At 51.8% G+C, this 70,316-nt stretch overlaps 2 protein-coding genes and 1 non-coding gene across 3 annotated transcripts; 1 reads left to right on the forward strand and 2 right to left on the reverse strand.

The window, feature by feature from the left end:
• Window positions 1-19,701: 19,701 nt before the first annotated feature.
• LOC149999184 (U6 spliceosomal RNA) lies at window positions 19,702-19,808 on the reverse strand. The gene has a single exon (XR_016513904.1). It is a non-coding gene; the product is annotated as a U6 spliceosomal RNA (small nuclear RNA).
• Window positions 19,809-35,833: 16,025 nt separating this feature from the next.
• LOC149999185 (centrin-4-like) lies at window positions 35,834-38,278 on the reverse strand. Its single transcript, XM_090288457.1, is given in 6 exon segments — window positions 35,834-36,100; window positions 36,292-36,429; window positions 36,971-37,099; window positions 37,692-37,838; window positions 38,175-38,210; window positions 38,212-38,278. Coding segments are annotated over 6 exon segments (570 nt in total). The 5' UTR covers window positions 38,242-38,278; the 3' UTR covers window positions 35,834-36,010.
• Window positions 38,279-42,917: 4,639 nt separating this feature from the next.
• BBS12 (Bardet-Biedl syndrome 12) lies at window positions 42,918-46,695 on the forward strand. The gene has a single exon (XM_090288502.1). The coding sequence runs from the start codon at window positions 43,284-43,286 to the stop codon at window positions 45,369-45,371; it is 2,088 nt and encodes a 695-aa protein (XP_090144628.1). The 5' UTR covers window positions 42,918-43,283; the 3' UTR covers window positions 45,372-46,695.
• The last annotated feature ends 23,621 nt before the right edge of the window (window positions 46,696-70,316 follow it).

A 70,316-nucleotide genomic window follows, 5' to 3' on the forward strand; every position in this document is an offset into this window, starting at 1 on the left:
GACCACGGCCCAGTGGCCTCTGCCACAGCCGTCGTTTCTGGTACTAGAAACATCAGCATCCCTCTTAGGAAGCTCTGGGTTTTTTCACGTCTTCTAGAACACTCTGTATTTTCCTCAGCGTTGACTCTGGCACAGATAGGAATCTGAAAGGCAGTGTGGTGTAGTGAAATGAGCAGTGGTCTCGCAGATGTGGCTTCTAATCCTGTGTGATCTGGGGCATATCGCTCAGCCGCATGAACCCCAATGCTTATCTGGAGGGTGGCAGGGGAAGCCAGCTGGGACGTGCGCAGCCGGCCCCCACCCCCGTCCCCGTGGGTCCACAGGTTTACGGCTTTTCTCGTAGAAGTGACGCTAAACATCATGCAGTGACTCTCAGAGCAGCAAGTGATACAAGCGATGTTGCATGGGCTTCGAGGGAAAGACTCCCAGAGGAGAGGGAGCGGTGAGCCCACTCTTGGAGGAGGTGGCGGTCCTAAAGAGAGGTCATGGGGTGTGGGATGCCTGCAAGGAAGGCCGAGGACCACTGACAAGAATCGTGGGGATGAGCGTGGCAGGGAGCACAGCTGGGCCGGGGTGCTGGCCGCCCTTAAGGGGTGGCTGATAGGTAAAGGGAAGGAAACGTTCACGGTGGGCTGCCAGGGTTAGGGGGGCACGTTAATGCAACGGGACCCCAGTAGGAAGCCAGGGACAGTTTGTGTGTGGCCAAGTGACATCATATAAATCTCTTCATCATTATGAAAAGAAATCTGATTTGATCCCGGCCCCGGACGTGACAGTATCTTCTTATTAAACCGCTAACTTCTGAAGCCTGAATGCGCTGTAAGTAAGCTTCCCAATGTGTGAGTTATCTGAATTCTTTACCCATTTCAAGGAAAAAGGAAGGTTTTTTCCGTGGTAATGGAGTAAAGATGAGGATGTGAGAAGCAGCAAACTGTTCTGCGTGGAAAGGGAGCCCTCACCTCCCTGCTTTATTCTATCTTATTTTTAAATTGAGGATAAATATGTAGGTAAGACATGAGTCAGAGCAAGCTCAGAAAGTACCTAGAAGCCTCCAGCGCTTGAAGCTGGCGGCCGGTTTCACGTGGGTGAAGGCTGGTTTTCAGGAAGACACACTGAAAATAGAACTTGTTTGTTTAGGTTTCACCCTCCGTGGGGGGCGTTCGAGGACGTTCGTGAGCAACGAGGTGGCAGGGTCTCTTCCGGGGCCGGCTACAGCACCTGCTTTGCAGGGGGGTGTGGCCAGGGCAGACCCCGGCCCGGGTGGCGTCCCCCTGGGCCCCTCCGGGGGGTGCAGGCTTAGCAGAGGTGAGCACGAGGCATGTGGACCCTGTCCTCACATGAGGCCGTGTGAAAGGCTCTGCCCCTCTCTCCGGACACAGGAGAGGACCGGGACGTCCCCTAGCACACTGTCCCCAAAGCCCGTGATGCCCCTGCAGGGCGGATGGGCTCTTGGGAAGCACTGTCACGTTTGGAAGGAACAGCTTACACTTTAGATGGGGAGCTATCTGTTATAGACTACATGTTAACTGTTCGTCTTGCACAAATGAAATCACTATTCAGTAACCACACGACCGTGGCCAGTACCAGCCCTCTCCGGGCTTCGTTTGCCTCTCTGTAGAACAGAGACTAGGTAGGTTATAGACTCTCCAAGGCCTCTTCCTGATCTGACATGATAACTTCTAAGGCCAACAACTTCCTCTTGCTGGCGAGGTCACACGCAGCCTGAGGTTCCTTTAGCACCTCGCTCTAAACCTCTGTCTCTCAAAACATGTGGGAAAGAGCCCCGCTGCCCTGCCCTTTGCCTGCGGGAAGGCTCCTCCGTGGGCGCTGCGCCCCGCTGCCCCCCGACAGGCAGTGTCCCACCTTCACGCGTCCTAGACACACGTGCGTTCATGCCGTGGCCACGCAGGCGATTGTGTGTACGTGCTTGCCAGTGTGGCTGTGTTGCATCTGCTCTCTGCCCTTAGTCTTTATTCCACAGAGCCCGTGTTTTTAAAAGGGCTCTCCTGCTTTCTCAGGAGGTGCAGTAGTTCCTCTAAAGCAAGACTATGTCCTGAGTAAAGCAACTTTGTAGGCAGTGGCCAGACAGCAAGTGCTGGGTGGTCACGTGATAGGCAGCGATGAGGGGGCCAGAAGCGGGGCCGGGTCTCAGAGCCGGGCCACCGTGGCAGCCGCTGGCCACAGGCGCCTTTTTAAGCTGAGGTTAACTAGAACTAACCGTGCGTGAGGCCAGGGGCGCGTGAAGCGGGGGATCCGTCAAGTGTACAATTTTCCAGCCCCTTGGCTGTACCTCTGAAACCAAACAGAAAGACACCGAATGTAACTGTTTTTGAAATGTTAAGAAAATAAAGGTTAAAAAAGCAGTTCTCTGCCATACTAGCCACATGTCAAGTGCTCCACAGGCCCCTGGGGCTCGTGAGGACATCTGGGGTGCGCGGAGAGTTTGGCTGGTCACAGAAGCACCTCCTTAGATGTCAGGGAACACGGACCCCGCCTGAGACGCCCTTCTGCTCAGGCTGGTTCAGACCTTTCAGCACCAAAGAACGTGGCGCCTTACAGAGCGGCTGCTCCATTTCCCAAAAACTTTGAATCGGGATGTTCTTCCCGAAACTGGGTCAAAATCCACATTCCTGTCACCTACGCGCTCTCTCCAAACACAAGGTAAGGGACAGATTCTTGCACCGGGAACCTCACTGGGCCGTCAGCGCCTCTGCTGTGTCCTCCCAGCCTGCTCTCCCCCAGCAGACGTGGGTCAGAACGGGACGCAGTCTGCCTCCCCCTTCCTGATGGTGGCTCTGGCGGCCGCCAGGCACCGAAGTCACACCCAGTGGCTTGCCTTGGCTTGCCCGTTCGAATGTGGTGAGAGGTTAGAAAAGGGAACCGGAAGCCCTGGAAATCAATGATCTGCTTCTGAATGGGATCTAGAAGGGACGGTGCTCTTGAGAACTACCCTGTATGCCTCTCCATGGGCTCCGGGAGACTTGGCCGGTGAGATGCTCCGTTCCTGCCAGCGACAGCTTCAGGTCTGCTCCGCAGACTCTCCTCGAACTGTGGGGTCTCTGCTGGGGCAACAGAGATGACCAGGACACTCTCTTGACCACCCGTGGCCCCGTCACTGTCAGGGAGGCCTGGTGGCATCGGTGGACATTGACCCACGTGGACAACTCCACAGACCCTCGGGATAGGCGTGTTTCCAAGGAACCAGTGATGGTCTTCCAGTCCAAATGGTCACAGTCAGTTGCCGTCACAACGGAGCAACTTCTGAGGGTCACCAAAAAAGGGGACACACAGACCAAGCTTCCTAAGGAAGAAGACTCTGCCCAAAAGACAGCTTGGGCCAGCAGAAGACCTGGCACCGCCTGGGAGCCATCTTCTCTCCCAACAAAAGAACTGCCGCCGGGCTCACTGCATTAAATTCGGCCAGCCACCAAAAACAATGTCACCAGCCTCCACCATCAGCCATGGCCCTAACATCCAGAGCTAGGTCTGTGGTTGACTCTCTGTGGATGTACATATACATATGGGTACATACACACACATACGAACAACACATACAGATAGGAGTTTATGCAGAATTATTTTTAATATGTATATATATACACATAAATATATAAGTATGATTTTAGATGTTCTATTTCTATATTTTAATGGTCTTTTAATTTGTACATAAACATGTATCCATATATTGCATATTTCTAGTTGTGCACACTTATATGTAATGTTCTATATTACATGGATGAGAGGGGACCCCCCAAAACCCGGAATTATCTTCTGGAGCGCAGGCCCCTTGCAGTGCAGGCTTCCCCCACTATGTAAGTGTTGTGGGAACCCATCTGGATCAGCAGACCAGCTGGTGTTGTGGTGAGAGGCCACATTTGGTTTCAGTGAACTTTTTTTTGAAGACTTTCAGTGCATTTGCCCACTTTATGGCGGGTGATTTACGAGCGCACCTGCCCACACCGCACTGAGTGTTCAGCAGTTTTTGATAAAAAATGGCATGGCCCCTTGTCCCGCCCGCCCTATTCACTCGATCTTGTCCTGAGCGCGTTTTTCCCCCGATGAAAAAGAAGTCCTCAAAGGGAAACATTTTGCCAATGTGGAAGAGGTAAAATCAAAAAATGGCAGAAGCACTAAAAGGCATCAAAATTGACGAGTTTAAAAACTGTTGAGCAGAGGTAAAAACACCTCAGTAGGTGTGTCACATCCAATGCAGAGTACTTTGAAGTTCAAACATGTAAGAATAAATACACAATTTTTTATAACTCAATTCCGGCTTCTGGGTCCCCTCTCGTGTGTGTGTGTGTGTACATGTGTGCGCACGCATGCCTGTACATGTGCACAGGAGGACACTTCTGGAAGGAAACACAGAAACTTCCCAGGGTTGCCCTGGGAGAGTGGGAATGGGCTCCTGGGGCTGGAGTGGGCAAGGGTACATTTGTATTCCGTTCTGTGTTCTTTCTTTACTTCCTGGTTCCTAGTTTCAGAACAACAAAACGTGTATCAATACTTGGCTGCGCTCAGGACACCCCCACCTGTCCTCACCCTGTTCTCCAACATGAGCCCCGGCTCCAGCTCAGCCCGCCCAGGCGCCTTACCTTCGATGATTGAACCGGTTGCATTTTTTCCCGCATCTGCTAATCTGGGGAAGCTCATCCCAAATGAAAATCAAAGGAGAGGATGCATGTGACAAAGTGGCAGCGCTTGCAAACTGTCTCCAGCTCCATGCAGGCCCACAGAACCCGGCTCGTCCAAGCGCGCTCAGAGCCGTCCCCTAGACTGGCATCAGCGGGCCCTGGTGCTCTTCACGGGCCCGTTTCTGCAAAGAGGGGCGGGCTGTGGTGCGACACCCGGCGAGGGGCGGGAGTGTGGAGAACAGAGGGGACGGCGACACTGCAGACCAAGGGAGCAGAGGCAGGGCAGGTGTCTTGCCTAGGGGTGTCCTCTCTGCCCGAGGCCTGAGCTGCCGTCACTCACCCCGGTTCCCTGCTGTGGGTGTAGGTCTTTGCTGGGACGATAAGGGATCGTTCTCGAGTTTCATGAGAATACAGTGAATTCGTGTCTCTGTCCAAACACTGAGCCGCCTTCCACTGTCCTCTGCCGGAGTCCTTTACTGCCTCTTGAATCCTCTTGTTTTATTATTAATCCGACGGCATGCACTGAGGATCTCCTGCGTGCCAGGACGTGCTCGGTCCTGGGGGTACAGGGCGGCTCTAGCGTCCCAGAGCCAGGTCATGCCGTGTTACCGGTGAGTCAGGGCATGGGAGGACCCCTGCCACGCCACGGGTGAACTGCTCGGGTGCGGACGGGCCTGCCGCGGGGAAGGGAGAGGAATTCTCCGGACAGACGACCTCTCAGCGGAGGCTGGGACCTGCAGGGGAGCCGGAGGAACGTGAGGGGCGGGCGGGGCAGAAACCCGGCGCGACGGCCGGTCTCGGCGGCGTTCCGTGTCCTGCGGAGGGGCCGGCACGCGGCCCGGTGGGCAGGGCGGGGTAGGACAGGAGTCAGTTCATCCGACTTTGTACCTCCTGTGGAGAAAAACGTGCGTGTCTTCATAGGTATTTTCCGTTAGCAGACTAATGGTTAACTAAGAATAAGGACCTCTTCAACCTACTTGTTTCTGTCTACTTCTCTCCGACCACTGATGGGCCGCTCAGCAGTATTAGCGTAAAGCACAGAATAAATCCAAACCTGTCTGGGAATCAAAACCCCCGGTTTGAACCCCAGCTGGTGTTGGATCAGTTGGTTGGAGCACTGTCCTCTAACTGAAAGGTTGCAGGTTCGATTCCTGGTCAGAGTATGCCTGGGTTGTGGGTTCGGTCCCTGGTCTGGGCACTTGCTATCCCTAGGCTAGGTACATGCAGTCAGCTACCAATCGGTGTCTCTCTCTCTCCCTTCTTCTCTCTCTAAAAAGCAATTAAAAAAAAATTCTTAAGATGAGGATTTAAAAAAGTAAATCCCCAGTTTGATGAGTTGATATAAGCTAAAATTTTTCTCCATAAAAATGCATATGTTAAAAAATTGTGTATGCTTCCAAGAAGTTCAAGGAACTCCCTTAAAATTTCCTGAGTTCAAGGGCGGTACAGGCAATCAGATGGCACTTTGGTTTTGATGGTTTGTTTTTTAACAAAGAAATTATGTAGAGTCTTAGGTACTTACCAAAAGCCTCATGTTGGGTTCGAAAGAATGAATTCAAAATCTGATTTCAGAGATAAAGTCTGAGCTCATCTCCTAAACGCAGAGTGGAACGCTGGATTTTTTTATGTCTTCCTGATTAAAAGAACTCTAACTTGTAGTTTCTTAATGTGGAGAGGGTCAGTAAGCAATTTTAGGATGCCCAAACAGGAAATGAAAAAGACACAATCCTTCAAAATAAGGTAAAACACAGCAACTCCGTCCGATGCCAGGTTTTCCAAAGCCTTTTCTTCCTTCTCCGCAGAAAGGCGGGGAAGGGCCAGGGACCCAGGGCCTCTGCAGCAGGAAGGCTGGGACTCCTCTGTGGACGTGCTCACCTAAGAGGCCTGGAATCGCAGCCCCTTTTGACCACGGCACTTGGGTCCTGCCCTGTGGAAAAGGACCCCTGGGCTTTCCTGTCGGGCTCCTGGGAGAGAGCGGGGGTTCTGGGGCGCTGGAACTTTCTGTGGCAAGGGCGCAAAGAAGAAGTCACTCTTTGCCTTCTGAAAACCCAAATAGGGTATTGGGGAGGGAGGTGAGACCATAAAGCCTGATTTTCGTGAACTAAAACAGCTTTTTATAGCCCTTGTCCCACTGACATGGCAAAAACCTGATCTGGTGACTTGATCTTGAGGTTTGGGGGCAGGTTGAGGATTAGAAAGCTGGAGGAGGGGTGTGAAGAGCACCTGTGACCTGGATGGGGGGAGCCCCGGCTGCTCCCCGCGGGCTCCCCTTGGCTGACAGCCCCCTTGGGACAGGTCTGCTCGAGAAGCCAGGCAGCCCACTCCCGGCAGTGCTGGGGGAGAGGACGGGCCGCCAGAGTCGGAGCTAGCCCTCGGGAGCTGCCCTTGGCACTCAGTCACACGGAGCCTTCAGAAGTTCCCTGGGCAGGGGGCCTGGCTTCCCAGCTTGGCAGAAACCTCCAGGCAAGAGAGAGACGGCCCTGAGGCCAGGTTGCAGCCAGCCTTCAGGGAGCAAGTCGCCAGAGGAGAATCTTGGCCTCAGACCTCGCAGGAGGGGCCCAGACCGGTCCCACCAGTCCCACCAGCCCCATGCCCGGGGGCAGACGCAGAGGTTCCACCAGATCTCAGGGACACCAGCCAGTGCGTGGCCAGGGAGGCCCCAGAGAGTACAGGAAAGCCCCTCACACACCCAACTGCTACCCGAAAGGAAAGGATTCTGAAAGTCTGAGCGTTTATGAAGAACTGAATCACCCAGAAGAAACCATTTAAATCACTTCTGCTTGATGGTATCACATCGTATTTGAATAGATTGGAACTCACCCCAAAGGGGACTATTGAAATCATCAGCTAGTGTTGGTGTGTGGGAATGTCCCCTCCTCCAACAGGACGGGGGGCTCGTTAGGAGGAGGAAGTCAGCCACAGGGCAACGGAGAAGTGACATAGTCTCTGCACATGGGGTGTGCACGCGTGGATTTGGGATCCTGATGCACAATTCTAGCACGAACTCAGGTGATGTCTGAGTGTCACTGGCTTTGAAAAATGACAGGAAGAGTCCAAACTGTAATTAGCAGCTGTATAATTTTAAGTGCACCAGAAAGCTATTACATGTACCGCATAAATTATTGACTTTTCTGTTACAAAGACCCTACCATTTGTGTGTGTGTGTGTGTGTAATACATGCATGTATGTATCTTAATATTCTGTATTTCCTTTTTTTTTTTTTTTTGTTACATTTCCTGTGTGCTGAGCTGGGGCATTTATTCTTCTGAATGATGCAATGGGTTAACAAGATAATGGGAAGGAAATCTTCTAAGGTACAAGGACCTTGACACTACAGCTTGTTTCAGTTTGATTAAACAGGTGGAATTCCACGCAAGCGGAAAGTTGCGAAGGCGGCACCGCAGCATCCGCACCGTCGGTGAACACGCGCGGTAAGTCACCGCAGTGAAAGCCACCGCCCGGGTTTCAAGCATCTCACCGGCCACACTGCTGCTCTGAGCCTTCCTGGTCCAAGTTCAGGTTTTGCGACCATCAGAGACAGCGGTGTTTCTACTTGGAAATGCTCGGCCTCCCAACCATCAGAGAGCGAGTGGGTGGTTGCGTGGGAAACGGCGCGTGCAGCCCCCGAGCGTCTCTCTCAGAAAGCCACCCTTTGATGCGCGTGCAGAGGAAGCGCTGGGAGCTGCGGTGACAGGGGGAGTTTTACTCTGAATAAAAGCTGCTGAAATTCATGATAAGGAGTATTCTTCATCTTGTCTGTCGGTGTCACGGGGATGTCAAAAATCAACCCAAACGTCAAGTGTAATATTTTGGAAAGTTCGGTGTGACCTAATTTTGATTAACTGGAACTATCTCTAATTAAAGATGAATATATTTGAGGTGACAGAATGCTTCAAGACACTTTCTTTCCAGCTAATTCTGTGATGTTGAAATAAGAATTAATGAGAACCAGTAATATAAGGATCCCAATTTAACTTCATTCTTTAGTTTGAAAGAGGATATAAATCTTGTCAAGTTAACAAGAACCCTTTTTTCTGCTTAAGTTGCATCCTTACAGCTCGCTGCGGCGGAGAAGTAGCCCCACGGTCAGGACTGTGACATCCCATTAAGTTCACACACATCGTTGTCAGTGGAGAAAAAGAGCCCCGTTTAAAGCAGAGGAAACGTGCTTACCGCCGTGGGGGACCAAGGTGTGAAATCAAGGGCAGGAGGAGAACTCGGGTTTGAGGGGAGTGCGGGGCAAGAACCCGGACTCTGACTCTGATCTCCCCGTTGCTGCTGTTCGGTGGCCCTGCGGTTTGTGGCCAGAGGAAGTGCAGGCGCCCCCGCGACGATGGAGGGGCCCCCAGGAAACCGCGTCCAGCCGCCCAGGGCGGGCCACGGGCAGGTCAGCACTGCCCTCCCTCGATGGGGTACCTGCGGCCGCAGTGGCCGCCCCGGCCCGTGGGAGGCGGGGTCCACCCCACAGGGCAAGTCACCGAGCTGTCTGCATGGCCTCGTCCCGCGTCGCGTGAGGGAAGGAGTCGGCCTTAGGGGGCCGTCGCGAGTGCGGAGTAAGGTAAAATTGGTCACGTGCTACACACCCGCCTGGGTTTTACACGGGGCTTCCGAGACCCCCTTCCTACTATTTCTGCTAAAGCTGATGAGTGGGGGCGTGGGCACAGACGCGTTCGTGCACTCCCGGCCCGATCACATGCACATGCGTCACTCCTGGCCCGCACGCGGGGTGCACGTGGACTGCTGGTGGAGGCCGGGGGGGTCATTAGTGTCTACCCCCCAGCCCCCAGCCCTGGGAGCCTCCCACCCTGCGCTTCCCTGCGTCACCTCCGGGTAATTCACGTAACTCGGATGCACACTCCAAGGCAAGCGATCGCTCTGATCGTCCCGAGAAAACCAAGCGTTTTTAGATCCCCTTGAGAATGACTCAGCACTAAGCCACAGAGGTCCTTCTCTGCCATGGGCTGTGACTTCCCCACCTTCTGCTTACTGAGGACAGTGGTGGCAGTAAGCATAAGGACAGCTGTCCCTCACTGAAGACCCACGATGTACCAAGCACTCTGCTAAGTCCTCTGCTGCATAACCCTTCCTGCAACGCAGACACGCGTGTTTTCCCCTCACGTGGCTTTCCTGATAGCAAGAATTACCCCTTCCAGGGCAACATTCCTGCAGTACCTGGCACCCCCTTAAAGCACACTTTCTAGATGTTCTGGCTCTGCCACCAGCCATCCGAGACAACGCAGACCGACAGGCCATGTGGCCTCGGCCAGCGGTGACTGGTTCTGTGCCCACACAGCGTATGGCCGGACTCTGCACACCCCTCACCCCAGCCTGGGGTACAGGGATAACTGCAGTGGTCCAGTTGCAGCCCTTCATTTTAGCCCAGAGGGGTCCGTAGTGCTTTGTGCCACCTGTACTCAACCCAGAGCCTGGGCAAGACCCTTGAGTGTCTCTTGACCCTCGCATGCCCTCCCCCATGTGTTTTCCCTGCACGTGACAGTGCTGGCTCCGTGTCTCCCCAGTGGCATTAGTGAGCATCGGCGACGTTCGACCAGTGGGCAGCCAGGATTTATAAAACATGCAACCCCTGGCTATTTAGTCAGGGGAACTGACCTCTTAGATGTTTAAAAAAAAAGTGACAGCAGCCAACTCAACAATAACTGCCCAGGGTGGTTGAATCAAAACTATACTTATTTTTTGTCAGATCATCAAAAAATATACTTTTTGGGTGTGCCTTATAATTTTAGTAATTAGTTTATGTGCCATGAGATGAAAAAGGCTGAAAGTGATGGTGCACCTGAATCCCTCTCCGTACCAAGCACGGTCACGTAACATAATCTCTCCACTTAATGCTCCTAATAACGTTTGGATACTATGGTTATGGCCATGACTGAGGTTCAGAGATGTCAACAGGTTTGCCCAAGGTGACCGCTGGGACTAGGAGCGAGGTCTTTGGACTTCTGGCTCAGGATTTTTTATACTATGCTATTCTGCCTCCTGATCTTGTCAACAGTTAGTATATTTTAGGGAATGTCGGCAATGAGACAGTACACTTCTATGTCTCATGTAAATACTCAGCTCTATGGAAAGCGAGGGTCTTACCATGACACTCAGCAGCATTCGTAGAGAGTAGCGTGTAGTGCACTTACCACGTGTGGCAAGCTGAAGAACACCAGGTACATTTTAGAAGAGTGATTCACTACTGCTACTAAGAAAATATGCTGTGGGGATGATTCACTGTAGAAAGTTCAAACGAGACTTTGAAATAGACAATGTACGAATCATAAATATCTTTTTTTTAAAAGAGAGCAAGAAAAGAAAAAAAACCTTTTGTGGTTGCTTTTCTTACAACTAAATATCATTTTACTAGAAAAGGTTATTGATGCATCCTGAACGGATGCTTTTTCTTGTGTTAGACTTTGTTAAAAAAAAGACCTCCTGTTCATTTCAGTAATTTCATTTCCTTCTCTTCTTAGCCTTCTCATTCTTTTTCTCCTTCTACTCCTTCTTTTCTTCCCCTTCCTTCTCCTCTACTGCCTCCTTTTATTATTTCTTCTTTTTTTGGAGAGTGTTAAAATGAGTTCATACAAAGAAATCATATCTTGTACTACAAAATAATATCAGTGGAATGAATTGGCTTCATTTGTCCTTTCTCCTTGTCGATAGATAATGCCTATGATTTTTCTCCAAGGGAGGTGGACGTACCAGAATGTTCTGCCTGCAAAGGCAGAACAGGACATGAGTCAGGGTTGAGAACTCATGACCTCACTCTTCAGGGGAGTTTTCAAATTTCTGTCGACTAGGATATTGGTCAGAATTCTCTAGAGAATTAGAACCAACAGGATGTACACATGTTTAAAGAAAGAGAGAGATGGATTTTAAAGCATTGGCTCCCCTGACTGGGGAGGCTGGCGAGTCCCAAAGCTGCAGGAGAGACCGACGGAGAAGCTGGAGGTGCAGGGAGGAGTGGACGCTGCCGGTCAAGCCCAAAGGTGACGCGCGCAGAGCTCCCTCGTCTTCAGCGTTGATGAGCCTTTTCCCGTCGAGGCCTTCAGCTGCGTGGATGAGACCTGCCACGTTCTCCTCTAAGTCTGCCGATTCCCGAGTTAGTGTCGCCTAAAAATACTTTCACAGAAACACCTACAATAATGTTTGGCTGAATTTCAGGGTGCCGCGGCCTAGCCAAATTGACACAAAGAAACTGACGGTCCCCGGAGGCTGCTGCTCCCTCTGGAGAGCCCACTGCCCACGTCCCAAGGAGCCTGGTCGCTTACAGACCTGTGTCAGACACAGCCTTCCCTCTCTCCCTGGCTTAGCTGGACATTTCTATATTTATGTAAACCCAAGCCTGGTTTCCCTCAGTTATGGGAACTTAGAGGGGGAACTGTTGCCTCAACTCCTAACCGTGATATGAAAAACCAACCGCAAATGTCCTTGCTGACAAAGCCGGCAAAATGCTTTCCCTCCAGTTCTGAAGATTTGACAGCTCCTGCCCTACAAGTCACAGGGAACTGTGGTATAAACCCGTGGGGTTATTAGAGTCCCTTCCCCAGAAAGTCTTCCTTTGAGTTCTCTGTTGCTTTCTTTAAGCTTCTAATACTGACTCCTTACTCACGTCCCCGTTCTGTCTTGGAGATGCAGGAATAGCCACCAGCAACTGAGGCAGATGTGGGGCTAGCAGAGCCGTGGGTCCTGCCTCCCCTCCCCGCAGGCCTAAGTGACCCCATCCTCCCCGGGCTCCTGCCTGGAGGGCCAGTGAACCTCTGCTCCTACCCAGCCTCTTTCTTCAGGAACATTGTCACAGGTCCGAGGGTTTGTCCTGATGGGACACGCCCTGGCCCGCTTCCCATCCCCGAGGCCGTCACTGTGGCCGCAAGCAGGCGGAGTGCTGACTGACCCAGCTTGGGTCCCAGGCGTCCTCTGCCGCTGGACAGAGAACCTTGGCAAACAAATGGACTGATATCAAGGGAAGTGGCTATGCCAAAGAAACTGTGGAATTGGTTTGTCCTTTTTTTTTTTAGTCAGGGAAGTAGGGGAAGAGAGAATAGTTGCTGGAGTCTAAAGACATCATGAGCTTTTAAGAATTATGAGTACACTTTTTAATACGGAGCAATCTTAATAATTAGTTATAGGTACGTCGGAAAGAACAAATTAATCCAGTTGTAGTAACTCTGACTCTGTGATACCAAAGTAGGTTGTCTCTTCTATAAAATTTAAGGACTCGTGTGTGGTTGAGGTGGGAAGTGATTTGATGTGTTTGGCAGAGCAGGTCTCTAAGGAATAATGACTTGGTGTGTGGAATAGGGTGAGAGAGGAGAACACTGGCATTGGGGACATTCCCATCATCCAGGAAGGCAGTGCTAAGTGGTGGGCGGGGCTCCGTGAGGACGGTGGAACTGGTCGGTCTTCGCGCCCGACTTGGAGGAATCGAAGATGATTTAAAGGTTTGCAGCTTGCGCAGGAAGATTACATTTGGGGACACTGAGGTACATCAGGACGCTGACTCGGGTGTCTGTTAGACGCTCAAATGAAGTTCAACACTTTGCAACTGGAATCTGGAGAATAATCTGCTCTGGAAAGAAAGATGTAGGAGCATCTCCACAGAGATAATCATTGATCGCCCTGGCCAGCTTGGCTCAGATGGTGGCAACGCCTTCCCGTAAACCGAAAAGTTACGGGTTCGATTCCCGGTCAGTACCCAAACCTAGGTTGTAGGTTCAGTCCCCAGTCCAGGTGTGTATGATCGATATTTCTCCCTCTCTCTCTCTCTCTCCCCCCCCTTCCCCTCTGTCTCTGAAATCAATAAACATGTCCTTGGTTGAGACTTTAAGAAAAAAATATTTGTTGATAAAATTACTCAGTGAGAGTGGAGATTATATGAAGCAGAGGCCTGAGCACAACCCCTGGGGCAACGACCAGCACTGGGACGGAGCTGAGGTGGGAGAACCGCGTGAGGAACGAGGAGGCGGAGGTCCGGCAGGGCAGGGACGTGGTGTGTGTCCGGGAAGGGGGGGCCTCAAGCTGCCCTAAAGCTGCCCGACGCTGCACCGAGTGACGAGCCACTGGGGACCCTGCAGTTCCAGCCTCAGGAGAGCCCCCTCTGGAAGTGCCAGTGAGACAGCAGAGAGCAGGGAGCGGAGACAATGGGCACGGCCCGTGGTCGGACCGTGGCTTCCCCAGGACCGACGAGACCTGTGCGTTTTTACGTCAGAGGAGAAGCAGCCATTGAGGAGGAGGAGTTTTGTTAGTGCTGTTTTGCCTGTTGTTTGTGGGGAGGGGGCTGCTATTCTTTTTTTCAGAAAGTTAGTAATAATATTTTTTAATGCTGTCTAAGATGTGTCTGTGATTGGTAATTTTCAGTTATATTTTCCCAATTATTGTGCCCATTTTATAGGCGAGGAAGTGAAAAATCAGAGAAGTTAAGTAACTCGATAAGATCAGTCAGCTGCTCAGTGGCGGGACAGACTTGATCCCACCGGCTGTGATGTCATTTGGGGACTGGCCTACGGTCTCTGGGGAGCCCAGCAGCGCTGGCGTGAGCGAGCCATCACCGCGTCCTGGTCTCTAAGGTAGGTGGCAGCTGAGAGCCTGGATGTAAAACGCAAAGGCTTCCAGGGATTTCTGCACAGGCCCCTCAGTGCATCTCCGCAAAGCCGTCCGGGCCCCGACCCCGAGACTTGGCTTCGCTTTCCCCTGTGCCCACCAACGACAGGTGGTAACATGTGGCCTGAATTTTGTGTCAGGAATGACTGAGTCTAGAAGCTAAATAAGCTTCCATCCATTTACTGATACAAACTTATGTGTTCCTTGTGCCTTTTAAATGAAGAAACACCGAGAACCAAATTAAGAATTCTGCTGAGGTGAAAGAGCAACCCAAATACGTGAGCACGTTTTCTCCATTCTTTTGTCCTGTTTTACGTGCGTTTTGAATTTTTTCGAGTCCTTTGGGAACGTTGGTGGCATACGCTGTCGTGCGCGGTTTAACGACGGGGACATGTTCTGAGAAGTGGTTGTCGGGCAGTCTCGTCCTCGCGTGAACGCAACAGAAAGCGGGATCACAGACCTCGGCGGGTGGCCCGCTGCACGCCTTGGTCCTGCGTGTCCACCGTCGCCTGTGACATGCGGCCAGTGGCAGAGGCACAGGACGGCGCGTGGGCGGCCGCTGTGCGCGCTGCTCCTTGGTTGGTGGCCGTCCTCCCTGGGGAGGTCTGCAGGGTGGGGAGTGCCCGCGGAGAGGTGGATGTTCCCGGAAAGCCAGCACCGGCAAGTGTGGACAGCGGCTGGGCCAGCCCGGAGCGTCCCCGGGCGGCGTTACAGAAATGCCGAGGGACGTGTGTATGTTAGGGGGCTGCTTACAAGGCAGAGGAGGGGAGAGCGCGCGGAGTGCCCAGGGGGGCGACTGCACACGCCTGGCTGCCCTCGAAGCTCCGAATAGTCTGTGTGTCTCTGTGGGGATTCACCCTGCAGAGCTGGCCCGGCTGCGCGAGCAGGCCGGCGGGACTTACCCCAGGACCGCCTTCTCCGGCCCCAGAAACACTCGGTTGGGTGTTTGTTACGGTGGCGCGGTCGTGGGCCGGGCGGCTGGAACCACGGCGGGAGGCTGTGAACACAGTGGGTTGTAACTCACGGGAGTGTGGGCGCCTTGGCAGGAGAGAGAGGACTGAATAAGGTCTTCGCGGGTGGTCCCTAAGACCCACCCAGGAGCATGGGGGGCGGGTGGTCAGGGGAGGCAGTTGGGGTCGCAGGGTCTGACCAGCAGCGGCCCTGGGAGGAATGAGGTCCATGGCACCATCATTGGAGCGGTGGGGCGGGTCCCTCCTGGGACTACGGGCCGGGGTTGAGGCTGTAGCGCCTCGAGGACAAGACGCGAGGGCGTAGGGCACTCGGCCCGATGGAGGGGCAGGGAGTTTGGTGACTTTGTCTCTGCCTTTCTGGAGTAGCACCCAGGGCCCAAAACTGCTGCTCTGCCATCTGCTTCTTAACTCGGCGCCAGTGGCCAGGGATGGGCTGCGCCGAGCACCCATGCGTGTGTGGGTGCCACCCCGTCCACTGGAAGTCTCCTCTGTGACAAGTGAATCCACCTCCTTCTTTTATACCGTGGCCTGTCCCCTCCCCCGTACCACGTGGGGGCGGCCTCGCTGTGTGCTTTCGCCACCAGAACGCAGCCCAGGGCACGGCCTGTGGTCTCTGAACCTCTCAACCCCGAGTGGCCTTGCACCTCCTGCTCTCGTCCCTCCCCTGCTGCCACTGCGTAGGGCGGCCCCCAGCCGGCGTCCTAACGACGGGGGGGCGATGTGAGAGCAGACCCGCCGCCGCGTGCAGGCGCACTCGCCTCGGCCCCTCCGGCTGCCGGTGACCCGACAGGCCTGGCAGGACGACGCCCCGCCGGGTCCAGGGCAAGTGCCATTGAGGTGTCTGAGTAACTACCTGCAACGCTGTGGGGGTTTAAGGCACACGATGTGTTGACTGGACACGGTTGTATGTTGCAGCGTGACCCCCACCATCGCTTAGGCTGATACCTCCGTCACGTCACGTAATTATTACTTCTCTTTGGTCGGGAGAACATTTAATATGGAGGCTTTTACCAACGGTGGAGTCTTTACTACAGAGCTGTTGATTACAGTCACTGTGCTGAGCATTAGATCTTCGGAGCTTATTCATCTTCTGGGTGCAAGTCTGCACCCTCTGACCAGCATCTCCCCAGTTCCCCCGCCCCCGGCCGCGGTAACCACTGCTCGTTCTCTGTTTCTGTGAATTTGGCAGCTTTAGATCCCACATGTAAGTGACACCATGCCAGGTTTGCCTTTCACTGCCTGGCGCGTTTCACTCAATATAATGCCCCCGGGTCCGTCCACGTGGTTGCAAGCGGCAGGGTTCCCTTCTCTCCTGGGGCTGGGTGACGGTCCGTTGTTACCTGCGTCACAGCTTCTTGGTCCATTCCTCCCTTGGCAGCCCCTTAGGTTGCTTCTCTGTCTTGGCTGCTGTGAATACTGCTGCAATAAACACGGATTATGGATATCTTTTCAATATTTGGTTTTCGTTTCACGTATATCCAGAGATGTGGTTGCTGGGTCATGTGGTAGTTGTATTTTTAATGTTCTGAGGGATCTCCACCCTGTTTTCCCTAGGGGCTGAAGCCGGCTCACATTCCCACCAGGGTTCTCTGTCCTCCACATCCTCACCAGCTCTTGTCACCTGTCTCCTTGGTGATCGTCATTCTGACAAGTGTGAGGTGATATCTTATTGTGGTTCTGATTTGCATTTTCCTGGTTATTAGTGACATGGAGCATCTTTGTGTACCTGTTGGCCATTTGGATAACTTCGTTGGAAAAATACCTGTTCAGTTCCTCTGCCCATTTTTCATCTTTGTTGTTGTTGTAGGAGTTCTTTATACACTTTGATAGGAACCCCTATCTGATAGATGGTTTGCAAACATTTTTCTCCCATTCCACAGGTTGCCTTTTCACTTTGTCGATCCTTTGGCTGTGCAGAACACTTTCAGTGTGTATGGTCCTGCTTATTCATCTTTGCTTTTGTTGCTGGAGCTTTGGGGTCAGGCCCAAAAAGTCATGGCCGGGACCAGTGTCACGGAGCTTCTCCCCAGTTTCCTCTAGGAGTTCCACAGTCCTAGGTCTCACGTTTAAGTCTTTCATCCGCTGCAAGTCACCTTGTGTGAAAGGCGGGAGGTAGAGCCCAGCTTCGTTTTCCTGACTGTGGCTGCCGGTGTTCCCAGCACTGTGTGTTGAAGACGCTGCCTTTCCCCATCAAGACTTCTCAGCTCCCTGGTCCGATACTAGCTGGCAGTGTGTGCGTGGGTTTATTTCTGGGCTCCAGGCTGTTCCATCGGTCTGTGTGTCTGTTTTTAGTGCTTTAATTCCTGCAGCTTTGTAGTACAACTTGAAATCAGGAAGCCCAATGCCCCTGGCTTTTTCTTCTTTGTAAGGATTGCTTCAGCTATTCATGGTCTTTTGTGGTTCCATACCAACTGTAGAATTTTTTTCCTATTTCTGTAAAAAATGCCATTAGATTTTGATAGCGATTGCATTGTATGGACATATTAACCATCCTAACTCTTTTTGTCCACGAGCACAAGGTTCCTTTCCTTTTGTGTCTCTTCAGTTTCTTTTACCAAAGCCTTGAAGTGTTCATTGTACAGACTTCTCGCTTTTGTGGTCAAATTTATTCCCCAGTATTTTACTGTTTTAGTGCTACTATGAAGACATCATAATATCTTTTTCCAGATATTTCATTGTTAGTATACAGAAACTCAACTGATTTCTGTATGTTGATGTTACATCCTGCAACTTTACTGACTTTCTTTATTAGTTCCAGCAGTTTCTTGGGTGAATTTTCCATATCTAAGATTATAATACCTGCAAATTTTACTTCTCCTTTCCATTTTGGATGCCTTTGATTTTATGTCTTGCTTAACTACTCTAGCCAGGACGTCTAGTACTATTTTGAATGTGAATGGTGACAGTGGACACCATGTCTTTCTGATTTTTAGAGAAAAAGCTTTCAATTTTTCACCACTGAGTATGGCGTTAGCTCTGGTTTTATCATATATGACCTTAATTATTTTGAGGTATGTTTCTCCTATATCCAATTTGTTGAGAGTTTGTTTTATCATGTATTTTGTCAAATGATTTTACTTTATCTATTGAGATAATCATATGATTTTTATCCTTAATTCTATTAATGTGATACATCACATTTATTGATTTGTGTATTTTCATCCATCTTTGCATCCCAAAGATAAATCCCACTTGGTCATGGTGTGATATCCTTTTAATATGTGTTGAACTCAATCTGCTAATATTTTGTTCGGGACTTTCGCATTTATATCCATCAATGATATCGTTCTATCGTTTTCTTTTTTCTGTACTTCTTCCTTGGCTTTGCTGTCCCGGTAGTGCAGTCTCATAAAATGAATACGATTGCAAGTGTCCCCTCTACTTCAGTTTTTGGAAGAGTTTGAGAAGGATTGGTGTTGATTCCTCTTTAAATGTTTGGCAGAATTCACCGCGAGAGACATCTGCTCCTGGGCCTTTCTGTGTTAGGAGGGTTTTGATTACCGATTCAATTTCCTGACTTATTATTGGTCTGTTAAGATTTTCTATTTCTTCCTAATTCAAACATGGCAGGTTGTATGTTCCTAGGAATTTACTGATTTCCTCTAGCTTCTCCAGTTTGTTGGTCTGTGATTGCTCACAGTTGTCTCTTATGGTTCTATAAGTTTCTATCATATCAGTTGTAATGTCTTCTCTTTCCTTTCTGATTTTATGAATTTGAGTGTTCTCTCTCTTTTTTTTATTGTTTTTGAAAAACCGCCTTTTAGTTTCGTTGATTTTTTTAAATTGTTTTTCTGATCTATATTTCATTTATTTCCACCCTAATCTTTGTTATTTCCTTCCTTCTGGTAATTGTGGGCTTTGTTTGTTTTTCTAGTTCCAAGGGATGTAAAATTAGGTTGTTTGAAATCTTTCTGTTTTCTTAACATCTATATTTATCGCTATAAACTTCCTCCTCGGAACTGCTTTGGCTACGTCCCTTAGGTTTTTGTGTGCTCTGTTTCCATTTGTTTGTTGTTTTGAGATTTTAAAATTTCTCTTTTTATTTATTCTTCCATCCATTGATTGTTCGGGTGTGTCTTCTTTAGTTTCCACAGGCATGTAAATTTTCCAACTTTCTTCTTGTTGATTCTAGTTATACCACTGCGGTTGGAAAGGATAGTTGGTATGATTTCAGTCTTCTTACCTTTTCTAAGACTAGCTTTGTGGCCTGTCATGTGCTCTCTCCTGGAGAATGTTCCATGTGCATTTGAGGAGAATGGGTATTCTACTGCTGGGGGATAGGATGCTCTGTAAGTGTCTGGTAGGTTCAGCGCCAGCGTTCCTTGCTGACTTTCTGTCTGGGTGATCTGTCCATCGTTGAAAGTGGGGTAATGAAGCCCCCTAACATTATTGTGCTGTTGTCTATTTCTCCCTTCCCTTCTGTAACTATTGCTTAATATATTTAAGTGTGCCAGTGCTGGGTGCATATATATTTACAATTATTATATCTTCTTGATGGAAATATGGAGCACCTCATGAATTTGCGTGCCATCCTTGTGCAGGGGTCATGCGAATCTTCTCTTCGTTTTTCCAATTACAGTGTATGTGTTGCTGAAGTGAGCACAAACCACAGTGTGTGAACAGATTAAATTGCTGTTTAAGCCACTAAACTTTCAGGTGGTTTTAACCAGCAGTAGGTAACTGATAAAGACGTAATCAGATTGATGAGTCTAGAAATTGAGGTTGAGGGTATCCAGTCCACCCCCCTCTCTCCTTCTGCTTTTGGGAGGAAGCAATCCGCTGAGAATCCATGGTCTCCTTTCGTCACTCACACTGTAAATCTTATGTGGTCGAGGTGCCCTGACATATATTTTTTCCAAATGCTAAAGGGCCAAGAGTTAAAGTTGGTGTTTGGCTGAAATCAAGGCCAAAACCAAAAGAGAAAAAGAACTAAGAGTCAAGAATAGTCTGAAAAATAGTTAAAAGTTTAGAATATTAGAATCATTTTAGTAGTCACCAATTGAAAGTTGATTCGTGAAATTAAATGTTTTTAAAATATTTTAACAATTATTTTAGTTTATTTTTTTCTCTACATTCATTATGTAAAAATTGCTAGTAATTTGTCCAGAGTTTGAACTTTTTCTCTGCATGAAGTTTGAAGGTGGCAGAAACGATCATTTAATTCGTTCTCACAGGATGTGAAAAATTCTCAAATAGGACTTTTTAGTGAGAGCACATGGCATCTTTGTATGGGATTTGGCCTTGACACTCTTCTGTTGCCCATTTTTATGTGACTTTAGTTTTCCTAATCACAGAAGGATGTTCTGCTCTAAGGGCCTGTTGTTTCTATGTAGTGTTAAAAAAACAAGTGATATTTTTTAGTTTTTCTTGCTGTGTTTGTCTGCCCCGCTTCCCCCTGGACCTTGTCTCTCCTTCATCCAGGTTTTTCCTTCTTGATCCGTTTTGAGTCAGCGCCGGCCTTTTCGCCTGAGGGGGGCCCCCGAGGAGGGCAGGAGGGCGCCACGCCTCTCAGCCTGGGCCACCCCCGGCCCTCGCCCCTCCTCCAGTCGAGGGACACAGCCCTCAGAGTGCGCCTTTGCCCGGAAATAGAGTTGTTGCAGCTGTTACGAGTTAGCACGTGGTCATACCGGAACTGGGAGAGCCCTGGTGCGATGTGACTGATGTCCTTGTGAGACTATGACCGTGAAGATGGAGAGAGAAGCCCTACGTGACAACGATGGCAGAAATTGGAGTCCCATACTAGCTGCAGCACCAAAGGTGGTCCAGAGGCCACCAGCAGCTAGGGAGGGGCCAGGAAGCGTTTCGGGATGACACCTGGATTCCAGACCTCCAGCCACCAGAACTGTGAGACAGTGAACTTCTTCGGTTTAAGCCCAGTCTGCGGTACTTTGTTCTGGCCACCTAGGGAACTGGTGCTCTAACCAACGGCTACGGGACTTCTTCCCTTGGGGCCAGAAGCCTGCCTGGAGCACCAGACTGGTTGTTGCGTCCCAACAAGACAATATAAAGAACACAGAACCCAACACCCAAGGGTTTGGAAGCTGCTAATGTCGAGAAATGTCGATCTGCAGAGGTCAGTCTTCTGTAATCTAATTCATTTGGTTACACAGAAGTGTTTAGGACCTTTAAGACCAGAGGGGCAGTCAGTGTGCTGTAGAGTTCAAGTTTATCTGGCCCCAGACGCCTGAAGTGGCCCTGTGCCCCGCCCAGTTTGCCTTGCGTTTTTCAAGGATACATTATTCTCTGTCATGAAAAGGTTTGGCTTCCACAGGGTGGGTGAAGCTTGAGGGCAACTCCTTTCTTAGAACTAGTGTTTTAAGTTTAAACTCAATCCCCAAGCCAACCAACAAATCTCAAAGACTAACCATTTTTCTTGGTTAGTTGTACAAGTGAGCAGATCCCCATTAGAGAAGGCTCCATCCTGACTTCCCTTCCTCCCTGCTGGAGCCGGGGCTGCTGGGGCTTCTGCAGCCCTTGCTGGAATGAGCATCGGAGGCAAGGCTTTGACTGTGCTGGGAGAACCACATGCACACACTCCCTGGTAGTGTCTGAGGATGGACTCCAGGGTAGTCCTGCCCACACTGTCCCCGCCTTTGTGCCGTCACACCACAGACACAGGGCGGCGCTTCTAAGGGTCATTTCCTATCAACATTGGAGCTAGATCAGAGTCGTAGGGTTTTCTTCTTCTTGCCTTATTTAACCATCGCGCTCTCTCTCTTTAGTACCCTCAGCGTAGTTAGTGCCTCCAGAGCAGCGGCCGTCAGCGCGAACACCCACAGACGGGCTCCGTCGGACCGGCTGCCTTAAGGAGGCCGCAGATCTTACGTACGCATCGCTCTGTGACCCACCCGGGGCCGAGTCTGACCACCGCCTTTCGCTGCCTGTCTCCTTTCTCTTCCCGCTGTCATCTGGGGACAGAGGCAGCAAGCTCGCCCCGCCCCCTTCCCCTTCAGACCCGGACACCCCTAAGTGAAACTAGACCCTGTTTGGCCAGCCTGTCCCTTGATACGCTCAATGGGGAACTGAGATGGTGATTGGGGTTCTATTTCGTACGTTAATTAATGAGGGAACCAATAAGATAATGTTTCTGGTTAGCAGCACACACACATATATATCATTAGGAATGCTGAAGTGAATTTCAAGTGGGTGGAAAACTTGTTAAATTCCACAGGGCCATAATCAGTTCCCATCCATGTGAAGACGTTCATTCGCATTTCTAGGAACAAGAATTATTTGCATTCCTGTAAGATTTCTAAGACTCGTTAAGCTATCAAACAGCTTCAGGACTGGCCACAAACCCCTGCAGAAGCAGACAGCCGGGCAGGGCGTGCTGGTACCAAACCCAGTGACACCTTTCTCCTGCTGAGATGTTTTTCAAGGCTTCCCTGACACAGTGGCCTGACCGTCCTTACCAGTAAAGTGAGGGATTCGGACTAGTCGCTCTGAGTCCTGCGGTCCCCACGCCCTGTTACTGGGACGCCCTGGCCGTCCTCTCTGAGCGGGCGTAAAGCTCACGGCGCTTGGTGCTGGCGGGTCAGAACTACCGAAGTCACTTGTGTTGGTCAGAAGCAGCCATGGCGGTGAGTATATCCTTGCTCTAAAAATCCAGCACCAGTTCTGCCTCTCTCCTCTGTGGGTACCTGTCTGTGCACCTCGCACAGAAGCAGGGCCTGGCCACGGGTAGTCTGGGTGTGTTTGTTTACTGTCACTACCAAATGTGACTTGCAGAAGATGCTGGTGACTTGTTAATATGACAAGTGAGCACAGTAGCGTGTGGATTTTGTAGCAATGATTCAAGACTCTCTAATTCTTGTAGGGCTTTCCTGCTGGGCACAAACAGCAGACCCTTCTGTGAGCGGGGACGTGGTCCCAGGGTGTCCCCAGCTTGTAGCTGGTGGAGCTGGTGGCAGCCATCAGAGGTGGTGGAGTTGAGCAGGAAGCGCCTGGACTGTGATTCTGTTTGTGAACTTCATTTCTCCTCCATTAGACTACGCGCCAAGCCTGGAAGCAACAGAGGAGCCTCGTTAGCTCAGTAATTTAGCAAATGGCTGTTGGATAAACGATTGAACTAACTCTTCTTTCTCTAAACATAGAGTCCAGGTATCGTAAAAATCTCTCAACCTCTTCAGTTTTTAAGAAATCGGCCGTATTTGCAGGTGCGAAAGCATGAGTAATGGTTATGTGCAGCTGACGTGTTTTGAGGATAAATACTCTGCTTTGTAGATTTTATCAGGTAAAACCCCAGTGAGTTTAGAAATCAGCATCAAAACTTCTTCTTTATGTAAATTTGTTTATTCTCATTTGGATGGTCTCATTTTAACTAAAACGGTGTTCTTGATGGTAAAACATAAAAACAATCCCCTTTCTTTGTTTCGGTGTTTCTTTTCTTTCATCCCAGTCATTTCGGGAGCGCGCCGGGTAGCGCCCGGGAGGGCTTCTGGTAATAGCACACCTACACAGACGCGCTGCAGGAAGCAGAGAGTCTGCACCTGACACCCTCGGCAGCCGCGGCCTGATGAGTCACACAGCAGCTCAGGCCATTGCTACTGAGTGGTGAAGATTTATGTCCCAAACGTCTTCTTCTGCACCAATAACCTAACATGGATTCAAGGGGCAAAAATATCAGAGGCCCAGATTTCAAACACACACCCTTGTCTCTGTCCTCACAGACACTCACACACACAGACGGGGTGTGAGCAAGGCGCAGCGGGCGAGCGTGGGGTGAAGCGAGGAGAAGGGATACCAGCGTGACCGGTCTCCTTGTGTGTGAGAGCCAAGTGGCCCTCGTTCACGTTATGGTCACAACAACCCCAAGAAGGAGTTTCTAGGTGAAGAAGTTGAGACTCCACAGTAAGTGGCAGAGCTCAGTTCGGACACAGGTTTTGTCTGACTCCAAAGGCCTGTTGTGTCTGGACTGCAGCCTGGGCCCCGAACTAGAGCCAGGAGTCAGGGACTCGGTCCACGTTTTAAGGTCAGCAGCTGCCCCCTGGAGCCAGCCCTGACCTGCCGAGCTTTGCTAGGGGACTGGCCCCTCCCACCCATCTTAGACAACTGCCAGCTCTGTGTCCCCTCCCCGGGGGCACTGACAGGGGAAGGGGCATAGTGTTTGACTCCCCAAAGTGCATGGAAAGAGAAAGGGGGGAAGAGAATTTTTCTAAAGATTGGGGTGCCTACGAGAGAAGGAGACCAACATTCCCATCCCCGCAGCGGGACAGGCTGCTTGGCCCCCATGGGACCTGTAGGCACAAGAGGTTTGGAGCAAGAGGGGGCGTGGAGTGCTCCCGGGCCACGCTCCCTGTGACCTGCCAGGCGCGTTGGGAGATGGAACCCAGGTTTGCCCGCCGACGTCACGGTTTGTGGGGAGGTGAGAACCGGGGCCACAGCCGTTGTTCTGGGCAATGCGGGCAGTGGGCATCTGTGCGTGTCTTTGAAAGCGGGGTGCTGGCGAAGAGGTTGCGCACTGCAGGTAAGTGCTACCGCCAGGCCCCTAGAGAAGTGGTCAGGCCAGCCAGGGACAGCCTGGGCCAAGGGAGCTGCCCAGAGTAAGCCCCCCCCCCCCACCCACTGCCCCCTCATTTGCCAAGGGTGTTGGAGGCTCCTCCTCAGCGAGGGTGGACATGGAACGGAAGTGTAGCTGCGGGCAGCCTTGCCCCTCCCACCACACAGGACACACAGGTGACTGGGGGCGGGGGGGGTACAGCCGCAGATCTGGCCTGAGCGGAAAGAAGAAAATGAGCTGTGACTCAAGTCTGAGGACAGGACTGAGCCTTAAATGCCATGCTGAGACCGTTCAGATAGCCAAAATTGGCTGAGAATCTATAAAAACTGGCCGAGTGATTGCTGAGCCAACACTAGAGGAAAAGGTGGGGGCGCGCGGGGTGTCATTCAGCACAACTTCCAGGGGCGCTGAGGGAAGACAGGACCCTTATCCTTACACCCCTCCGGGTGGAAGCTGGGCACGGTCTCCAAACCCGTGCTCCCTGGTTCCGTCCTCTGTGCTAGCCGACGAGGCCAGCGACCCCTGCAGGGCCCTTCTCCAGACCTCCCGGTTCACTGGGGCTTCTCGAAGCGGGGAAGGCGTCCCTAATCCCGTTGGTTACCGACCCCTTGGGTGTTCCTGCCTTTGCTGGGCATCCAGCTCCCATTAGTGCAGCTTCATGGGCGAGTCCCAGCTGCCGCTGTCACAGCTCTGACACGGAGGAAGGGGGCCAGCGGGTCAGATGCTCAAATACTCCCAGTTCAGGCAGGTGCCTTTACAATCCTGCCGCCCCAAAGCTGCTGGCCTCCCTTCCCTGACCCCCAGCCCCCCACGCGCACAGAGCGGCCTGGGTCTTCAAGTGGCCACATCGCAGCTGGCCTTGTTGGCCGTGGTGGGCCGTGGGAGCGCCCGGTCCTCTGCCTCCTCCCGCGTCCCTGCCTGTCGCGGCAGGCCTCGCAGCTGTTCCCGCTAAGGGGGTGGTGGTGTGTCTTCCCCCTGGACTTGGGGTGCAGCCAGGTGGCTCACCTGGGCCGTAGAAGGCAACAGAGGTGATGAGGTCCCCTTCTGAGCCTGGGCCTGAGAGGCCATGAAGGTTGCCTGTCACAGACATGGGAGGCGTGTCGCTTTCGTTTGGAGCCCCTGGACTTTGGGATGGGACTCGTCGTGGACTAACAGCTAATTGAGACATCGTTTTTAGTGCAGCGAAGAAATGTGGTAGAATTCAAGCCAGGAAAAATGCTATTATTTGTAGAATAACGTCCCCTTGGTTTGCATTCGCTAGCTTACTAAGTGATCACATTACTTCCGATTTTTGTTCTTTGCTGGAATACACGGCTCTGCTGGCATGGTCTAAGGAGACAGTGCGCCTACACCGTCCTCCTGCAGAACTGGGGTGGGGGCACCCCGTCAGTGCCGATGGCGCCGGGACCCCCACAGAGACCCGCGCAGCAGAGGGTGCCTGCACGGTCATCACCACGCAAAGCCGCCGAGCGTGCTGGGTGTGTTGCTGGCCGGTTCACTCCCGGTCACTCTTTAGCACGCAGAGCACCGTCCTGGCAAACACAGCAGCCCGTGTTCCCGCCACCTGCTCCGGCGGAAGGACGCGGGCCACCCACGGAGCGCCGGGGAGAGCACCCGGCCTCCGCGCTGCGCCGTCCCTGCTGGGCCTTCCCAAAGGAGCAGGAGCAGCGGCTGGCGAAGCCTGCTGTTTATTGGGGCTGTGCCCTGGGCGGTGAGGACAGCCACGGCCTCAGCCCTGTCGTCCTGTCTGTCCCAAGTGACTGTTCGGTTCATGGACTTGGAGTCTGCCCTCTCCCTCCCTCCCTCTCTGTCCCCCCGTCCCAGACATGCCGGACCCACGTTTCGTATTGTCAAAAGCATCAGGAAACCCCACTTCAGTCTCAGGCCCGAGGTGGGCTCCTCATCACAGAGTAGCCCAAGCCATGTAACCAGGACGTTTAAACACGCCTGTGCGACCCACTAGACCGGTGCTGGGTTCCTCGTGTCTGACCGGCGACGCCCGCAGTCAGAAAGCCGAGGGCTGGGGACGGCCCGGAGCTCGGAGGTCCTTGCCCTGTGCCCGGGTCCCGCGGGCCCTGCCTGAGCGCCGAGGCACGAGGCTGCGCATGGCTCCCAGGGGAGACCCGCCCTGTGACCCCCCGGGGCTCACCTTTAAGGGAAGAACCTCTGGCTTTCCCGCGGAGAAGGAGTGGCCACGTGTTGTTAGAAGATGAACGTGAACGTTGATTTTGGAGAAAGTAGGTTAAGTAGAAAGTACTCTGTGTTCCGCTTCTTTAGAAACGGCACAAACACGCGGTAACGGATTGTTCTCGGTTCAGAACTCAGAGGGCTAACTCTCCCCGACCTTGGCTTCAGGTGTTGCAAACTCACTGCGCACGGCGCTCAGCGTCATTTTCCCAGACGTGTGACCCTCTTTAGTAACATCACCACGCTAACCGACACTACTCTTTATTCAGTTAAACTTTATTAGTTACATCTCATTTAAAAAAAAAACAAACAATAAACTATTTAGTATAGACATGTGGCCTTTCTGTTTAAAACTAGAATTGTCTTTTTTAATTCATTCTGCAAGCCATTTATCTCTATAACAGCTTATGTGCTAAAAAGACAGATCCTGGAAATGATCATTTATTTTCCCTACAAATTTTATAGCCAGCAAGACATAGTATTGATAGTAGTATATTTTACCTATAGCAATTCAATAAACCCTTTAAAACATGGAGATTTTTCCAGCCTTTCATATAATTGGTATTTAAAAAGCAGTTTATGTCCATGTATCATGTGTTACTTACAGGCCAAACACCTGGTAAGGCCACAGTGTGCCCTCCCCTGTGGATGCAGGTGACTTGAGCCACGGGCATAAGGACGAGTGAGGCCGCCTTGTGAATGGGCTCTGTGAGGATGCTCCAGATGCACAGTCTGGAAACTCAGGAGTGCCCTGATCTCCCACGCTCGTGAGAGGCTGGGATTAACCCCATCCACCCACGCCGGGCAGCTGGCAGCTGTGCCCCTGCCCAGCTTGGCTGCGCAGTCCTGGCTCTCGTCCGTGGCAGGTGGGGAGGGGCGCTTCGGTGCGGGAGAGCAGGGGCATTCTGAGCAGCAGGGACAAGCCGGGGAGAGGAAGCGCTCTGGTAGAATCTCATCCAGGCTCCCTGTCCCCAAGGGCCTGCGCTCCCAGTTACAGGGTGACTCCGCTCTTTAAAACGGATCAAAACACCCCTCTCCCTGAGTTACAGAAGTGGGCACAGCTCCGGGGCCTGGCGCTGCTCCCGGTCACGCCACAGGGAGGAAGCCGCCTGCTGCCAGGAGGCCAGGGAGGGGAGCGGCGGGGGTTCCAGCACACACCCTTCCGGACGCCCCTCCTCCTCAGCTCTGGGGGAGCTCACACCCCATCCCGGCCCAGCTCCCCTCAGTGGGCGCCTGAAATGCAAGGGCTGTTTCCTTCTTTCAGACTTCACAGAAGAACTGCGAGTCGTCTTGGCCCTTTGCACTGCTCATGGAATCTGGCCTGTAGTGTTAGACGTCTAAAGAACCCGTCAGCATCTGAAAACTTCCATAACTGCTTCCCACTGTCACTGCCATCAGCAGCCCCTAAGGAGCCAGAATTCAGGTGGGGCCATCGAAGGTCAAACAGCCCGACGCGCAGAAGTGCCCCCTCTGAAGGCGGCAGCGTCTCCCCACGCACGCTGCGTACCATGCCAACGGTTGGCGTGGACGCAGCCCCCCTCTTCAGAAGGGGAGGCAGCAGAGCGGTGTCTCGCGTTTTCAGGCCAAAGAGAATGGTAGGTTAGCCAAGCAAATTTTGTCTGAGTGTAAGAGAAATGCTCTAAAACTCAGTGGCTCTGAGATAAAGTGATGAAGACCTAAGACAAGAGGAAGTGGGACACGGAGGCCCCTCTCTCCCCGCAGGACGTTGGGTGGGACCGGTGGCCCCGCCAGGTGCTCCCTGACCCCTCGCCCGGAGAGCCCCACGGGTGTGGGGCCATTCGTGACTGGTTGCATGCATTACCTTTAAACATACTTTCTAGTTCCTGCTGGGTTAGAGAGGTGCCCTATTTCAGCAGAAAGAGTGAGGGATGGTCAGACTGACAAGCAGAAGGAGGGAGCGAGGGGCAGGGAAGGGAGAACAGACTCGTGGTGACACATGATGTAAAATTCCCTAGTTAAGAACAGTGCAACATTAAAGAAATATGTGTGTGAAGAAAAGTATTGTTGGTACTTTTCCATTAATTTTTCAGAGGTCTTGACCTCCTAGAGAAAAGTTTCTGACTAACAGGGGTTTTCCTTAACACTCAGATCCTTCTTCTGCTGGCTCCCGCAGCGAGACGATGGCCCCGGATTTGGTCCTCAGACGTTGCCATGGAAGTGAGAGGGGCGCACGGCTCCGCTGTGGGATCCGGCGCCACGCGTGGTCACGCCGGGGAGAGCCTGCCTGGTAGGTAAGAGTTTCCAGAAAAAGCAGTGACACATATGGGAAGGAAAGTAGATGGTTCAACTCACTCTGAGAAATCTCTTCTGATTCACAGACTGTCTGCATGACCGAAACAGAAGAAACCACCTCTTTGTCTAATCAGACTCTTCCTGAGTCCCAGACAGGTGGTCGGTGGTGGTGGTGGGGGGTGGGAGTCAGGCCCCCACACCCATGCTTGCAGGGGGGCCCAGATAACCCAGGGCACCTGGGGGCCCGAGCGCTGCTGAGGCAGTGGCAGAGGGCATGGGAGGCCCCTCGGGAGCCTTTAAACCGTCTGTAAGGAAAACTAAGCACCCTATTTGAAAAAAAAAAAAAAAAAACCTCACAGCGTCAAAGCACTCTGGCGTTTCACAAGGGGGGCCAGAGGAGATTTGGAGCCTGAGGATCTCGATGACAGTGGACCCAAAACTTGATTTGTATCACTTGTGCCCAGCACACAAGGCCTGGTTTCCCTGGGCAAGAGCCCTGGCGGCCCCGCCGAACCCTGGAGGTTCCCGTCCACGTCGGGGACTGTAAGGAGGGGCTCACGGGTTGAGTAGGTCAGTGGCTTTCGTACTTGGCTGCAGATGGAGGAGCTGACCGGCCGCAGCCAGTGTTCAGACGGCCCCTTTGGAAGACCTTCCCACTGCTGGTGGGGTAGGAAAAAGAAGTTGCAGTCTGAAGGGATCATACCCTTCCTCTTCCATTGGGGATCTTAAAGTTCTCCCAGTTAAAAGTAGTCTAGTACCTGTCTACTTGCAGTCGGGTGTGAAAACTATTACAGCCGCTCTGAAGGTCAATCTGGAAACGATTGGAAGATGCAGAGTTTACGCAACTCAGCAGTTTCACTCCCAGGTGACCGCTGTGGACGACGGGACGGTGCCCCCACAATTCGTCCGTGGGAGCCCTAATCCCCAAAGTAACGGTACCTGCAGATGGAGTCTTGAGCAGGTAATTAGGGTTAAATGAGGTCCTACGGGTGGGCCCTGGATCTACAGGATAAGAGGAGACAGAGATCTCTCCCTGCCTTGAGGATACAGCTAGTAGGTGGTGTTTTGCAAGCAGGATAGAGCGCTCCCCAGAACCCCGATGCGGGCCCCCAGCCCCAGACACCTTATAGCTTCTGGAGCGGTGAGGCCATAGACCTCTGCCGGTCTAACCGCCGGCTCTGCGGCGCTCTGGTACAGCCGCCCCAGCCCAGCTGGTGGCTGTCCTGGGAGGCTTGTGGACAGGCGTGTGCAGGAAACGTGAGGCTGTCTGTCCTGGTGCTCCTGTCCCAGCTGGTAGAGACATGAAGTCAGTCTCACTTTCCCTCTAGAGAAATAAACTGTCTGTTCACATCACAGAATTCTATAAGCACTGAAATGAACCAATATTAACATGTTAATGTAAATGAATCTCAAAAACACAATGTTATGGAAAGAAACCCAGCCGTAGAAGGACATTTATACATGCTATCATGTAAAGTGTGGAACCCCTGAAACTACAGCCTCCATGTGAGGGACGCACCCATATAGGTAAAGGCCCAGATGAGTGATGTGCCTGGAAATGATGTGCCCCAACCTCTTCTGAGAAGAGAGGGGAAATGATAGTGGAGGCAAGAGAGGAACTTTTGCTGTATCTGTAAAGGTTTATTTCTTAAGAAGAAATGAGATTTGTGCCCATTTCGGTAAACTGTTGGCGTCCTTTAAGTCTGGCTGGTAAATGCAAGGTGCCTGCTACCTTATTTTCCGGGGTTTTTACATGTTTCGGGAACAGAGGTGTTGTTTGTATCGTCTGGGATGTCAGTGGTCGGTACAGCCGTGCTTTTCGGGCCGGGCCCCGTGTCAGGGCAGCGACAGGTGCCCGTGGAGGGCCAGGCGGGTCGGCCCTCGCGCCTCATCTAGTTAAACGGGCTCAAGGATTAGAGACGTGCTCTCCATCATGCCCTGCGTGCCTGTTGATAACACGCCACAGAGGCCATGTCTCCAGCGTTGTCACCTAAGTCTGAAATAGCCCAGAGCACGTCCAGTAGCACCCGTCGGACCCTTCCTGCCCCCAAACCGTTTCCTGTCAGCTGCTTTACTCACTCACAGGCGGCGGCCCTACTTAGGAGAGTTCAGATTTCCCACTTCTGACAAGAAGGACGTAGGAAAACAAAACTGCTGACCTGGGCATGTTTTGACATAATGTAACAGGTGGAAGAAGCTTTAAAATGAAGGCTTTACTGATTGTAAAACATCACTGTTCTTTATAAGACAGACTTTCAACAGTGCTCAACACAGATGTAGAGCAGGAGAACGGTTAGTTAGTTACACTCGGTTTGCAAATTAATCCAAGTCATTGAATTTTTGAAAAACGAATGACACGAAGGGTCCCAGGATGTAATATTGAAACAATGGGTAGGAAGTATCCAAGGACGTTGGTTTATGGCTGCAACACCTGACATACCCAGACAGGCACAGGCGTGTCTCACACACACGCTCTGCCATGTGTGTACAGAGCTGGGGTAGGGAGCTTTGCTGCGTTCATGACGTAGTGTCAGCCCGCCTCAGACAGCCGGTGGAATTGTATAACATTCATTGCATGAAATATAGTAAATGAAAGGACATGAAGGAGGAGGACTGAATGTACTTTGAGAAATAACAACAAAATACAGCTGATGCATAATTCCATATAATACATATTCACCGAAAACACACAGCCGGGGGGAGGTATACGTGCACACACATGTATTGGTAAGAACATGGTCCTGCTCTTGCTCAAGTTCAAGTGCTGTGGCGCTTCGTTATCTGGGTTGCAGACCCTCTGCAGTGTATCCCACAGAATCCTGGTCACTTGCTCTCAGCGTCAGAGCCCCTCTCTTTGCCAAAAAGAAAAAAAGGTCAAGCCTCAGCCTCCTGCTTATGTGAGTGATCAAATCCATGTCAAATCCTGTCTTGATAAGATCGTTCCTAAAATAGTCTCTTCTTTCCACGTGCTGGGCAGCCGTCTGAGCTCAGTGTCCTCCAGCCGGATGCCTCTGTGATCGTCCCCACTGGGTTGGTGGAAGGGCTGCCTTCACTCTGGTCCCTTGGGCAGGGAGAGGCCTCTGGCTGGGCAGCGGGGACAGCGTGAGGCCAGGCCCTTGTTGCCTCTCACCGTTGAATTGAACGTTGCGTAGGACACGCAGCTCAGGGTGTTTAGGAAGAAATCGTGTGGGGTTGCCCCTCGCATTTAGGGTTTTTTTTTAGCTCTAACTTTTATATGGTTTGATATTTGATTTATCTGCAATATATTTCCAAGAAAAGCATGAGACTTCTATATTTCTAATGAAAAGGCAGAAAGAGATCATGTAATACAGTGTACCTAAGCTTATTTTTTCATAAGCTTCAAATTCATTTAAAGGGCCTTATTCCAGAACATGATTTATTTTGACTGTGAATGTTTCTTTGTTTATATATCGTTAATTCTTTTGAATATATCACTTTCCACCAAACAGAATCTATAGATATCATTTGTTAAGTGTGAAAAAAAAAAGTGTTCCATTCTCAACGAAACTGATGTATTTGGGGTTAAAACAAATTAAGTGAGTTTCATTTTTGACGACTTCAGAGCCTCAATGTTCCTGTCGATTATACAACGCAAGAGGCGCTGAGGTGTCCAGGGTGACTAGCACCCCTCCTGTTTGGTGGTGTTGGTAGAATGCTTATTATTAATGTCATCTGGGCACCATATTCATAAATATTTAAGCATGTTACATAAACTTGGACTTATATTTCTAATTCTTTAAAAATTCTCATTCAAGGTCATGCTCAGTGATTTTAGAGAGAGGGGAAGGTGGAGAGGGAGAGAAACATCAGTGTCAGAGAGGCAATCGGTTACCTCCTCTGTGCACACAACCAGGGACTGAACCTGCAACCCAGGCGTGTGTCCCGACCTGGGATCAAACGGTGACCTTTCGGTGGACGGGTGACGCTCCAGCCAACTGAGCTGCACGGCCAGGGCTATTTCTATTTTATTTTTATAGCAGCTTCCTAAGCTGCTTTTTAAAAGCAGTTCAATTAAATGTTTTACTTCTTTTATTTGTTATAAAACTTATGTTCATAAAAACCCAACCACGTGTATGTATGGCGAATGAAAAGGAGGCATCTTCGCCCTCTGCCAGGTCACACCCTGCTCTTCCAGAAGTAACTAGCGTCAACAGTGGAGGGAGTCTCTTTTTAGTCATTTTTTATATGAAACAATGGCAGTCTTGCCTCGTAAAACAAGAGGAAGTTGTCGAACTTATTCAGAATTAGATGGAAAAAATTTTGTTTTAATCTTCAAATAATATATTTTCCCGCTAATTCTGTGTTACATTTTGAATAATGTCATATTGGTTTTATTGCTAAATGAAATTTTTGACTTTTCACTAACATGAGTAATCAGTTACCAAGGAAGTGAGTTCAAGAGTAATGCCAAGTTATGCTTGATAAATTACATCTGTAACTTTGACCTAAAAACGGATTCCTGTTGATCAAAACCAGCGTGAATCCGAGCGCACCCTCCCTCGCCGCACTGGTGAGGCCTCGGCGCCCTCTCGTGGCCACAGCTCTGCGCTCCGGCCTGCGGGGCCCGCTCCCTGATTCCAGGGGTGACGTTCTGCGTGCTGTCGGGATAGTACTCCCCTATGTCGGTCGTTTGACAGCGATTTAAACTTAACCTTTTTTGGTGTAAGCCACCACCCAGAAAGTAAGGGGCCGTGATTTCGGGGGCAATGCCCGTCTGTAACATACCAAGTAATGGCTTTCACCGCTGTCGCTGCGCGCGGGTCTCACCGCTGTCGGCCTGTCCTGGCCGCCGACCCTGGGCCGCAGCGGGGCTCTGCCGTTGGGCTTACAGAGCGGCCCGTCTGTGAGGGGGCGGCGGTGCCGGGGCCCCGAGGGAGGGAGGGAACCCGTGGGGCGGGGGCGAGCAGTGCCCAGCGGCGAGGGCGCCCAGAACCGGGGGCTCAGGGTTGCGATCCCACCGGAGTCCTGCGAATAGCAGTGGGGGACCGAGAATGGAAGGTCGGAACCCAGCCTCTTTGTTCCCGAACCGCAGGCAGCTCCTCGCTGGGAGCAGGTTGGAATTTTGAGGGCGGCCAGCGTGTCTAGGCCGTGGGAGGAAACTCACGGACAGAGTGGAATGCAAGGTATCGTCCGCGGCTCCCGCCCCCCGGCGCTGGCTGACTCCTGAGTTACAGGTGCCCGGGGTGAGCCTCGGAAGACCCGGCAGGAAGCGGGGCCGAGGCTGCGTGTGCCTTCAAGCCAAGGGGGTGGGGGGGGGCGGTGGGGTCTGAAGGTCGGGGCGCCCTGGGCTTCCAGTGAGGCCTCCCTTCCTCCTCGGCTGCTCCCGCGTTTGTTAGCTCTGCCTGGTCGCTGAGAGCCCTTCTACCCGGTGCGCAGTGGGGTCTCATCGAGGCTTCGCCTGGCGTGTCCCTTACAGCCAGTGATGCTGGGCCTCCTCTCCTTTTCTGTTGGCCGTTTGTATGCCTTCTTGGGAATACAAGTTTCTTGATCAGATTTGGTTTGGTTTTGTTTTTCAGGTGGGGCAGTTAAAGTTACATTTTCTATTATACAAGCCTTTCTTGCTCCAAAGACGATTACTTGGGTTTAGGGAGAGTGTGTCCCGCCATGGCACCTGTCACCTATTGTCAGGGTCAGCAGTCTCAGCCCCTCTGCCCCTGCAGCGCGGTGTCCGAGCTGCCAAGGGAAATGGAGGGAATGGCCTCACTCACACCGAAAGGGGCGGTGTGGGGTCAGCTTCAGCGCGAGCGTGCGTCCTGGGGCCCACACGAGGTAGATGGCCCGCATGCCCCCTCTCGTTGTACAGCGGACCCCGTCCTCTCGCTGAGGGGACACACAGTGGCACATACGCTTCGGCAGAAAGAAAAGGTGCACGTTGAGTCTGAAACGGAGCGCGGTACGCAGACTCTCCTGAGCACGCGTCCTGGGCCCAGGGCTCCTGTCCACGCGGCCCGGTGTGGCCCAGGACTGCGAGCTGGGGCCTGCCTCTCCCAACAGATTGGCTCTGTCACAGAAGACCAAGACAGGTAAATTACAGGAGTCTTAGAATTAAATGAGTTAGAAAATATACTTACCCCAAGAGTCCTTACCCGTAGGGAAGCAGCATATTGAAAGGCCCAAAATTTAGAATCCATGTTTTATTTAGTATCTGTGGGTAACTGAGCAGTTTTTAAATTTAACTTCTCTGAACTTTTGTTTTCTCTTATGTAGTCGGAGCTAATACTACCAGCTTCCGAGCTGTAATATATTAACTGAGATAACAGGTAAAACCCCCGTCCTAGGACATCAATGCTACACATATAGACGCTAACATGGGGTCAAACTTTAGAGAGAAATCTGGGTGGCACAAGTGCTGCTTTGAATTTCTGTGTAGGAAGAAGAGTAGCAAATAATGTAGCTGCCAAACAGTTTTATTTAATACTTTACAGATCTGAATTACTACTGAAAAAGAAAGTGTTTATCAGTTTTTAAAGAGTTGATAACAGGGAAAGAGAAAATAATAGGTCAAGTAATGCTGGTTTGCCAAATTCCTTTGCACATGGGACCAATTTCATTGAAGTTAAAAAAGATTTCAAGTCTTTGGACCCAGGCTCTAAAAATAGCAGTTGGAGTTCATACTGTTCTTGGATTCACAGTTCAAGGAAGTCACGACATTTTGTTCCTTGATGTTGCAGATTTAACAACATGTTGGTAGAAACATGTAACTTCACGCATGGATTAGACATCAAGAGACCAATTTGTGCATATAAACTGAAAATTGAAAATGAACATTCAGGGATTATGAAACTGTATAACAAATACAATTTGTTAACTTCTAGAAGGAACAAAAAAAAAAAACCAAAACAGTATTAATGAAGGCCGGTCTTTTGCATCATTTTCAAAAATTCTTCCTCATTTATTTCTCCATCCCCGTCATGATCAGCTTCATCAAGCATTTCCTGTAAAACAAAGTGTAAATATGATGTAAAATACATTAAAATTGAATGATATAAATGAATATTCAAATATATACTCAAAATTTTTTATTTTAAATGTACTTATGAATACAATAAAGACTAAATTATAATACATAAATAATTATATATAAGTGTACATGTAAATTATGGTTCTAAAAATAAGTAAAATGTACCTGAAGTTCATCATCTGTTAAGTTTTCCCCAAGTTCCTCAGCAACTCTCTTGATATTGTTTAATGTTATGCCTCCAGTATCATCATCATCAAATAAGTTGAAAGCCTTCAACAGTTCTTGCTTTTCATCTTTTTCACTCTTTAAAAACAGAAACAACAAAACGTTACTGGCCTCCCATTTACTTGCTCTACGAAGCGTGCAGGTTTTGGAGGCGGAGAGCGGCACTTGCCAGGTAACCGAGCTCGGGCCTCCCTTTCCGCTCTGCCTGTTACAATTGTGCCGGTGCGCTCGCATCCAGCTCACGGGGCGACACTCCGGCTTGCGGAGGGGGCAGAGTGGGAAGGCGCAAGTGAGCCCCGAGAGACCGAGAAAGCTGTCTCATGCCACATGCCCAGGACAGCGCCTGGCAAAAACAGGCACTCAGTAAACGGTTGTGGAGGTCGAGGCTTCAGGTGCGGGCCCCCCTCTCTCTCCATCCGCACACCCTATTATTTCCTAACAAAAAACCTCTTCCGCACACTGGACGGTCTTCCTCACTACCCTGGAAACATTGTTAATCTTGCTGTTCCTATCTAAACCCCAACCATGTTTAAACTCTTCTGTGAAGCCTCTACTGCAACCAGAAAAGACGTAGAAGGTGACTGCTTGTATTTCTTTGAAAAACAAAACCCCACTATACCATTTTTATACTCATTACGGCAAAAAAATCTTCAAAATTAATGGTGCCAGTTCCTTCTTTGTCGATTTCAGCTATCAGTTTTTTAACTTCTTCTTTCTTTGGTTCAAATCCCAAGACCTGCATTGCAAACTGAAATAGGAAGCAAATAAATTATAATATGACATGATCTCATTCCTAGTCTTTAAATTCCCTATTAATTACTTCTCTCTCTCCCCCCGCCTCTCTCTCTTTTACCATGGATAAGTTATAACCCTAGAACAGCGATTCTCAACCTGTGGGTTGCGACCCCTTTGGGGGTCGAATGATCCTTTCATAGGGGTCGCCTAAGGCCATCGGAAAACATATAATTACATATTGTTTTTGTGATTAATCACTATGCTTTAGTTATGGTTGGGAGGTCACCACAACATGAGGAACTGTATGAAAGGGTCATGGCATTACGAAGGTTGAGAACCCCTGCCCTAGAGAATCAGGTCAGCAGGCTTTTCAATCCCACTGTGCTGCCAGAAACATCTGTCACACTTCGGGATTTGGACAGTTCATCTCTAAAACAAGAATAAAGTGCTTAACAAGCTGTTGTTTGGTGAGTGTGAGGCAGCTGTCTGCACTGAAGAGATTTTATATCCAGCTGTCAGAAGGCTGCTGTTAAAGATTTGAAAGATTGCCATGAATGAATGATATGGTTTCAAACATGTTTTAGAATTAGAAGTAATGTTTGGACCTTCAATTCTTTTACATCTATGGTTCCAGACCCATCAACATCGAATAAATCAAAGGCCTCTTTAATTTCTTGTTTTTGAGTTTCATTCAGTTCAATTTTTGCTTCTCTTTTCCTCCATTGGTCTGAACTTGCGCGGTTGTTGGACGCCTGTAATAAATACACATATGGGTGAGGGATAAGCAACATAACTGGAAAACTTACCAGAACCAGAATAATTGATGAAATTGATGTGAACTAACTAAATATAAGAATCTTTGGCAAATATCCTCTTCTACTGTATAGTGAACCTCAACAGTGTGTGCCTTTCCCCTTAGTAACATTTTGCTCCAGTTATTAATATCTTGATGGAAAACCTGGTTCGTTCTCTTTTCTTTTTCTTATTATTTTTTACCAATTAGATTTTTCCTTCAAACTGGTGCCTTTAGAGGAGAAGAGGCAAAGGTGGGCGCGCTAGAAGAGATGTCAGAACACAGTCGGCCCCACGTGGTGTATCTGAAAAGCGGTGTTGAAGGCCCCCCTTCACTTCCAAGGGGCCTAAATGTCTCATCATAAAACTTATTTTGTGGAATATGCCTGATTGGAACAGAATACCCTTCCCCACTTTCGAGGCTGCTTTCCTACATTGCAGAGGCTGAGAAATGGAAGAAGCCTCCACTTTCCAGGTGCAAACCTGCTCCAGGGATCTGAGCAAGAATGCACCTGCGGAGGTGGGGTCGTCTTCCTGCTCTCTGCCATTTTCCACTGGCGAGCGGGGTCCGAGTTGCTCGTGGGCCTCGTCTGCGGCCTCGCTGGGGCATCTCGCTGCCCCCAGCTTCGGCGCGAGCAGCAGCAGTGGCCGAGGCAGCAACCGGCCTCCGGGCCCCGCGCCTCGGTGGCCAGCGTCCGCGCGCTGACGGGGGTGGCGGGGCGGGGACCCGGCGTGGCGGCCGTCGGAGCCCCCCGCTTCCCGACAGGGCGGAGCGCGAAGGTCCCCCCCGGAGGCCCAGGCCCTCAGCCGTCCCTAGCATCTCGTTCGCACTGGCCTCCTCTCGGGCTAAGGGGTGGCTTCCGTCTTAGGCCCGCGGTGAGCGGCTGGCGGGGCTGAGCAGGGGGAGGAATCGGAGAGCCGCCCGTGCGTCCCGAGAGCCGCGGGCAGAGCGCTTACTTGGCAGCAAGGGGCGGGGAGACTGACGGCCCTCGACGGTCGTGCAAGGCAGGCGAGTGCGTGACACATGTCACCAGCTGCACGTCCCTTCCTTGCTGCGGGGAGGAACGTCAGCCCCGGCCGCGGCAGAAGGCCACAGCTGCGCACTCACCATGTCGCCAGCCGGCGCCCGCGGTCGGGAGCCCCGGCCTCCGCCTGCGCCGCGCAGCCCAGAGCACTGAGCAGCCTTCTCGGCTCCCAAGCCGTTGCTAAGGCCGCCGTCGCCGACCTCAGGGAGCCCCGCCCACCCAGGTGTACCACTCCTGATTGACAGGCGTTTAACCCAATGGTCAGGAAATAAAGCCCTAAGGCCAGCCCCCTCTGTACCGTTGACCAATAGCGTGACGCTCTGCCTTTCCCATCTACCGTTAAGCGGAACTTTCGGTCTGGTTTCCTAGCGACCAGGCCCAGCCGCCCGGCCCCCTCGGCCCCTTCCGCGCTTGCGCACAGTGCGTGCGGGGCGAGGGGTGCCTTGGCCCGCGCGCTCTGGTGTCCCTGTGTCCCCCAGAACGTGTCCGACGGCGGGAAGCGGACTCTGGAGCCTGCCGAGCGCCCGGAGAACAGAGCGAGGTTAGTAGCGCGGTGCTTGCAGCGACTGCGGAGTCTTCGGTGCAGTCGCGGGGAGCCCTTGTTTGCTTTGCCTCCGCTTCGCCCCGGGCAGGGCTGAGGACAGGGGGCCGCGGGGCCCGGGGGAGGGGGGCCGGCCGTGGGTCGCCGGCGGCGCGCCGAGCAGAGGCGCAGGGGGGTCGCGGCTGGGCCGCCCGCGGCCTCCACGGTGCCTGGGGCGGCGTCACTGGCCACTTGCCCCCCCGTGGTTCGCGGGGCTCCGGCCGGCGGGCCCCGAGGTGACGCGGCGCGGTGGGGCGCGGCGGGGCGCGGTGCCGTGGACGCCTCCCCGCACAGGGCGCGGGCTGTACCGGGGTTGCGGCGAGTATCTGCGGGAGCGCTCCCAGACATCTGCTCACACGCTCTCGCCCCCCGACATCCCAGGGGCTGAACCCCAAGACTTGGCCCGCGGTCCAGCCACGTCCGCCTGGATCCGCAGTCTCGAGTCGGACGCGGGTGGCCGTTACCCCGATGACTCAGTAGCGGCCGAGATTTCGGCGTCCGCTTACGTGCTGTGAACCAAAGCGAAGGCTCGCGCGGGAGGTGGCTGCTGCCGCCCGGTCCTCAGTCTGGTCAGGGCCCGCGGGCCCGTCGGGGGCGGACCGAGGCGGACCCCTGACACCCTCGCAGGAACGGAGGGATCCTCTCGCAACGTGTGTTTAGTGCTTTCCACGTGTCACGTGCGGTGCTAACTCTGGCGCGTTTGGAAGGAACCAAGTGCAGAGCACGGGTGAATAAAAGCAGGGAACGCGCAGACTAGCGGGGAGCTGGGCGCAGGCATAAACGCAAGGCTGCACCTCGGGGTGCTGAGCGCTTCCGTAGATCTGCGTAGGGCGTGCCGTGGGAGCACAGGTCGGAGGCGCTGGAGAAGGCGGTTGGAAAGATGCTCCGGCGTTTGCCGAGGTGGAGAAAGGGCAGGGTGTTCAAATCAGGACATGGCACGTGCAAAAACGAAGATAAATACACGTCCTACTGTAGCAACATCGTGGGGGTTTATACGGGAAGGCTGAAGGTGAGTCTTATACATTAGAACGAGGCCAGATTACGGGACACCTGTGTTGAGCTAGGGGGTAATGACTTTTTATTTTTTTCCTTTTTTTAAAAGATTTTATTTATTTATTTTTAGAGAGGGGGGAAGGGACGGAGAAAGAAAGGGAGAGAAACATCAATGTGCGGTTGTCTCTCATGCACCCCCAAGCATGTGCCCTGACCGGGAATCGAACCAGCGACCCTTTGGTTTGCAGGCCGGTGCTCAGTCCAGCCAGGGTGACAGTTGTCCTTTTAAGAAGGCCATATGGAAGAGAGGCAGAGATCGGAGTTAGGCCGCCAAAAGCCAGACACCTCTGGGAGCCGCTGGAAGCTGGAAGAGGCAAAACAGATTCTTCCTTAGAGCCTTGGAAAGGAATATGGCCGTGAAAATACTTGATTCAGCTGCTGTAGAAAACATTTTGGCAGTTCCTCAAAAAGTTAGATATGGACTTGCCATATGACCACTCTTGGTGTGTAGCCAAAGGATTGGAAACAGGTACTCGCTGCAAATGTTTCGTTAGCACAGTAATCAGAAGGCCCGTTGAGGGACGGATGGACCAATGACATGATGCCTACACACTGTGGATGTTACTCGGTGTCAGGCAGGAGTCGTGTACTGACCCAGGACATGGTGAGGACGGACCCCAACAGTAACATGCTCCGTGAAGGAGGCCGGACGCAGAAGGTCAATGCTGCCCAACTTCCATTTACATGGAGTATCCATAGAAACAGAACACAGCCTGCTGGTTGCCGAGGGCTGGGGCCGGGGTGAGGAGGACGGGAGGCGCTGCTTCCTGGCTACAGGGCCTTTTTTGGTGTTCTGGAAGTGCTTTGGAAATAGATAATCTAAGGGTGGTCATACAACATTGTGAATGTACTAAGCGCCACTGGATCCTACGCTTTAAAATGGTTACGTTTGTTATGTGAATTTCATCTGTTTTTTTAAAAAGGTTAAACTGTAAAGCTTTAGAAGCAATATAAAAGAGTATCTTTTGTACTCAGTGGTAGGCAACACTTTAAAAAAGATAACCCAGAAAGCAATAACCATAAAAAAATAAATAAAAAGATGAAAAAGACCAGGGAAATAGGTTGCCAGGCAGCGTTAAAGGTCATTTGTCACCAATCAGCACAGTCCTGTGCATTTTTCTGTTTATTTTCAGCTGCCCCAGGTGAACGTGGAGTAGACTCATTGGATTTCTTCAAGATTAGTGGCTTTACAAGGTGAGTGAGATGAACCAAAAGGGGGACAGGGGTTTGGGAGGGTGACTTAGTAACTGACAAATGGGGGTTGACCTGGGTGAGCAGGGAATTAAGAACCCGGGGGCGAGGGCTGAGGGACAGCAAACGCGCGGTGGCACCGGGAGCCGAGACGTGGCGGTCAGGGTGGTTGGGGTGGACTCCATGCTGTCTAGGGTTATGCCCGCGTGAGTCGGGAGGACCGAGCATTCCACAGAAGGGAATGCAAAGCTGAGTCCCGACAGTCCGGTGCGTGTCCTCCTGGACGGCGCTAGCTTCTCCCTGGGCCCGCACACTGTAGGCAGCTGTTTGGGAGCAGCGCTGTGCTCGGGCCGCCTGCTGGCCTCAGGCGTGTCTGGATCCTCGGCGCTCGCGCTCGGTGTCAAGGCTGCGCCAGGTGCCACCGCACATCGCCGTGCTGGGCCCATGCTGGAGGAGGGAAGCAGAGTTGTGTGCGCTCTGGTTGTTTGGATTTAAAAGCTTGTGATAAATATCCTGCTTGCAGAACATAAGGTGTCAGAGGCAGAAGAGAAGCCCGCGTTAGCTGCAGTTTCAGCCCCAGCACGGTAACCGAGAGCTCACACCACAAGACAGCTTTGCAGCGCAGTGATGCTTGGTCTAGAAAGTTCCTTTTATTGGGCCGAAGTCTGTCTCCTGTACCTTCTTCCTGTTGGGTTTCGGTGTGAGTTCTGAAAGTTGTGTGGGAGAAGTCCAACTGCTCTTGCGCTTCCTTTAAATATCGCGGTTGCTCCTTTCCATGTTCTGATGAGTAACCAAGCCTGTCCTCGCCCGCCGTCCCTGCTCCCCGCGCTCATCAGGTAACCAGGGGACAGTGCCGCCTGGCCCCTCCACCTGCAGCCCGGCACGCACCGGCCGGTTCCCGGCGCCGCGGGCAGAGTGGGGCTGGATGCAGACACGGACCGTGGCAGTGGTGGTGGCAGGGGCATAGCAAGTGCCCGCAGGCACCCACTGTGCCGGGCTCTGTCCTGGGCACGGTGCCCGCCCCGCCTCCCAGTGACCCTGTGAAGCAGTCTGTTAGGGTCCTGTCGTTGAGGCCGTGCGGGAGCCCCGTCACACGCAGACTGGGTTCAGGGTGCGCCCTCACATCAGGCTGCTGCTTCATCTCTTACTCAAAGCCCTTCCGTGGTTCCCGTTACAGCGTCCATTGCGCCCCGGCCCTGCGGCCCTTCTGGCCCCGCCGCCTGCAGTTCCAACGCTCTTCACGCCCCCTAAAGCGTGGCCACTGGCTTTACCCCGGCACTCGTGATTTCTCACACTCGTCTGCAGCTGCTGCCACCTCCTTCACCTCGCTGACTCTTCCAGATTGTTCTTCAAGACTCATGTCAGGCGCCGCCTTCTTCTGGAGACCGTGCCTGTCGCCTGCCTCCCCCGCGCCCTGGTCACCGCCTGGCTGCATCGAGTGGCAGCTGCACAATCCGGAAGCCCCTCCGGGGCAGGGGCTGCATCTCGCTCTTCTTCGTGAGCGGTCCTGCCCATGAGCTACCCCCGGTGAGGCCGCAGGGCTGCTTCCTTTGCGGATGATGAGTCGGGCGGCCGCTGGCCGGGGCGCGCACCCAGGGAGGCACGTGGGCCTCCAGCAGCTGGCGGCCTTCGCGCGCACGGGAAGGACTCTCCTCGGCCCCGTGAAGGCGTCCAAGTTTGTTGTCAGTGACGAGAGTGACGAGAGTGTGCTGGTCAGTTCGACGGTCAGGCTCCTGGAAGGTCTGGTTCTGTCCGGCGCGGTGGGACAGCTGCTCAGGGAAGCCGTGCAAGCGCAGAGCGACGCGCATGGAACCGGGGCCAGCACGCTGCTGTCGCTCGCCGGGGCGTGGAGCGGCGCCGCGGACGAGTGTCTCCGTCTGGGCGTCCCCGTGCCCTGCATCGTGGCGGCCATGTCGGAAGGCTTGGCTTCCTGCATCGAGGCGGCCGTTTCCCTGCAGGTGCCCCTCCACGGGGTCTTCGACCACATAGACAACAGCGAGGCGCCCTCCGGGCTTGGGTCACTGAGCGTCAGCTTGTGTCCCTTTCTGCAGGTCCCTTCAGAGGCTGCTCTGACACAGACAGAAGGTGGTCCCAAAGGTGCTGCCTCTCAGTCATTGGCCGTTTCCAGTTTTTCTGGGGGGCCTGCTGAATCAGCTACACTTTGTAGACCTCAGGCCACGGCGAGAGCAGATAAAGGCGCGTCAGGAACCCCTCGGGCCCCGAGAAGCGGTCCGCCTGCAGGCCCCCGCTGCAGCAGGCACTGCCGCGGGCCCGCGTGGGGCCCCGCGCCCCCTGCAGCCTCTGCCCGGGCCCACGGGTGCGAGGACCTGGGCCAGCTGGCGGCGGGCCTGAGCCACGGGGACCCCGGCAGCATGCGGCTGGCGGAGGCTGCCGTGCGACTGCAGCTCCGGCAGGCGAGCGCGCGCCAGGGCGGCCGGCCCGAGCCCTTTACCTTTGACGTTTCGAGAGTCTTCACTTGCTGCTTAGCGGGGTGGCCCGAGGCTTCCTCTTGTGTCCGTCCGGGCTTTGTCACTGTTGTGCCCGCATCCAGAGCTGCTCTGCTCGAGGACTTACAGGGCCAGCCTCTCCGGGTGGCTCTCTTTGAGGGGGACCTCACGGAGCACTATCGCCACCTGGGGCTTAACCAGTCTGCAAACGTTAGACCCTTGTTAGAAAGCGTGGAGGAGCTGCCCCGGGACGGCTCCGAGGACCTGTGGGCCAGTCACGTGTTACAGGCGCTCGGCCAGCTCAGGGTGCGCCTCGTCCTGGCGCGGGGCCGCGTGTCCGAGCAGCTGGCTGCAAGGTGCGCCCACGGGAAGCGCCTGGTAATTGGCTCGGTGAGCGGCAGCGTGATGCAGGCTTTCGCAGAGGCTTCCGGGGCCGTGCGGGTGGCCTATGCGATGCAGCTGAATGACAGCACTGTGGGCAGCGGGGTCTATGTGACCGTCTGGAGGGGCGCCCCCACGGGTGTTGGCGGGGGGGTCACCGGCATGGCAGTCGTGCTGAAAACCGAAGGGATTCACTTGGTCACAGTGGTGCTTGCCGGCCCAGCCTCCGCGCAGCTGCAGACCAAAGAGGACCGGTTCTGGGCCTGCGCCTGCCGTCTGTCCTGTGCTCTCGAAGAGCGCACGGTCTTCCTTGGGGGCGGGGCGGTGGAGTTCCTGTGTCTCAGCCATCTTCAGACTCTCGCGGGGCAGCCTGTGGCCGGGGGAGGCCAGGTCCGTTCGGGAGGGCTCCGGAACACGCCCTCCCGGCTGGCCTCCGCCCTGGCGCACTACAGACCCGCGGTGCTGCAGGGCCTGGCGAGCGGGTGGCGCAGGTACCTCTCAACCCTCCTCTGTAACACTGCCAGCTGCTCGTCGGAGTTTGAGGCCGGGGCGCTCATTCAGCATCACCTACAACATGCCGCAGCCTCTGGCTCCCCGTCGTCTTACATCTTGAATGGATATAGTAAACCGAGCGGTGGGATTTTTAATCTGGAGCAGATTCCAAGGGTTTATGACACTGTCACACCGAAGACCGAGGCGTGGCGCCGGGCTCTGGACTTGGTGCTGTTAGTGCTGCAGACAGACAGTGAAATCGTTACTGGACTTGGACGCACGCAGGTCAAATCACAGGACTCAGAGGGCCTTTTATTTTTGTAGCGTTACTGGCTAAGTGTTTGGGAAATAATCTTTTGTAATATATTATGCCGATAGTAAGTTTTCTAGTAGCCGAGCCATGGTGCCTAAAATGCTAGCTCTTAGCAAGAAGAAAATACGTGATGCCTGTCAATAACCGTACAGGGTCTGGGGTTTCACCCTAGTTACAAGCTCGCAAGGTCACCTGTTGCTAGTTTATGGGATGGGGATGCTCCAGAATATGCGAGACGCTTTGGTCAGGGACAGAGGACTTGCATCGCTCAGCGCACCACCTGCAGCCGACTTCGCATCGGTGTGCGTCAGCTCCCCGTCGCCCCCGGCTCCATAGGAGCGCGCAGAGGGCTGGTGGCGGAAGCCAGCGTCCCCGTGGGTGGTGCTGTGCTTGCGGCAGGCCCTGCTTTTACAGTGGGCGGGAGCGAGCCTGTGCCTTGTCCTGGGGGAGTGTTGCGTCACGCGTCAGGGTCGCCCGGTGTGAGCCCGAGCCCGAGACATGCACTGGGTCACGACAGGGCGGTCCTTGCACTGATGGCTCGGAGCCCCCCGGGGCGGCCTCTCCCATGCATGCTCTCCGCCCGCCTCGTCTCAGCCGAGCCCAGGTTGCCAGGTGAGTTCGCCACTCGACGGCTGCACCGATGAATGGGACAAACAGGTGGTTCAGGGGATAACAAGGCCGTTCCGTGGGTCTCCTGCAGCAGTTCATTAAGGCTGCTGTCAGCCTCAGACAGCGCGACGGGCCAGCCTGCAGCGCTGCCCTCGGTCACTGCCCCGGGGCCTTGAATTTAGTTGCTGTGAATTCCAAGGACAGCAGGTCTCTGTTTGCCAGAATGTACCCTAAGACCACTTTTCCATGGTGGCCCACGCAAGGGAGTTTTGACTGACTTGCTGATCGTTGGTGTCATTGCCAGAAACTTACAGGAGGCAGCAGATGGGCCAGAAAGCATCCGCCATCCCCAAAGGCAAGCCCTCCGTGGCCCGTCCCCTCCCCCCCCTTACAGGCCCAGGCCCCTCTCTGCAGGGTTTGTGTGAAACCTGACCTGAATCTCCGTTGTGGAGATTGGATTAAGTCACACAGGTAGTGTCACCAGGCAGTCGCAGCCTCTGTTACCGTACGTGGCAAAGTCCAAGGTGACTCAGACGTGTCAGAGAATGTAATGTAGTTGTCTTCAGGCCGGGGTAAAAGACTAGGGCTTTGGTTTAATGGTTGTCTTAAATGTGGTCACTTGAAACCTGACACAGATCATCATTCCAGCTATATATATATTGTCTTTGTTGAAAGTGAGAAGAATAATGTTGAGTGTTGAAGTGTTTTTAAAAATAAAATATTTTGCCTGAGTAGATATCGACCCTTCGTTTTTATTGAAACATTGCACAAGTGGTCTGCGCCGCTCATGTTAACAGGGACAGCTGCTCACCTCACGTTATATGCTAGACTTTCTGTGAGGCTGGCATTGCATGGATTATTTAGTAAAATCTTGGAATACTTCCCTTTTAAGTCTCACTACAGTGCAGGTCCGGTGAGTCACAGGGGGCCAAGGCTTGGCTCCGTGCCTCCCGGCGTCCCGCTTTCCCTAGTGGTCACGTCCCGGGGGTGAGTGTGCAGTTAGCACCTCGGGTCACACAGCAGCTCTGGGAGTTCGGTCAGCACACGTTCACTCCCCGGATGAAGGCGACCTCGCTGTCCTCAGCGGCATCTGTGGGCTTGCGGAGCCGTGATCAGGAGAGGCCTCCATTCAGTGACTGCCGGGCATCGCGGCCCTGAGGGGCCCTGGGCTCCTGTGACCACAGGGCTCCCCCAACTAAACAGAGCCATTCCGAACAGCGGCATGAACCAGTGAGCCAGGAGCTGCCCGTAAACTCAGACGAGCAACTAATGGCTTTGAAAAGTCCCAGGGGGTTGACAGTGAGACTTGTAACAAAGTCCTATATTTTAATGACATCCCCGCAAACAGTGTAAAATGCTTTTCAATGAGCCATTGTGAAGAATCTACTTTCTCTGATTTTAAAATGAGTTTTCACCTGTGGCCTCTTAGCAATATGTTTCTGTGGAGCTTTTTAGACAGCAAGGGGCTTTCCTGAGCCTAGAGCATTTGTTCGCTCCTTGGCTGGCTCCCCGGGTAAGGAAGTCCCCGGGGTCTCGCCGGCTCCCACACCAGGTCGGACACGCCCTCACTCTGCCTCTGACCTTCGGGACCTTCATCCTTCCTAAATGCTCTTAGTGCTTTATCCCACAGGGCCAGGCCCCATTCTTTCTACTTCTTATTTTTAACTGAGTCGCTTTTCCTCTTGCCCTGTTCACGCTTCCCCCCGGGGTTTCTCAGCACATGCGTCTTTTATTGCCTCCCCTACCCTTCAGGGAGGAAACTCTTGGTCTCTTCCCACTGCCACGCACCCCGAGGTGACCGTTCTGGACGTTTGGAGTGTGGTTTTCCAAAGCCCTTCTATGTCTCTGGATGTAGAAATGTTTTTACAATCCGTAATTGGGATCCTATAAACACATTCTGTATAACCTACTTCGGACAAGCAATATATTAAGAAATTGCCCCAATGTTATAAATAGGGTTCAGTAAAGTGACTTCAGTGGCGTCATTATTCCAGCACAATGACCGACTAATAAATTTCACCCATTTCCTGGAGACTTTCAGTTCCGTTCCAGTTGGTCACCGTTGCAAACAAGGCTATAAAAGATGTGTTTGTGGCCGGCTCTTTCCTGTCATTCATCATTATGCCCTTTGGGTAAATTTTCGATGGATATTGAGTCAACCGGTAGGTACAGTTTAGCTTTTCTTACATATTTTTGCCAAATTCTTCTTCCAAAGATCCTGTGAATGGAAAGTCATTTCTATAGCCATTGCCCGCACTAGATACTATTGTGACAGTTTTGTCTGAAATTTGGGTGAAAATGCAATCTCTTCTTTGTACACCTTCCTTTGATTACTAGTGAGGAAGATAGGGCAGTAATGTTTCTTTATGCTTTTTAATGTTTGTAAAGTTTCTACCATTTCCTTCCTTCGGTGCTATGTTTAGAAAGGTCTTGCTAAGCCCACGAGGACAGTGCAGTCACCTGTACGGACTTCTGGTAGCTTCATGGTCTCACTCATCTCTCACACTCAAATACTCAGCCCACCCAGAACTGATCCGAGTGCACAGCAGCAACTCGAGAAGAACTTCTCATGGGCTTACCCCCTTGTCCCTCCCGACACCACGCGGGGGTTTCCGTCGGCCACCCAGTTATTTCTTAGCCGTGAGGAGGAAATTCCAACGGAGGAAGATGTTCTCCGTTGCTAGGGAACATGTTCATGCCTTTCTAATGATGGGTTCATACCATTCATTCTTTTTGGCTGCCGTAGTGCTGTATCCTGCCAGGAAAGGGTCTAGTGGAAACTTGTCACGCTGACAGTGAGGATGATGAAGGCAGCGTCCCTTTCTAACCTGCCCTGTGCGCTGCTGAGAGCTGCCCCCCCACAGAAGTGCTTTAGAGCACACTTTTTGCTTCCTGAGGTCCTCAGAACTTGTCTCGGAAAGCCCTAGAACATTTCTTCCTTTTGACCTGTAGGTGGCAAACTTCCACTCTTATGCTCTTGCTGGTTTGGAGCCCACAGAGCGAAAGGTAGACGATTTCGGTTGGGGTTAGCATGCAGGAAAGACAGGAAAAGGAAGAGGCAGTTCCTGTCACATCAGAGTGGGTCTGGAGATGGTCGGCAAAGACCTGGGTCTGCGTCCCCTCTCTGCTGTGAACTCGCGGTGACTCGGGAAAGGGACCCAAGGTCTTGGCCTCTCACCTTTAACTGGGGTGGAATGAAGTCCTCCCTAATATAGTTACCCGCTTTCAATTTTATGATTCTTTTTTATTTTTTAAAGAGTTTATTTATTTATTTTTAGAGAGAGGGGAAGGGAGGGAGAAAGAGAGGGAGAGAAGCATCAATGTGTGGTGGCCTCTTATGTGCCCCCAGCTGGGGACCTGGCGTGCAGCCCAGGCCTGTGCCCTGACTGGGAATCAAACCAGCGACGCTTTGGTTCGCAGGCCGGTGCTCAATCCACTGAGCCACCCCACCCAGGGCTGAATGTTATGATTCTTGTTACCAGTTTAAATCCCTGACAGATTTTAAGTGATAGTGAAACTCGCTTGAAAGGGGGCAGAAACATTTAAAAATTGATTTGTAAAAAGAGTTTAATGGTAAGGCCAGACTAAAATTGATTTCAAAAACTTTCATACATGATGTTTGTAATGGTGGGGTTTCCGGATTGGCCAATTACGTAGATTCAAGCCATTGTGCTGACTTGTTTGATTGCCGGCCAGCAGTAACGCGACAGAGAAGGGCATAGAAAAAGAACCCACTGAGCCCTGTTGTCGGTGCAGCCACGTCAGTAAGTTACAGTGGGTTCAAAAGTCGGATAAAAGTCGACAGGAAACGAGGACATGAACTATAAACCCCGGAGAAGCCAGAATAGCCCGGTGGGAGACAGACTGCGTGTGTCATGAAGGGGAGGAGCTGCTGCGCACAAGGGGCGCTTCTCATCCGACAGGAACACCATTTCACACGACAGGGCGCACTAAATGGGACACGCCGAGAGGCTTCCTGTTGGGAGTGTGTGGCTGTGTGCCACCCAGGCGGGAGTTGGGGTCCCCCTGCACTCAGGGGGCGGTCCCACACTTCAAGGCCGGAGACTCGGAGACCCCGAGGCCTCCCGAGAACGTCCCTGAGCCCCCCACGCGCTCCCGCTTCTGTGCCGTCCGACCAGCGGCCGCTGTCCCTGCCGCCCTCTCGCTGCCCTTTACTCCAGTCTCCGTGGCCCCAGCTGAGCCACCCACTCGGGTCACGCCCCTCACGGGCTCAGGAGGGACCTCGTTAAAGGTCCGAGGGGCCGCAGGGAGGGCGGCGTCCGCGTGCAGGGCCCCCCGCCCCGTGCCCGGTCCCCGCTCTCTCCCGACCTCTGCCCGCGCCACGCCGTCGCCCGAGCGTCCAGGAGGCTCTCCACCCGTTTGTCCTCCACGACAGGCTCCCAGGTCCCAACGGGGCAGCGCTCTCCAAGGGGCGCGTTAGTAAGTAAGTTTCCTCCACCTCAGCTCCTCTGTAAGGTTGGCATTGAAATCCCACTCGGAAAGGAGGAAGCGTTCGCAGGGAGACGTGGGAAACGCGGGCGTCGGGAGGCAGCTGGAGCGCAGCATCGCGCGCCGGCTCGAGGGGAGGCGTCGGGGAGCCAGGCCGTGGGCAGCGCGTGGGCGCGGGGCGGAGAAGACGCAGGCCGGCCCACCTGCGCGTCGTTCTTGCTCAGAGTGGAGATCGCGTCCTAGGGGTGGAAGCAGCCCGAGGGCTCCGGTGTCGGGGTTTCGGCAAATCCCGTGGGTGACTGGGACGGAGCGGGTTTGTGCTACAGTTCAAGCATGTCCAGGGTGCGTCTCCCTTCAACGCAGGAACCAGTTTATAACTAGTGACCAATGAGAAAGCAGAGCGGGAGGTAATACTATGGCTGTGTACAAACAACGAGGTTTGGAGCCCAGAGGGGTGTAAATAATTCCAGTTCTTATTAATTTGTGAAGTACCAACTTTCAGAGATGACAGTAATTCTAATTAGTCATAATTATCCTGTCTTGTATTATTATCTCTCTCTGTGTAGTCGGACCAGTGATTCACGTCCATCTGAGCTGCTGCTAAGATTAGTTGGAACCACCTGCAAAAGACTTTTTTTTCCTTGTAGAATTGCTGTCTGTCAGATTTTTCTTATGCACTAATTGAATCTAGGAATAAATAATTATCTTTAAATGTTTATTAATGTGCGACATTATAAAAACCTGATCAGCACCACTCAAAAATGCCAGACTTATAACAAAATCGAGTCCAGCCTGAGAAGCAGCCGCAGCCCAGAGGAGCATGAGGAGACGTGACAGCCAGGAGAGACGGGGTCCTGGACGTCCCTGTGTCAAGTGTGGACCCCAGGTAATGATTACGTGTCCGTATTGGCTTATTAATGGTCATGCACCAGCCTAACAGCAGACGTTAATAATAAGGGAAACTAGACGTGGAGTACATGGGAATTCTCTGAGCTATTTTCACAACTTTTCTGTGCATCTAAACTATCCTAAAATTAAATTCTTACTTTAAGATTAGGTTAGTGTCTTCAGACAACTGTAACATCAGCTAACGTATTGAACAAACACACTAAATCACCAAACCTAGTTTACTGCCAGGCCACGTCTATGATCATGCACTAGGTCAGTAACACAAGACGCCCTTCAGGGAAGGGAACCGTCCGTGGCTCCGAGCGGAGGCTGGGCCGAGTACTGTACAAAGCACTGCGCCGCCCCGGAGCGACCGCAGGAATCCGCCGCCCGGCGCGGTGCCGGCTCCGGCCGCTCGCCATGTCCTTCCTCCTCGGTGTGCGGAGTTGTTCCCCTACACTGCTCTCTGTTAGGGGGTGCATGTCAGAGTTCGCCAGCTGTTCCGGTGCGTTTACCTGGTGGAGTGAAGAAGACTCCTTGTCCCCTGTCTGCGGGGAATGACAGGCAAGGTGGGAATTTCTCAGTCTGTTGGCAACGCTTAGTCTGGTTCACGTCTAAGAAAAGGAGCCTGTTTCCTGTGTTAGGCTCAGCGCTGCTGCCCGGTACGTTTCCACTCTGGACTAATATCGACTTTAAAGAAGTGGGGCAGATAAAATATATTTTTTCCCTCATCACTCCGGTTAAATATCCATTAATTTAGTTTCTTGTGAATGTACTAAAATGCTTTAAATTAGCATTTGTGTTTTGTTTAAAAGCAATAGACACCTTTCTTGATGACGTCATTCATTGTCTTAGACGTAGGTATTGGTTTCCTGCCGTGTTTCTAAAACTGCCGTATGAGAAGCCCCCGGCCCCTTGTGCCAACGCAGGTTCCCTACCCTCCGCCTCAGGCTTCTGGCCCGGGAGCCGAGGGCCCGCCCAGGAGGCCCTGCCTTCTCATCAGTGCGCCCTCCTGGCCGGGTGAGGTCTTCCGCTGTTCTCACCGGCTGTGCAGCCGCATCAGCACTGCAACCGCCGGCCCCACCCGTGCCCTGCCCGACTGCCGGTTCTTCCCCCGCGTGGGGCCTGCGCCTCGGCGGTGCGACTCCCCCAGGAGCATGTGATGATCGATGAAACCACCATGATGGTGTGTGGAACCGAGATTAATTAGAAAAACCTGCACTTCGCTTCTTAGGCTCCAGTCGGACGATATTGGCTCTGACCACAGCTCACGAGTCTTACAGCACAGTGCTGAGCAAAAGCAGCCGCTAAGAGGAGGACGTGCCAAGGGGGCCGGCCGCTGGCAGGTGCGGGGTGCTCAGCGGGCGGGGGGAGCGGACGTGTCTGCAGTGAGGCAAAGCTGGTGGCCGCCCAGCAGAAAGAATGTCGTCAGAACCAGTGAAGCGTGCACTCGGAAGTGGGCCGTTCGATGTTGTGGGCAGGACATCTCCAAGGCGCCACTAGAAGAACCTGTGCTTCAACCACCCCTTGTAAGTTTTAGAGCCAGTCATACACAAACGTGGGCTAGCAGCGAGCGGTTGTGTTTGGGGGCGCGGCAGTGCTGATGGGGCCCAGGGGCTCTGGGCTGCGGCCGGGCTCCCGCGTCCTGGCCGGGGTGGCGGTCACGGGGTGAGCTCGCCTTGCGGTCACTCACTTTTGAGCTGCGTGTTTGCGGTTTGTGCTCCCGGACCACGGAGTTATCGAGAGAAGCCTGAGAGAAGCCGAGGCCCCTGCTGTGCGAGCACAGGAAAGAAGGCCCTCACCGACACCGAAAGCAGCTCGGACGAGGGCTGACGTGACATGCGGCCGTACGGTGTGGTCACTGGTGTTGGGATCGCTCGCCGAAGACGCCCGGAGGGACCCCGTGCTCGGGACGGAAAGCTCGCGGTGCTGTCCGAGTGCTGTCTCGTAGTAATTGGCTGGAGCACGTCCTGAGACTGAATCCAGTTCTTTGAGACTACCTTTAATTTATAATTACTTTTTATTCTGGGAAGTAAGAAGTTAGGCAAACTAAGAAAAACAGAACCTCACATTCCAATGTCAGGATACTTGCCAAAGAGAATTAGCTATTTCGCCTGTTTTTAGTTACAGCAAACCATGGTGTGATGGGCTTCACCAGTCATCAGACTGGAGTTCCTACGCTGCTTTCTTTTATTTTGGTGCCAGTGACTTTTTCGAATTGCCGTTCCTCCAGGGACCATCCTAGACTCTCTTCCGTGTCTTCCCGCGTTTCTTGCCTTTCCCACGGCATGAATTCAGTCACTTCCTGCTTTCTTCTTAGGCTCCAGGGTTCATCACTTTATTACTCCTCTCTTGTTTCTGTGGAACTGGTCCTGTTCCTAAGACCTTTGGTTCCCAGAAATGCCTACAACATTGTGAGGTCCTGGAAAACGTCGCCCCCCTTTTGCAATCACGTTTGCGTGCTCAGCGATGCAGGGGCGCGCCGTGCCCTCTGGTCCCAGGCTTGCTTCTTTAGACCTGAGTCTGCTCCGCTTCGCCGCTGAGTTCATGAGCTGCGTGCGTGAGCCTCCTGGCTGTGGGGTGCGCCGTGCGTTTCCAGAGCTCGTCCCCATCCCACTGTCCCCCGTGGACTCTGCTCTGCACTCTCGCATCTGAGGTTTACGTATTTTACAGAGAAGACCAACTTCATTTAAATTTGCTCTGTCCTTAATAGCGAGGGGGAGAGTGTTTAGATTCTCTGCTCCAATCCCCTCACTTTATAGATGAGGAAACTGAGGCCCAGAGAAACCATATAGCTAATTACTGATAAAGCCATTTTCCTTCCATAGTTCTTTATTGTTTTATTGTACTTAATTTAATTTGCATCTTTTTCTCTAAGCAATAATTTTAACTCGTAGGCAGGTCTTTATGTGACAATCATGAAGGCTCTCCAAGGTGTATGGCGAAGACAGTGTGGCAGAGAGGCTATGGAACACGACCAATCCTGTAGAGCTGTGTCGTCGTCGTCGTCGTCGTCGTCGTCGGCAGCCGTCCGTCTCGAGAGACGATGGCGTAGCTTCCTGAGAGTCTATCTGCACCGCCGAGAATGGCTGTGCAGTCCGATTCGGGAGTGACAATCCCTGCCGCACTTGGTACAGGTGAAGGCAGATGGCTGTTGTTGCTGCTGCTGACGCTGCTTCCGCCTCGATCTTTTCTGGGCCGCCTCCTCGTTGCGCGCAGCCTCTGCACGTGACGTACCTTGCCTGACCGCGAGCCTCCAGGCTAGGCGGTCGTCTGCTTGAACTTCCCATGTGTTGAGATTGATGGAGCATTGTGTCATGTCCTTTTTGCAGATGTCTTTGAACCGCAGTTTTGGGCGCCCTGTCATCCTCTTGCCTTCTGCTAGCTCGCCGTAGAGGAGGTCTTTGGGGATACGGCCTGCATCCATTCTTTTGACATGGCCGAGCCACCTGAGGCGTCTCTCGCTAAGAACTGCATGCAAACTGCTCATATTGGCTCGCTTCAGCACCTCGGTGTTGGAGGCAGGGGCTGGGTCCGCTGGCATGGGAAGCTGGTCCTGTGATGCTTAGTCCAGTATTTTGCTCAGTAAATAGAACTGGCGTCGTGTGCTTTGATTTGACACAGTTTTGATAGCGGCTTTTCATGTAAAGAGAGCCCTTTTTGTCTGGTGTACACTGGATCCTTATTCAGCTGAATGGGGTGGTCCTGGTTGCAGGTTGTATCTTTGTTTGCTGGACTTCCATGCACTTTGGTTTTCTGGGGCTTGTGGTTGTTTCTGGTTTTGGGGTGGTTGTGTTCCTTCTTAGTTGTGGAGGGAGACGCTGCATGTCTGTCTGTGCCTCCATCTTGGCCAGAAGTCCTCCTAGTGAATATTTTAATTGAATTATTATGTTCTTCAATTCCTGAAGTTCTGTTTTTTAAGATATTTTCATTTTGTTCATGCATCATTTTCCTGATTTTCCTTAGTTGTCTGTTTTCTCTCGAAGTTCATTGAACTTATTTAAGATGGTCGTTTTATTTTTGTCTCATAATTATTAGGTCTTCATTTCTTTAAGGTTGTTTCTGTGCTGGCTTAGGGGAGGGGCTCTCATGGGTGAAATAATTTTTTTAACCATTTTAATGTAGCTGGTTTTGGCTTTGCACTTTCCTGGGATATTACGACTTTTTAACTGGTTTCTGGAGTTCTCTTAAAGCGTTTTTAGACAGTATATTGTTAAGTTCGTGTCTCTGTGGAAGAACAAAGTGTGGGGCTTCCTATTTTTCTAAAGGATTGGGCTGGCCTGGCAGAGGGTCCCTGGTTTATTCTTTGGGTGTTCTAGAGGGAACAGGCTATGAGGCAGAAGCCTGTCATTCTTCCAAAGTTGTGTAGTTTTTGTATTTTATGCTGTTTTAGTTTGTAACTAGCCCTATAGAAATAAGGTGATTAAAACAGGGGGAAATGATAGCAGGGCCCAGGTGTTAGAGCTGTGTGGGTGTGTGGTAACCTGGTTAGACACACACACGCGCACACACACACACACCTCGGGAAGGACCCACCAGAAAACGGCAGGTGTGATGCCGCCTACTTGGGACTGGGGCCAGGTAGACAGGGATGTGGGGAGGTTGTCACTCTGTCCCTTGAGTTCCTTTTGGAGCAGATGTTATATGCATTTACATTTATTAACAATAACATCATTAAAGAAATACGAAATTCATCTGAAACAGCAAGGAGCAAAATTGGCCCAGGTCACAAGCAGTCTGATGCGGAGGACAAGGCTGAGAAAAATCCCGCAGAATGCAGGGGGGAGTCAGAGGCCAAAGGGTCCAGCCCGCAGGAGACATCACCGAAGGGTGTATACCACGCCTCTAATTTTGTGAAGACGTGGCTTCACCTGTAGACGCATCACCTGCAGGTCCGTGTGTGCCGGTACCTGCTGACACGTGTTGTAATGTGATGGTAACGACCAGGGACAGCCCCCGCCACGCCCCAGACACTGTTCCCCGCGTGCGCTGTACGCCCGTCAGTGCTCTGATGTTAATAATCGGAGGGAGGCGGCGGCCACACTCTGCAGGTGGGGTTCCCAGGCCCCACAGTCACACAGCCCGTAGGGGACAGAGCTGGGATTTGACTCCCAAATCTGCCTTCTGAGCTGCTAGGTTATGATGCCTCCCTGTTGGGTAAAGAAGAATGTACAGCGGGGAGGGTCATTAAGCCGCAGTCAGTTAAGATTCTAGAGAGTGAAACTGTGTGGGATTTTTATTTTCTGTATTAACATGTTGGTATCATCTGTCGTTTTATCAAAAAGCACTGCTTTTGTAGTTTGCATTAGAAAGTAGCTATCAGCGCGTTGGGTCTAGAGCAGACCTGCAGACGTACTGGCCATTGCTACGCCCCCTTCCCCCCAAAACCAGAGATGGCAGGTTGAAAGGGACACCACAGGGCAAAGCCAAGAACACAAACCCTTTGCTGCTTGAAGACTCTGCATTTTAATGCAGTTCTTGTGATGCTTGACTACAAGGCCCACTCAGTAGGTGCTACTGTTATAGAAACAGGGGAGTCCAAAAACAAACCCCAGAGTTTGCGGCTGGGAGATAGGCAGCAGGAAGCAGCTTTCAGGATGCCCTTGCATGCCTGGAGCTAGTGGCTGGAAACATTGTTGCAAAGCTCCGCTTTACTTCCAAGACTCAGGAAGATGGGAGGGATCTTGGGCTGTGGGCTGGTAGGGAAGAAGCAGACAGAGCCTACGTTGGGTTCTGTGAATGGTCAGGACGGTTTGCAACACCCACTGCGTCAGAGGACGCAGGGGGAGAGAGGAGGCAGGGAGGAAGAGAGAAGCAGCTGCGGACATTTTGGGCTGGCTCTGGCTCTAGGAGGCTTTCTCTCTCAGGCTCTCTCTGGCCCTCACGCCCTCACTCTCTGGCTCCTGTGGGCTCCCTCCGTCTGGCTTGGAGCAGGGGTCTCCAGGCTGCTTTAAGAAGAGGCTCTTGCCAGGCTGCTTGGAGAAGGAGAGGAGATCCACGCGGTTTACAGGAAGAAGGCAGTTTACAAGGAGGCTGAGAATCAAGGTGGTCTTGCATTGAGAGCTGGAGGGCACCACAGCACAGAAAGGACCTCCCCAATCAGAACTGAGTGATTGGCAGCTACTGGTAAAGCTGAACTGTGCCTACGAAGTAGGGAAACCTGATTTCTGACTTTCCCAAGACGGGCCAGGTCTGGGAGGGGGAGGCAGGACTTTGTGTAAATAAACAATTCTTTTTCTTTTCACCAAACTCTGGTATTCAGAGTTATGATTCTGGCGGCGGGCAATCGGACCCCTGACTAAACAGCCCGTGGGCTCTGTTTCAATCGGAGCAGCCCAGGGGTTCTGTCACACTACTGCTATGGATCAGCACATACAGAATAGTAGGCACTGCTACCCACACACATACCGGGTGCCGTACCAGATGTTTGCTCCGTTAAGGGGGACGGCCACAGGTAACTGGGCGCTCTCTGAAATTTCAGCTTTGAGCAGGGTGTCGTTTGAAGAGCTGTGCTCCTTGTATCTGAAGCTTCTAGTGCTGAGGACATTGACTGTGTCATGGCGATGGGATACCATTTAGCAAGATACTAAAGGTCTGATGCGTCACTTATAATGATTAAGAATAAGCAGTTATAAAATCTTCAGAGCATCTTTCCCTCTCAAGGTTCTACAAGAGCCTGGATGCCCTAACCTCTAAGAAGATGGTAGTATTAACAAACGCAACCGTGCCTGGTCTCAGTCAGGGTTATTTAGAGAGATTACAAGGACCCTACATGGGGCATAAGTGAGGGTACGGGAAGGCCAGACGTAGCCCTGCTCAGCGCAGGTGCGCTCCCAGCTCCTCGCACCTGTGTGGAGTGGGGCTGCCTGCAGGCTCACGGACAGCGCCCACCCTCTCCCACTGCTGGGCGTCGGGTCCCCAGGGAGCGTGGCTGGGAACAACGACAGCCCACTGTGGTAACGCGCAGGTAAGGGAGCTGGGCCTTCTATGTAACGAGGTGTAGAAGAGAAGGAGGTTTCCTTTCTCCAGTAGGACCCCTATATGCACCTTTGTCTCCTCCCTGTGTTGCCAAAAGATTAGAAATTACAAAAAGCCATGGGTCTGAAAATGGGCCCCAGTGGGCCTGGTTCCCTAGTATTGCAGCCTCGTGAGTGAAGCTGGTATTCCAGACTGTTCTTATTTTTTGTTTCTGGAATCTGGGGCTTGTGTAGCTGCCTGACTACGAGGAATTGCTCTTGAAGTGGAACCTCACAAGAAGACGCAGACGGGAGAAGGCATCACACACAGGATTTCCTGTTTGTAGAGATCTGCCACGGAGTTCAGGACCCTGGTTAAATGATTAACGGGCAAGAAGAAAATATACCTACGCAGCGGACTGGCTGAGCTTCTCCACAGACACACTGGGGGGCGCGCCCTGTGTCTGACTCAGCGGAAGACGTCTGGTGCGTTCGAGCGCACAGACACCAGGTCTGAGCTGGCAGGAGCAAGGCGGCTGTTTGCGGCCCCCGGGGAAGCGGCAGTGTTAATACTTGGTTAAAAGATTTTTCCAAACTATGCTCCCGGGAGGCGGAATTTTTAAATGGCAGCGCATCATGCTGTCAGCTTGTCCAGTGACACCATTCAGCTTCTCTTCCCGTGTGGCTTCTACTTCAACTCTCTGTTCAGTTTTTCCACCAGTTATTGAAAATAAAAAGGCAGGAAAATCACCAAAAATAAACCGCCATCGTTGTCGTCCTTCTAACCTCAAGCAGGTGCTGACGGCCCCCCTTTCTCACAGTATTTCTGGTGTGCGGAGTAAACGGACTTCCTGATTCTTCATCGTCATGACAACACTTGTAGTTTCAGTGATTGGAGTCTTTTCCCCTAGAGCACAAATTAATCTTTTTACTCTCTCCAAGAATTACCCTATGATAGTTTCTAATCTGATTCAGATGGTTTTATTTATGCACAGAAAATACAAAGAAAAATGGTATTTGGTACCCACTATCAGTAAAAAAAAGAGGAGAAATCTACATTTTCCCCTCCCACTTCTGTAGCAAATGCGGCAGAAGTTCCCTAAAGCCCTTAGGGAGGAAGAAGGGGAGTGAAATAGAAAGAGAATGGAAGGACAGGGGTGCTGTTCAAGCTCGGAAGGTTCTTGACTCCGATGAAGGTTTAATAGGCATAGTTTAAGGGAACACGGACTGAAAGCAATTTTAAATTTTGGAAAAGAAGCAGCATTTCCATGAGGCTGCTGCTGGGGCCTCTCCCGACGCCAGTCCTCGTTCCGAGCCCCCCAGCTCTGCTCCAGCTTATTTTGTGCTGTATCTTTCCCCAAGTCAAAAGACATTTTATCAGATATATTTCTGCTCTTTTTTTTTTCTTGTTGCCCAATTATAAAAATAAATACTTTCTTCTGGGTTCCATGTTGGAAACTGTCTAGTAGACAGGGTTGTGGTGAAGATCAGAAAGACACAGGATCTGGACGTGCTTTTGAACAAAGAACTGGCCCTGGCCAGGGGGCTCCGTTGTTGGAGTGTTGTCCTCTGTGCCAACAGGTGGTGGGTTCAGTCCCTGGTGGGTCCCAGGTGGGACCCTGGTCCGTCCCCAGCTGGGGCATGTGTGGGAGGCAGCTGATTGGTGTTTCTCACATCGATGTCTCTCAAGGTCCCTCCCTCTCTCTCTAAAATCAGTGAACATATCCTTGAGTGAGGATTTAAAAAAATAAATATAAATAAAGAGAATTGTCCAAACATAACTCAACATCATCACCCAAATCACTCTGGGATATGAATATTTTTTATCGCATTATTTTCTAAATAAAACTTACCTTGGAATTATGATGTTGTTCAGTTAAGGCGAAAATGTTAAGCATTTTTGGTTGCCTTTCGGTAAAACTAACGGAATACTTCACGTTGGACGTTTTTGCTTTAGATTGAGGCTGCTGTGTTTAGAAGGATTAGAACACACAGTCCAACAATCTCATTTTCTAAAAAGCAGTTTCCCCCTCGGTCTGCAGCGATGACCCGGCGGCCTTGTGCTGTCTCCAAGGCGGCCGTGAAGCGAGGCTCCGCAGTGCGCGTCTGCCCCTCAGAAATCGCATCTGAGACTTCACGTCGTTCCCAAGTCGTCCTCGTCCGGGAGGAGGAGGCCAGTGGTCACAGGAAATGATTTCTTTTCTTAGTGTTTACGGAGCAAGACTTCCTCTGGGAAGCAAAGGCAAAGAAAATCAGGACACGTTATCAGATGGCTGCGGATACGGCGCGTGTGGTCTGCGTCTGGCCTGCGTCCCCTTCCAGGGTCCTGCCCGGACCAGCCCTGCAGCGTGCGCACGCTGGGAATGTTAAGCCTGCAGAGGAGAAAAGCCAGAACCTGACAAGCTGCCCACTTCCAGGAAACTGCGTGCTTACCCAGTTTTCTCTGGTTTATCAGAAATACCAGACGGGGTTCTGGCTGACTCCGGACTGCCGCTTTGGTGTTTCCTATGATTTATAACTTGGTTTTTCATTATTAGCCTAAGGAAAAACAAGAAGGAAAGATGTAAACCCATTTAAAAATAAAAGCATGATGCATTCCAGGGCCGAACAGGATTTGGGGGTTAGCTGCCGTTCCCGTCCCCGGCACGGGCAGTTATGCGGGGCTATCAGGTCAGAGACAGTAACCAGAACAGGCCAATTCCACTGTCAGTTACGGTCCTTCGCTTGTCTTCATGCTGTTTTTGCTCACCCGGAGGAGCACAGCATGGAAGAGCCAACACCAGTAAGAAAACGTTCCACATTGTGCACTGGATCCCTCCCTCTAAAGGTGCTTTTCTTCCTGAGGTTGGTCACCTTTAGGAACCCATCGGGTGAGCTTTCCTTGGAACTCACGCTGAGACTGAACGGTGGCAGGACACGCCTCCCCGAGTAGGCCACTCGGCGTAAGCAGTATTGTAAGCTAAAGGCACTAAGAACCAGTGGCTAGAAGAAGGGCGCTCTGACCTCCCCGCTTCTCCCTGAAAGTGGAGACAAAACTCCCCCGTGGAGGACGCCCTCCCTGCACCAGGAGGAGAGGAACACGCTCAGCAGCAGAGACGGGAGCTGAGGCCGAGAGCAACGTGGACGGAGGGACCCCGTCACACTGGCTACAGTAACGTCCCTGCGCCTCCCCACGTACTTCCGCTCCTCTTCTACCGCTGGCTCTCTCTGTCCGGCCTGGTCTATAATCAGGCCCAGCCTCTTCTTTGGGGCTCCGTTTTCCCGCGAAGGCTTCCTGCACGTGCAGAAACCTCTCTGTTTTCCTCCTGTCGATCCTTTTTGTGTCGACTTAATTCTGAGGCCCAGCTGGAGACACTGAGAAGGCAGGGGAAGGTTTTGTTCCCCTGCCAGGTGGACATTATGCCACAGCTCAGGTTCTCTTAAACTACTTTTTCTTCAGAGCTTGCTGTTCCTGCGGTCTGGAAGGATCGTCCCTGAGACCGGCAGCATGGTGGGCAGGGTCTCCTCCTGCTCCTGGTGTCCTGCCTGGGACTGACCGCCTGTCCTGGGCGGACAGGAAAGAGGGAGGGGCTCGGGCAGGAGTGAGGCAGACGCTCAGATGCACATCCCAGCGAAGTGAAACGTGCCCACGTCTTCCCACGTGCGCGTGTGTGAGCAAGACATGATGACCCGCTTAATAGTTTTGTTATGCTGTTTTTCTCTCTTGGATCATCACTGTTAACATTTGAATAAAGAGGAAAGATACATACTATTTATATATTTTAAGCAAAAGATTTAATTTTTGTGGGCAATTATTTTTAATGATATTGAAGTTTTTTCCAGAATATGAGTGCTTATTTCTTTTAATTTTCATTTAAAGGATCAGCATATCCTGAACTATGTTACAGAAGAGAAATGGAAAGACTTTTTTGAAAAAGTGAGTAATGCATATGTTATATAAAACCCCTGCATTCCCATCACCCCTTGCAGCATTAAACGCTTTGCAGTCGGTTAAACTAATAGGAAACAGGTGGTTTGAAACTTTTTATTGACTTTGACTAAGAGCACAATTTGCCTTTATTATATTTACATTGTTAAGAACCACATGTAATAAGCCAGAAAGGTATGCTTTCAATTATTTTTTAAAGGTGAAGTTGAGCTATAAAATTGTAGCACTTAATAAAAATAAGATACGTAGAAACATGGAAAAAATTAAATAGAATATGAATTAAAATTAAAAAGTACTAGTTTTGTCATAGTGACAAAAATAGCAATATGAGGCAGAATTTGCATCTTGAATACATTTGTGGTGTGGAAGTTAATTCAGTTCTTCAAATAGGCCTCCCTCCCTCTGTCTCTCTTTTCTTCTCTCTCCACACACACACACACACACACACACTCACACGACTTCTTTGTGCCCGTTCTACCAGAGAACGTTATTTGGTGATTGAATGCCCTTCCACACGTGTGTGTTGAATGCCCTCCATGTAGCGGCTCATGGCTCCGGGGCTTATGAAGCCAAGCACACTGGCCCTCCCGGAGCGCCCCGGGCTGGTGGAGGGAGTCAATCCCGCCCACGGACGGTTACTATACAAAACGGAGGCCTGCGATGGTGGAGGAGTCCCAGCGACGTCATTCTGCTGGGGGGGGGGGGGGGAGCCAGAGACATCTTGCCTAAAAAGGGTCACTTAGCGCGGCCTTTGCGGGCCAGTGAGATGCGTCTAGGACGACGGCCGAAAGGCGGGGAGCGCAGATGTGACCCTGCAGCGTCAGTGACAGCGACACGGACGCAGGCCCAGCCCTGGGCCAAGGGCCTCAGCTGCCTGCGGAGCCGGAGGGTGCGCAGGGGCTGGGAAGGGCCACGCCACCGCCCCCAGGAGCCCTGCCTGACGCCCCCGATGCGCAGCCCCCTGGAGATTTCTGCGGCACCCAGCGTGGGCGCGGGGGAGCCCTGGGGGGCTACAAGTTAGGCTTTTGTCCCCGTTCCTGTCGTGGCCCCCGCTGGGTGAGGTGGGTTCTCAGCAGCCCCCCGCGCAGGCGGTTTTCGCGAGAAGGTGGCGCTAGGCGCCCTGGGCCGCCCCCGCGCACCCCGCTGACGCCCGCGGGGCCCACAAGAGGGTGCGCCCGAGGTGGGCAGCCCAGGCGTGGGTCGGGGAGTCGGCCCTCCACCCCCGGGCCCCCAGGGTCCCCTTTATCAGCTGCCACGCACACGGGCGCCCCGGGTGCCCCGCAGAGGCGCTGTCGCATCAACGGAGAGCTCCTCTGATCCCCCCCATGCGGCCAAGGCGCCCCCACAGCCTGGTCCTCCCGCACCCCCGGCCCCATCCTTCGCTGGGGGGACGCAGAGCAGGGCTGCGCCGGGCCGGCGTGGGGCGGAGGGTTCCGTGAGGCCCACCTCACCCCGAGCTGCGTCCCAGGACACGAGGCGCCCGGTCTTGGCTTCTGAAAACCTTCCCGTAGATTCTCTGCAGCTTCAACCTAGAAGACGCAGGACCCTGGCCTTCTCGGACGCCCCCCAGCAACCCCCCCTCCCCGCCCCAGCGGCTCCCCGCCCCCCGCAGGCCCAGGCGGCTTCCCTAGTGTCTGCCCTGCGCGCTCCCCAGCTGCGTACTTCTCAGGGTGTCCTTCCTGTTCAACTTCATTGGGGTATTTTTCTGTTGATACTTAGAACGAACTTTTTGGAGCTAAAAAGAAAATCTTTTCTCTCTCAAAAAGCCCTGACTTTTTTTTTTCTTTCCTTACTGTTGTTTCAGCTGTGGGTTTCAAAGATCTATTTTTGAAACACAAAAGCTGAACAATAACTCTTTCTTTGTGTTTTGCATTTCTGCGTTAATAATCCCCCCTGAGGCCACGAGGCCTCGGCCCAAATATCGGAGCCCCCAAGCAAGGAAGGTTCCAGAAGAGAGGGCCCAGCCCTGCCGCAGCTGCAGGGAGCCGGCCCGGAGGCACTTGGAGGGGGGCAGCTGGCTGCGTGCGGTGGGGCCATGGCCCGGAGGCAAACGTGGAAAGAAACGAGGACGCGCGTGCTGGGAGTTTCGTTTCAGGCTCCGCAGGGAAATCCTCGGTCGCTCTGCTGGCCCCGGGCGGCCCTGCAGAGGCATGTCCGGGCTTGCAAGGTCCGGACCCTGGAAAAGACAATAACATGGAAAAGAATAAGAAGAGAAGTCCCTTGGAGTTTGTCCAGGACATTTAACGTGGACAGCAACGAGCACTTGCTCTGGGTCCCAAATGCCGACGACTAGCACGGAGCTTAAAGGACATACGAACTTCGTTCAGAATACATCTGGCAGTTAAATAGACCCAGTAATATGAAACCTGTAAAAAAAAAAAAAAGGGAAGTGTTATTTTTCGTTCTAGGAAACACAGCTGAAGAGGGACTATTATTCTGGTTTAAAGACCAGAATTAATCGCACGGTTGAAAACGAGCTTAGTGATGTAAACGAAAGCACAGCTCTCCGTGCGTTCCGGGCGCTCAGCAGAGCAAGCCAAGGCTCGGCCACGTAGTTCCGCTTGGTTTCAGATACTTGGGTCAAAGAAACAGTTGCAAAAAAGCCCTTTAAACACTTTTGTCTGTTTAAAAATAGATATTCAGAATTTGTCTTTCAATTTTTCATCTTTTAATTGATAATTCATTATCAATCAGCCCTGAGTTGGTTTATGATTGATCATATTGTTAACATTTACTGGGTGCTGATTATATATAGTTTGCATGTAATAATTCATTTACTTCTCGTAAGAACTATCTGAGATGGACACTCTAGTATTCCGCTTTCACAGCCGAGGAAGCTGAGGAGAAATTAACAGCAAATATTATGCACCAAAGTAGTACTTCCTTTGATACTTAAAAAGAACTGTGAGATCCTAGTATTTGCCCCATTTTATACGTGAGCAAATGGAGGCTGCAATAAGTGAATTTGTTTTAAGGTAACACAGCTAGGAAGGGATGGAGGAAGGAATTTAACCCAAATTCCTGGCTCCTGGGCTGAATATGGAAAAGCTAGAAATAATCTGTATGTCCAATAATAAGTTATTAGTTAATGGTGCATCTATATAATGGAATGTTATACAGCCATTAAAAATGATGCTAAAATATACTATACTGATACACAAAACATACTTTTCAGCTGAAAAAGGGCAGGTAAATTATGCACAATGTAATTTCATTTTAATATATATAAAAATATACATTTTTCTAAAAAGGACTGTAAATGCAGAATGAAGGTGCGGGGGCTTATAAAGGGTATCAGACGCTGCCACCCCAAAAATATGCCTCCTGGCACAAGGGTAACTGTGAGCTGGTTATTCTGAGGACCGACAGACCCAGGAGAAGCCCTGACACAGGGCAGACGTGGCCTGCGTTCTGTTCCTAAAGGGAGTCTCGGGTCCAGGGTGGGAGGGGCGAGTGACAGACCCGAGAACCCCGTCTTCAGAGGAGGCCCAGACTGCGCAGCACACGGTGCCCTCCGCACCGTGCTGTTCCCGGGCACCTGCCCTAACGGGCCGCGCCCCAACATCTTTCTGTCGCTTTTAGCTGAGAGGTGGTGGCTTGGAGCATCTGAGGAGTTACTAATTTTTCCTCAGTATCTCCCATGTATACAGGAAGTATACGTTTTAATAAACTTTGGGTTCTTTTTTCTTTTTAAAATGCCTTTTATCACAGGGGATCTCAGTCAGGAGCTCAGCGGGGTGGAGGGAAATTTTTTCCTCCCCTCACTTGTCCAAAGGTCACGAACTTCAAGGCGGCGACAGCAGAGTGCTGAACCGAGCAAGGGTCCGCCTGGCGCAGGCAGGCTCCGTGTGACGTCACAGCTCCCACTCCCAGGCAGCGGGTCCGCCTGCAGATACCCAATGTCTGACCTCACCCCCCAAGTGTGCCGCTTTGGAATACGATTATTTCAAGCCGAAGGCAAGTCAGACGCAGCTGACACAGAACTTCCAGCCGTCCCGCTCTCTGCCTAAACCAGAGCGGACAATTCCCTTCGTAAAGGACGCAGAGACGTTCATCTGTAAAACTGCTCTTTTCTCCTGGAAGAGGAGAACGATGATTCTTCTCCACCTAGCCACCTGGACTGAAGACGTCTTGTTTCTCGTGTATTTCCTAGTCACCTTCGCACATTTTACTACCTTTTCCAAGCCCCCCCTTTTCCTCTGTCTACTCATTTCTCCACAATTTGTCACCCTTTGTTAAAATGGAACATAATCCATAAGGCCTCTTTGGGTTTTCACCTCTTTTCTGTGAAACCCTTTTACACATAAAAATATTAACATCAATAAAGAAACATAGTTTTTCTCTTGTTATTCTTCTGTTAGTTTAACTCACAGGCCCCCAGATGCAGAGCCTGAGAGGGTAGAGAAGAAACTTTTCTCCCAGACATCTGTAAGTATTGCATTGCTTGTATGTCTTGCTTTGGTAATAAGAAAACAGAAAACAAAAAAACAAAATAAGAGCTCTGAAAAGATCCTATTCATATACCTTTCAACAAAATTCTCTAACCAAATGAAAGTCAAATCTCATGATAGTGAAGACAAAAAGTTCAAGAAACATTGATGAACAATGAATCATAATATTTACAATTGGCTCTAAATGGAGGATGATAGTTAACTGGAGATTATGCTCTGTAAAGAATTTGTAAACAGGAGAGATATTCTGTGAGAGAAAACATGCTGATAGTCTGGGGGTGAAATCCTATATTTACCTCATCCCAACTCAAGGTTGGGGCACTCGGGAGGATGTGGGTAGTTAAATGTTCTAAAGATTCCATTTCAGTGGAAGGAGGAGAGAAGCGTGGCACTAGCGATCTGGACGATGCGAGATTTCATCACGCTACTCCGAATGGCAGGCATAAAAATGAAAACTTAAGAATAATTTCTGGAATTTTCCATTTATTATTGTGACCTGCACTTGACAGTGGGTAACTGAAACCACCACAAGTAAAACCGCAGCTAAGGGCAGTTCTGTGGAAGAACACCAACCACCGTTTCCTGGGATAGGTGCACCACGTGTTAACTATCACCCCTACAGTGCCATCGGCCAGGCGCGTGCGTGGGTGCTGAACCTTGGCAGTACTTGTAACAGGGGTGCAGGACCATCTGCATGGCCCAAAATAGTGGGTAGTGCAATGAATTGTGCGCATATCCACTTGATGAAATTTAATTTTAAAGCGTGAATTCTGTACATAATGTAGAAAGAGAGGAAAGGATCATGTTAACTAAGAAGAATAGAATATAAAAATATTCTTGGACTGTGAATGCCGCGGGTCAGAACAGGACATCAGCTACTGAGCAAAGCTAAGAAGGAGCAGAAATCAGACAGCATCCCCGATGTCTTAGGCTCGTGGAATGTGGGTGAAGCCTTTTTTGTGTATTAATTACTTTTGTTGTCACACAGTTACTCAAGCAGTAGATGAAAACAAAGGCTTAAAACGGGAACAGATGGGTGGGAGTGGAAGAGACCAAACTGTTAGCCAACGCCTGAGGAATTTGCTGTGCGGGACCCAGAAAGTGGCCAGGACGGGCGCGGGGCGGGCCCACCGGGGAACGGCTCTTCCGAGGGTAGGAAGGGGCCGCGTGTTTCCGTGCCTACTGACGGGGGTGACTGTTAGGGAGGCGGACGAGGGAGTGGGGCTGGCAGGGGGGCTGGGCAGGGGCGGGGCAGGGGCCAGCAGGGACCGCGCAGGCAGGCTGGCTGTTCGCTGGTGGCGAGCGGGGTGGTTCTGCTCCGAGTGATCCCATTATGTTCCGACGTAAGCAGCAGAGCCAGGAGTCGGGCCCGGGCCGGCGCTGCGGGACGTCTGAGAGAGAGGCAGAGGCGCGAAGTGGGCCCTGAAGCAGAGAGAGCTAATGGGTCCCGGCGGCGTGGCCGCGTTTCCTGAGAACCGGGGTCCCCTGCAGGGTTGGGCACGGGCCTTACCCCGTGCCCTGGGCAGGGCCACCTGTCTCACCTGTTCAAGGTCAAGGCCCTGCCCCCGTAGGCTGTCTCTTTTCTGTGACTCTTCAGGGGGTTCAGGTTCAGTATCACAAATTGCTCTTTTCCTGCCTCTTCGCCGTCTGTGCCCCCTTGTACCTGAGACACCAGCTTCCACGTCCGTCCCCTTGGAAGGCACACACACAGCAGCGCCTCCCGCAGACCTCCCTCAGCGGGGACCGTGGCCCGGGACCCCCGGGGTGGGAAGGGGGTCGTGGGTTCTCATCAGCTGCAAAAAGTAAAGAAACGTATCGTTTGACTCTGTGTGAGTGATGTACTTCGGGTCTTTTTAAAATTTGTTGGGTAAGTGAAGGCAGGGCCACACAAATTGCATGACTAACTCCCCTCAAAAGGTTGATACTGATGTCATTAAGGGTATTAAGGGTATTCAGCCCTGGCCTGTGTGTCTCGGTTGGGCGTTATCCTGCAAAGCGAAAGGTCGCTGGTTCGATTTCCAGTTGGGGCACAGGCCTGGGTTGCAGGTTCAGTCCCCGGTCGGGGCGTGTACGAGAGGCAACCGGCCAATGTTTCTCTCCTTCTTTTCTCCCTCCCTTCCTCTCTCTCTAAAAGTAAATAAATAAAATCTTTTTTTTTTTTAAACAGAGTGTTAATACCAGTGAGGTGGACAGGATTTTGCACTGGGGTTCAGTCGAAGTGGATCAGGAAATGGGGGAGAGAAAGGAATAGGAAACGCTGGGGTAAAACAAACATACTAGCAGGAAAAATAAAGTTAAACACTGAAAATAACTGACCAAGAAAACAGCCGGTGAGTATCTTGCCTTCTGTTCCTTTAGAAATGCATATTACGGATGCAGAATGATGAGCAGGAAAGAACTCCTTAAGTGCGCCTGACTGGGATTTCCTTTGTCTTCCCTCAAACACCCAGCTGATGGGGACGCCTCTGGTTCACCTTTGTGCAAAGGTGAGAATCTTCCCCTTAGAGGCTCAGAGTCACAGTCCTGGTGATTTATAGCCTGGGAATCTGGCAACTTAGACCAGAGAGCGTCGCTTTGAACATCAGCGTTCCTGGCACTTTCCAGAAGGCACTGAAGTCACAGTTCCTTCGCACTTGCCACGCCCAAGCCCAACGAATCACGAAACAAGAAATAGGCCCAATAAACTCATGAAAAACTGTTCACTTTCAGCAATAACTTTAAACATCAAAATTAAACCAACAGCGAACTGCCATGTTTTTTGCATGTCAGGTTGTGCAAAGACTGTATGTAAGATGATACCTACAGGCAGAGGGAAAGGGGAAGAGACTCGCTGTGCTTTTGGAAAAAAACTATAAGTTGACACAACTTTTTCAAGCCATCTTGATAAAATGTTCCCCAGAGTCTTAAAACATTCATTTATTTGATTAAAAGTATTTCCTGAGTGTCTTCGCTATGAAGGGCTGGGAATTACGTTATATCAGTTCATAGACATGACATAAATCATTACAAGTGCAGTGCATCCTGTAAAAGGAAATAAAACCAAGGAATTAATCGTAAGGAAGTAATCAAAATCACGCAGTAAGATCATTTAAACAGTGAGAATTACCTAAATGTCTACAGACAGTGGATTAGATAAATTATGGTATATCCATGGAGCAGGAATAATATGATGGCACTAAGAGTAAAGTTATATTGAAAAATACTTAAGAACAGAAATGTTCATGATCCAGTGGTAAATGGAAAATCATGTTACAAAGGTGTTCTCAGTATGACCCAATTTTGTAACAGCAAACAAAACTGAAACGCTCCCTATAACTCTATCCTCGCCCCTTTATCTGTGCAGGATGCACAATAGTCCCTCCTTATCCACAGTTCCTCCTTCTGCAGTTTCAGTTACCCATGGTCAGCCCCAGCCTGAAAATATCAAATGGGGAATTCCAGAAATAAGCAATTTATAAATTAAAAATTGCACACCTTCCTGAATAGTATGATAAAATCTCATACCATCTCACTCAGGACGTGAATGGGCCTTTGTCCGGCATTATCACCCTGATCGGATTGGGTATCAGAGGGAGAGACCACATTCACATAACTCTTATGGCAGCATATTGTTATAATTGCTCTACTTTATTATTAGATATTACTGTTAATCTCTTATGGTGCCTAATTTATGAC

The sequence above is a fragment of the Furipterus horrens genome, unplaced genomic scaffold (assembly GCF_987537825.1).
Source record: "Furipterus horrens unplaced genomic scaffold, mFurHor1.1.pri manual_scaffold_10, whole genome shotgun sequence".
Taxonomy (NCBI): Eukaryota; Metazoa; Chordata; class Mammalia; order Chiroptera; family Furipteridae; genus Furipterus; species Furipterus horrens.

Excerpts from the sequence above, each read along its gene's own strand:
- BBS12 (XM_090288502.1), top strand. The coding sequence starts at position 43,284 with ATGATGAGTCGGGCGGCCGCTGGCCGGGGCGCGCACCCAGGGAGGCAC.